The sequence below is a fragment of the Physeter macrocephalus genome, chromosome 14 (genome assembly GCF_002837175.3).
Source record: "Physeter macrocephalus isolate SW-GA chromosome 14, ASM283717v5, whole genome shotgun sequence".
Lineage (NCBI taxonomy): Eukaryota > Metazoa > Chordata > Mammalia > Artiodactyla > Physeteridae > Physeter > Physeter macrocephalus.
In genome coordinates, this window is record NC_041227.1 from 31,391,057 (window position 1) to 31,454,373 (window position 63,317).

The window sequence follows — 63,317 nt, forward strand, 5'->3', positions numbered from 1 at the left end:
TTGCAGATGTAGTTAAGAAGAGGTCAGACTCGAGTAACCTTGGCCCTTAATCCAATATGGCTTGCGTCCTTAAAAGAAGAGAAGAGACACACTCAGGGAGAAGCCCATATGATGAGAGAGGCGGAGATTAAAGCTGCAAGCCAAGGAATGCCAAGGATTGCTGGAAACTATCAGAAGCTGGGAAGAAACAAAAGATTCTCCCCTATGGGTTTCAGAGGGAGCATGGCCCTGCCAACAACTTGATTTTGGACTCCTAGCTCCAGACCTATGAGAGAATAAACTTCTATTGTTTTAAGCCACCCAGTTTGTAGTACCTCGTTAGGCAGCCCTAGGAAATGAATACACTGAAACAGATTTCTAAAAGCAGCAAAGTATCTTTTGAAATGCCTGCTGATGATTTTGTTGTAATTAATTTTAATTAGAGTAGGATTATTTTTCTTGAAGCTACAAACCTCCATGAGTGTGAAAGACAGATAAAATTCTACCTCCTATGAAGATGCAGGAAAAAAAAGTATTCAGTATTATAACATCTGCCTTCCTATGACTTGTCATGAATGAAGTAACATTGCTCTAAGAATGCTCTTTGTGAAACTTACTTTGACTCTTTGTTTTAAAGATTTGAGCTCTAGCTTGGTGGGAAAACTTTCTTGAGATGTTTAGTAGTTGTAATTGTTATAAGGAGAGAGGGAAAATACAGATTCTCATTTGATTAAATAAAATACTTTTGCTTGTTCTGTTAAATGCAGCTGCAGTGGAAACTTTATATTCCATTATTTACATTTTCCTGGGAAGCACTTGGCTTCCGGAGGTACAAAACAAAGAACATTAGGCTTTCAATCTAATCAAAAGGGTGTGTCTTTCAGACAGGTGATTGGTACTACAGAATGTGGACTTGGCAGCCATCGTGGAATGCTCATACAAGTACATATGTGGGCACAGACATGGAGATCAAGATACAGAGATGTCTGGAAGCAGAGCAACCCTTGCAGCCACTAATTCTCAATAAAACCACTTAGCTTACATGGAAGGTTCCGAGACGTGTTCAAGGGCAACCAGACCAAGCATGGACAGGCCTGAAATCTACTGAGCTCATTAAGTGCTCTGTAAGCACCCACTATGTGCATCTGTTGGCCACAGTCACCTGGAGGTTATACATGATATATCCGTAGCATTGAAGTACATAGGAATTGTTCTCACCACTTTCTAGATGAGACAAGCAAGTCCAAGACAGGTACTGTTATCTTTCTAGTGTCATATAACCAGTAAATGGCAGAAGGGGGCCTGGGACCCAAGTATCCTCCTTCCTAGTGACTTACCTACAATCAAAAAATATGAACACCATGGTTCATTTTCATATACATTTGTGTAGAAGACACATCACTTTGCACAACGTGTACCCCCTCACTCTCACAGGAGTAAGTCTCAACCCAGACTCCGGTCCACTGAAGATGTTCTCCTAACAGCTTTGTTTTACGTTAAGCCAGGATTTCTCTTCTACTTTGAAATGCCACCAACAAGCATATGACAAGAAGGAAAATCCATTCCAGTCCAACTGTTATCATAAACCCTTCATCATCTCGGCAAGTAGCCATTTTCAAACTGCCTGCGTTCTGCATCAATACTTCCTTTAGAAACCTACCAAGGCCTGTGTATCCATAGAGAGTACAGAAGTTTGCAAACATTTTGAGAGTTTAGAGACAATCACTGCTGAGTCATAATCAAGTTCCCTTCCTTGCCCTGATGCCAAGCGTTCTGCCATTTGAGAAAAACAAAAACAAACAAACAAACAAAAAACTCATTGCTGCTCTATCCTGGTACCATGGAAATCTACTGATTTCCCTTGAATCTTTCAGTTCTACTCAGGAACCCAGTTCAAGAGCCAAGAACCCATGTAGTTGGATTCACGGTAATGAGGGCACCCTAAAAGGAAGATTTGGCCTGGAAAGAGACCAAGATTCGAACTAACTAGCTAAAGATGTAATCAACAATAATAAAAAGAAATAGAGGTTACTGGTGTGGCACATCCATTATATGCCAAGAACTGTCTATACATTATTGTTACCATACCCTACCTACCAGGGATGTTTCTCAACGTTTTCCAGAAATTGATGTTGTGAGTTTGGCAGAGCTGAGACTGGGAAATAGGACTGTCCAAATTGAAAATTCTATGCTTTTCTTTTTCATACCATAAAAGCCAGCTTTCTCATACTGAGTATTAGCAGAATCGGAAGTGCTCAGCATTGTCCTTGCAGCACTGTGCTCACAGCCTTCTGTTCACGGGCAAACATCACCATTTTGTAAATGGAGATGAAACTTGAGAGATCCCTTTCATGGTAGTAAGTGAGGATGCTAACAGGCAGAGCCAAGTCTCCACGCCACAAACCCTGGCTTCCTTCCCATCCAGCCAGGCTGTCTCTCACTGGAAAATGGAAAAGAAGCTCCGTGCACTAAAGACTGAAATTTCAGTCTCTAGGGTTCAGCAAGTGGCCAGAAACAATGATCTACTCTTATAAGACCCAGATCCCTCTCAACATACCTTCTTTCTACTCTGACTTCCCTAAGCCCCACAGGAATGGGGTGTTGACACCCACACATTGACTGTGTCATCATATTCCCTACAAGGCCATGAGACCAGTGCCCTGAGAAATCACCCACATCCCAGACGGTTCTTCTGAATATCCAATGAGTACATTTTAAAAGTGATAAAGAAGATATGGCACATATATACAATGGAATATTACTCAGCCATAAAAAGAAACGAAATTGAGTTATTTGTAGTGAGGTGGATGGACCTAGAGACTGTCATACAGAGTGAGGTAAGTCAGAAAGAGAAAAACAAATATCGTATGCTAACACATATATACGGAATCTAAAAAAAAAAATGGTTCTGAAGAAACTAGGGTCAGGACAGGAATAAAGATGCGGACGTAGAGAATGGACTTGAGGACACGGGGAGGGGGAAGGGTAAGCTGGGACAAAGTGAGAGAGTGGCATGGACTTATATATACTACCAAATGTAAAATAGATAGCTAGTGGGAAGCAGCCATATAGCACAGGGAGATCAGCTCAGTGCTTTGTGACCACTTGGAGGGATGGGAAAGGGAGGGTGGGAGGGAGACACAAGAGGGAGGGGATATGGGGATATATGTATATGTATAGCTGATTCCCTTTGTTATAAAGCAGAAACTGACACACCATTTTAAAGCAATTATACTCCAAAAAAGATGTTAAAAAAAACTGATAAATTTTATGCCTGGCACATGGTTTCATTATAATTATACATCGTCTTATTCATAACAGCATTTCTCCATAGAATTTCTTACCACCCTGTCAATTCCATGTGTTTCTTTTCATCCAACCTCTTCTTTTATTTTTTATTTTTTTTATTTTTTTTTATTTTTTTTGGGGGGGGTACGAGGGCCTCCCTCTGCTGTGGCCTCTCCCGTTGCGGAGCACGGGCTCCGGATGCGCAGGCTCAGCGGCCATGGCTCACGGGCCCAGCCGCTCCGCGGCATGCGGGATCCTCCCAGACCGGGGCGCGAACCCGGTTCCCCTGCATCGGCAGGCGGACGCGCAACCACCGCGCCACCAGGGAAGCCCCTAACCTCTTCTTTTAAAAATGATATCTGGTTAAGTGCTCAAAGTTAACAGTAGTAATAAGACATCATCATAACTTACTCAGACATTATGCACTGAGGAGGGCCCAACATCACTTTTTCAATATTCTTAACAAAAATTTGTAATGCCAATCTAATCATGAGAAAAAAATCAGACAAACCCAAATGGAGAGATATTCTACAAAATAACTGGCAGTACTGTTCCAAGTTGAAGATGTCATGAAAGACAAGGAAAGACTGAAGAACCATCACAGATGGGGGGAAAGCAAGGGGATGTAATAACTGAATGCAATGTGAGATCCTAGATTAGATCCTGGAACATAAAGGGGACATTATTGGAAAAATGAGTGAAATCCAAAAACATTTGTAGTTGAGTTAATATTGCACAAATGCCAATTCCCCTGTTTTGATCATTGTATGGTCAAAAAGATTTCTTATGTTTTACTTTGTAGGTAGAGGGAGGGCTCGAAGTCAGACCAAAGAGTTGAAACCAGGCTACTTGTGTTGGAATCCCAGCTCTACTACTTCCAAACTGTATGGCCTCAGACAAGTTCCCCAAACTTCTATAAACTTGGGATTCTAAATTGTCAAATGGGAATAATAACAACCTCATAGGTCTGTTATAAGCGGAGTATAAGACAACGCATGTAAAATGTGTGGTACAGCACTTGGCACATGGTAAGTACTCACAACTAGAAGCTATTGTCATTACCTTTAATCAGTATATATCTTTTCACCTCTTAGCTGGATGCCTAATAAACACATTCTCAAAAGGACATTAATGACTGATAATAGATGATCATATTACCTTTAGAGGAATAATTGCTTTTTAGTGAAATTACATTACAGGTGCTCTGAGAGAATTCAGTGACAGATTGTATTTTTTAAAGATGACACCGACAATGTCCCCCACCCAAAGGCATTTCTAAGACCTTGCCACCCTCCATCAAGAGGTAGAGTATATGTACCCACCCTTTGTGTCTGGGCCGCTTTTGTAAGTGCCTTGACCAATAGAATATGATGGAAGTGATGCTACATGATTTCCAAAGACAGGTCTGAAAAATGTCATGTACTGAAAAATTCCTGTTGTCTTAAAATGCTTACTCTTGGAATCTAACCATCATGTTGTGATGAAATCGAAGCAGTTCAAGGAAAGGCTTGTGTGGAGAGAAATAAAAGTCTGTGGCCCACATCCCCCACTGAGCTTCCAGCTAACAGCCGGCACTGACTTGCCAACCATGTGAGGGAATCATCTTGAGAGTACATCTTCCAGCCCTGGTCAAGTCACTCACCTGAAGCGGCATGGAAAAGAGGTTGCCTGTCCCCATCATGCCCTGTCCAAATTAAAATTTTGTAATCAAAAAATACTACTGTTGTTTTAAGCCATTAAGCTTTGAGGGGTTCATTGTACACCTATAGGGAAGATCTTTTGATGGCAGAAACTTACAAGAGTAGGGAACAGGAACAGAAATGAGAATTTTTAAAATGTGGGTGGAGTTGAGAACTGGAGCTGTAAAGGGGCTTGAGTAGCCTTGAAGAACATTCGGTAGACTTGTGTGTTCATCTTTTCCACAATGCAAGACAACTCAAAAGCTTTTTTTTTTTTTTTTAATGTCCAGCAGACTAGAAAATGGAACAAAGTGGGAACACCTAAGACTGGACAGAGCCCTGCATAGATTCACAGGGAAGTTGGTGCCTGCCATCAGAGCCAATGTCAAAGTTCGTCCCCGGGCGGGTCTACTGTAGGAGATGAAGTTTGGTGTTTGAGGTGCCCATTCATGATGCCTCTTTTGCTTGTGGTTTAAATCAATGGAGAACAAATCCAAGTGACAAGATAAGAATTCAATCCAGTATCAGAGTTTTGACTTCCAGATGGAGGATTTCTGGTATTTTGTGTCTGAGGAAGATGTGGCTTGGGTTTGAAGGCAAAGGGGGACTGCCCACATGCTCCTTCACACCTTCCTCTAGAATGTGCCTGCAGGAAGGCCTGGGTTTGTGGAGCTGGGCAGATGCAGTGGTAGTCACTGCCTGCCTGGCTCACATCACAGAGAGGAGCCCCCAAATTTCTAGGCCTTTCTTTAAAAAGCCAACCCCACCTGACCTGCACCACATGTGCTTGCTCTAAGGAAGCAAAACAAATTTAACGGGCAGCTGTGAGCAGGGACCTGCCAGAGACAGTCAGGAGCCCAGTCCACATGCAGAGCTTCCTCTGTCCCAACTCACTATCAACTCAGTCATTCCCCACCTGCGATGGAGGGATTAGGGAGGAGCCATGGGAGAAAAGCAGACGTTTCCTCCTCATACTTTCTGCGAAGGCAGAGTATCCTAGTTAGAGTCTGAGACAAGACCTGGGGAGACGAGCTGTTTTCTAATTAAATGCAGCCACATGTCTGAGTAGTACAGTGCCTCTTAAACTTGACTGAGTATGAGAATCACCTGGAGGGCTTGTTCAAACACAGATTCTTGGTCCCCACCACCTGAGTTTCCAATTCAGTAGGTCTGGGATGGGGCCAAGAAATTACATTTCTAACAAATTCCAAGAAATCATGATGCTGCTGGTCCAGTATGAGAGCTCTGATACAGTGCATTTTACAGTTCAGAAGACACCAGCACACAGCTTATCTCAGTTAAGTCTCACATGATTCATCATTGACAGGTGAAGGAACTGAGGCTGGTGAGGACTGAGGGTCTCATGTAAGCTTACACAACACTGACCTAAGACTGGGGCTTCAAATCCAAGTCTTTTGACACCAACTCAAAAATTCTTCTCACTGAGCTATAGTTGTTTACTGGAATAGAAGCAAAACAAAGAGAGAAACCCAGCCATCCTTTAGGTATTTAAAAATCAGAGATGAGGGCTTCCCTGGTGGCGCAGTGGTTGAGAGTCCACCTGCCAATGCAGGGGACACGGATTCATGCCCCCGTCCGGGAGGATCCCACATGCTGCGGAGCGGCTGGGCCCGTGAGCCATGGCCGCTGAGCCTGGGCGTCCAGAGCCTGTGCTCCGCGACGGGAGAGGCCACAACAGTGAGAGGCCCGCGTACCGCAAAAAACAAAACAAAACAAAACAAAAATCAGAGATGAGTATTTTGTGTACTTATTATTTTGGGGGGTAATTTCTTCAACTAATTTTACGATTCCTTTTGAAAGATTTCAAAGCGTCTTGCATATATTGAGAAAAAGAAGACAGGGAAAGGTTGTGTGCTTGTTTTATCTCCACCTAGACCAGCAGAGCTACGAGAGTTGAGTGCCTCTAGAAACAGCCATGGTTGTAGTAACAGCCACTATCTTGCCTGGAGACTAGGTAAAATTTGACACCATTGGAATAAGGAGTGGGAGTGTTGGCTAGTTATGACTGGTAATTCTTTTCATAAATGAGCCATTTTTTAAAACAGATGAAAAGTCTTAACCAAAATGAATTAATCTACAAGAGTGCTATTTCAGACAATACCAGGGGAGATATTTAAAAAAATAAGATCTTTATGTCACCCTTAATATTGCTCCATTTGGATTGGAACCAGGACTACAATCTCTCCATTAGTTCTCCTGACCTCCCCTTAATTAACTTTTTGAAAAACCAGGATGAAAAACCAACTAGTGTGAGGGATTAATGGAGATCATGTGCTGACGAGTTCAGTTTTCCATGTCTCCTTTCTCATGCTGCTAAAATGAGGACGAGAACCCTCCTGAGCATTTCCAAGGAGTCACACCAATTTTTATGATACATGATTATTTAGTTATCATAGGCATCTCCACTTACAAGTGGGTCTTGATGCGATATCTAGCATACCTCAATCTAGTGTCACAATTACTTTGGCCTTCTTGACAATGACTTGGACTGCTAGGCACCTGCTCCTGCCCCATGACCCCATTTTATGAACCACAGTTGGCAGCATGCCTTGCCAACAAGTTCTCAGTTCCTGTAATGTGTGCGAATTTGTGTGAATATGTGTGTGTGTGTGTGTGTAAATGAGGGTGAAGGATTAAGAATATAAAAGCTTTCCTAATTTTTGATAGTCTTTATTGAATGATTACAGAAAAAGGACACATTATTAAGTGCAGACATTGATAAATTTTCACAAACTGAACACACCTGAGTAACCAGATCAATAAACAGAACACTACCAGCCCCATGGAAGCTCCTGTCACTACCTCCACAAAGGCACCCACTATCATAACTTCTAACGCTATAGATGAGTTTTAGGAATGTATAAAAATGTATGCTATGGTTTGTACTCTTTTGCATCTGGCATCTCTTGCTTAACATAATGTTTATGAAATATCCATATATACATATATATATAATGTCCACTCTCATTGCTGGGTGGTAGTTTATGATGTAAACTTACTGCAATTTATTTACCCATTCTACTGTTGATGGATACTTAGGTAACTTTCTGTTTGGGGTTATTATAAATAGTGCTGATATGGGAATTCAAGTGTATGTCCCTTGGTGCAACATGTATGTGTTTCTACTGTGCATAAACCTCAGAATGGAATTGCCGGATCGCAGGTTTGCATGTGTTAAACTTCAGTGCATACTGCCAAACAGTGTTCATAAATGGTGGTATCAATTTACACCACTGTAAGCACAGCATGAGAGTTTTATTTGCTCTACATCCTTGCCAGTACTAGGTACTGTCAGCATTTTTCATTTCAGTTTTTCTGGTGAGGGTATGATGGTAATTCATTTTAGCTTTAATTTGCAGATGTTGGATATTTGGATACTGTCTTTGTGAAGTGCCAGTTTAAGTCTTTTGCCTATATTTCTATAACTGTCTTAACCTCCTTCATCTGTCTTCTCTACTCTCTTTTCTCTTTGTAAGACTGTATCCTATTTCTGTTTAAAAAAACCCAAATGTCCAACAGCAGGTAAATGGATAAATACACTGTGGCATATTCATACACTGAAATACTACCCATCAATAAAAATAAATGATATCTGGATACCCATTACATCAATGAAACTCATAAACATTGTCTTAGGCAAAAGAAGCCAAATACAAAAGAAAACATACTGTATGATTCTATTTGCATGATATACTAGAAGAGGCAAAACTAACTTATAGTGACAGAAAACAGATCAGTGGTTTTCTGGGGTTGGTAGACAGTACTGACTGAAAAGGGGCCTGAGGGAACATTTTAGGGTGATGGAAATGTTCTGTCTTGACTTCAGTAGTAGTTATTAGTTAGAAGGAGGTATACATTTGTCAAAAACTCTTTGTACACTTAAAATAGGTAATTTAATTGTATTAAACTGTATCAGTACTTCAAGAAAATTGATTAAAAAGAAAACTTTTACTGAGCCCTACCATGTGTAACCCATAGAATATGGTCAAATTAGGGCTTTTCTTTTGCCATAGTGATCAGTCAAGTTGCCCAAAGACCCACATATACCCCAGTGGAGAGCCATATCTCCCTAGAAGGAAGTGCAGAGTTGCCAACATCTTTTGAAATAACTATTTTGATTGAAGACATCACAAAAGCCTGGTTCTGGCTACTTTGGCCACCTCGTACCCCACAAATTGTTCAGTTTCCTCTCACTTACAGCTGCCCACCAGTCACCCAGACAACCAGCCAGCCAGCCAGCACACTTAACAAGCTGGCCCATCACCACGTTTAAAATATACAAGGAGAACGCAGGCATGTCCAACCCTGGGCTGAGGAGAGAAGCCTTCCCAGCTAGTTTTCCCAATAATTTACCTTGCAAGAGCCAAACTCTAGTCGGTTTTTTTTTTTTTCCTTTTGACTCTCAAGGGAAACCTGACAGGGACCACGTTTCAGAAAGCTCCCTTCCCGGTAGAGAACCAGAGCTGTGATATTTGAATAGCCTTTCTCAGCCCCTTCCCTGGGAACATATTATTATGTGATCATTAGTGATGGGCAAACCTCACTGGGTTTCCAGGTTTGAGTCTGTGCCAGAAGTTGAGAGTTCCTCCTTATAGACGACACCAAATTGCCCCCATTTTCTCCTACATTTTAGGTATGTATGTATGTATGTATGTCTTCTTTACTTGGTTTCTTCTTATGGACCTGGGCCTGATCTCCAACCCTTTACCTACTTTTCACCCCAGAAAGAAAAAAGGGAAGGAGATGAGGCTGGCAGCGTGAGTTCCGTTTCTCACCTGGCAAGCATACCATCTCCCTCTGTTGATGTGCCTGCCCTGGGCCGATCAGAATTGCAGTTAGGCCTGAATTATTGGTGTAGCCAGAAAAGAATGACTAGACACTTGTTGTGGGTCCACAGCCATATTTCTGGGGGTGCCCAGTGAATCTGTGAGTGAGTAAAGAATGAGGCTTTTCCTCAGAAGGCTAAGAGATGTAACTGACAAAGGCCTGTCAACCTCATCCTAAAATAGTACCCTTAGGACTAAGTAGCAGAGACCATAGGAAAGCTGAAAAGGGAGCATTAAGAAGGTGCAAAAAATATGTGAACATTCGTCCTTGGAGGCAACAATCTCTGTTTCTGGAATATAAGAATAATGCATTAAATTCATTCTATCTAAACTCAAGCACTCCTATCAGTTATCCCTGTCTATATTTTTCTCCTTTAGAAAATAGGAGTGTTGATATTTATTCCATTAACTATTTTGTCAGGTAAGGAGGTAGTGGAGTACTGAATGTATAAATTCGAGATTATATTTAATTCAAATCCATAGAGGCTTGATCGCAGGGCTGGAAGTCAAAGCCTACGTTTAGAACTGGACCCACCAGCCAGGGACTCAGAGGGTCATGGGGACAGTGGGGATATGCAGTTTCAAGCACTTTCCAGCTTCCATTAGAAGAATCCCAGAATACAGCATGTCCTGTGACCTTGTAGAAGGCTGGGAATGTCCAGGTCAGAGGCAGCAGCTGGCCTAGGAGGGCTGCCAGAATTTCCAGGACATTGATGCATTCAGAATAAGAGAAAAGGGAACATTGGAGGGGGTGCCTGGCAGAAGAAGGAGAGGGGAAGGAAAGCATAGGGAGCCCTGAGCTGATAAATTCAGATTTGTGTGTTACACTCAGTCTGAAAACACCGATGAGTCACTTATGCTAATATGTATTTTCTCTTTAACACATTTTCCCCAGTTGGTCTGAAACTATACTGTGTTCACTATGAGTAATCTCACAGAGTCACAACACAAAATTTGCTTTTCTGCCCAAGGAGCAGCCACTTGTTTTTGGACCAGATTCCCCCAGTGTGTAGCTAAATCAGGGAGAGCATTTCTGCCACTGTTAAGGCCTTTCCACTGCTTTCTGTGACGCTGCAGTGACTGTACCTGCTTCTTAAGGAATTTTTCTAACAGACCAAGAAGATCTGTGCCCTATTTATTTTCTTAGTTCTCTTTAGTCAATAATTTTGATTCTCCCTGAGCCTTTGTTTATCATGTTGTATTGCCATCTTTAGATAATTTCAGGTCAAAGAAAAAGAAAAAAAGAACAAAAGGAAATAGCTATTCAAAGTATTAACTGTTTTCCAATCTGTCCTTTTACAATTGCACTGATTTTATTTTAGAAGTGGTTTGACAGACGGAAATTGACAAATGTACATAGAACAAATGACAATATCAGAAATGCAAAAAATATCTAGGTCAAGCGAGGTAACTAGTTATCATCTCAGGTGACAACTTCATTGATTGGTAGTGACTGTTGACAGTGTTGTACTAAGAAAGAGCCTGAGGCCACTTCCAGGCTTAGCAGGATTAGTAATGTCTGCCACAGTGGTACCTTTGTGATGAGTGGGGAAGGAGAGTGTCAGCACAGACATTATGAATCTGCCATTTCTGGTCTCAGCAAAATGTTCATTCAAGCGATTAACATATCAAATGGAGTTCTCTAGTAACTAATTAAATTGAATAAAGACCTGAGCATTTCATTTGGAGTACATAGTGGATCAAACTACAACTCAGAGTACTTCTAGCCCAATCACGCTTCATCTCCGTAATCATATTTTTACCCTGACACAGAAGTAAGGGACTCGAAGACCATCTTCTAATTTAAGTCATAAATCGTGGAAACATATTTATAATTTGTTTCTGAAATTGCAAGTCCCTTCCATGTAAACACACTCAATACCTCCCTACTCCTCTGTTCCCTTCACCATTCTTTCTCCTTCCATGCTCCTTGTGTGTCCCAAACAGAAGTTGTGTGACTGATGCTCAGAGAAAGGCATTTAAATGAGGAAATGACGGTGTCATCCTTTTTTAACTGTTGATTTGCTTCTCTTGTTTACCTAAGAACTAGACAGAGCATTGAGCAAAGAGATCTTTGGTCTTAGCCAGGACTGAGAAACCACACCTAATTGGTGGGTCAAGAGAAACAGTGGCCCCTCTTTTGCAGTGTATAACCCATGAGTGCATGATCCGTATGAAAAGTCCTTAAACAGGTCTTAAATCGTTAAGCTTTAATAAATGTGTTTGTTGGGCTGAAAAAAAAATTTTTTTAGTGTTAAACAGTAACTTTTTTTATATGTGATAAGAACATCAATTTTGCTAGCCACAGAGGATGTAGATTACTGTTTGGGCTAAAGCAGGTATTATTTACTACATTTGGGATCAGAAATAACAATATGCTGTATTAAATGTTCATAGTAGGTGCTAAAAAGGTGCAGATATATACAATTGTGCTAACTAGCAATGTGTTTGCTTTTTGGCATTGTGTTAGTCAGTTCTTGCCACCATAGAGCTGCATAACAAAATACTCCAAATCTCCTGTGGTTACAACAGCATTTATATTTCTCACTCATGGGTCTATAAGTCAGCTGGGACTGTTTGCTTTAGACTGGGGGTTGACTAGGCTTGGCTTGGGCTTTAGGTTGGGTTCAAATCTATTCCATGTGTCACTTTTGGGGGACTCAGGTATATGAGGCTGTTGCTACCTGAGTAGTGCTTTTCTCATTGTGATCACAGGAGCAGAAGGAAATGAATGAAACCACCTTTTCTGTAAACTGCACACAGTCATTTCCACCCACATTTCACCGATTAAAGTTCATCAGTGGCCAGCTCCATCATCAATGGATAGAGAAATTAATTCCACTTCTAGGAGACAAAATGCAAAGTTACATGGCAAAGGATGTGAATATATTGGGTTGGCCAAAAGTTCGTTCGGGTTTTTCATATGCTGTTACAGAAAAACCCGAACGAACTTTTTGGCCAACCCAATATAATTCTAAAATAGGAAGGGTATGAGAATTAAGACAATGAACCAATTTACAAAAATACCAGAATGTTCCATCTAAAACATCAAGTAGGAAAGTATTATAGTGAGGTTAAAAACATCAGGCTTTAAGTAGCAGGAAGATCTAAGTTTGAATCTTAGCTCCATTCTTTTCTGACTATATGTCTTCAACAACAGGTAGGTCTTGGGAATGCTGGAACGGATAAAGTGTCCATCAGCAGGGCTTTGTAGATATCTCTCCCTGTGTTCTGCCATGAATGAGACTTCATTTCTTTTTGCTTGTCCATTTTTTCACTTACCTGTCTGCTTTCCATATTTGGCATCAGTTTGACTCAGCTAAAAGTCACTGTGCCAGTTAAGGCATATAGTTTTACAATGAGCCACATCTGGTGCTAGTGGCCAGTCTATGACTAGGGCAGGTGCATAGGCAGGCGCATACCCTTGGTTCAAGCAGCCATGGCTGATGGGAAGTCACACATACTGAGTCATGCTTTTAGAGCAAAGCTGCTGTTAGGCTGAGATGTCCATTCTTAGAAGACACAACTCCCAGTCCCTCCTGAGTCTAGGCTGGGCCATGTGACTAAGATTCCCCAATGGAATATAAGCAGAAATTATGTGTATCGCTTCCAAACAAAAGGGTTAAAATGCTGGTGCATTTTCTACAGTCTAATTTCCTGTCAAAGACCCCCAAAATGGCAGTGCCACAAGATGGAAAGAACCTGGGTCACTGACTGATAATGTGGAAGGATTCCTGTGAGTAAGAAATAAGCATTTAAGGATTAACACTTTGGGGTTATTTTTATATCAGAAGACTGATATAAAGACTGTCCATTCTGCAGGGCTGGAAGAGAACAGTTGTCCCTAAAAAGGGGCTGATGGTATGGTAGTCATTGAGATTAGGGTGTAGAATGGAGCAAAGCATAAAAGACTAAACAACTGAGCAAAGACTTCAGCTGGAGAGGTCCAAATGTTCCGGGTAGGATTACCTGGGGTGGTTTCACTGTTACACACTCAGCTGAGAAGTTTGAGTTCAATTAGGAGTCAACTGTATCTGTCAGGGAGCATGGCCTGTATGAAGGATAAGCTTCAAATCCAAACAGTTGTCCACACTTTAACTCCCACACATTAAGGAGGGCTTTCATTTAACACAGAGAAGTGAGGATTACCTTTGTGGGTCTGTTGCTCCCCTGAATATGGTTTCTGAAATATCTTTCTTAAAGACTAAGCATCTCTCTCTTTCTTTTAGCGGCTATGCTCACCCAAATCCACCAGTTTTTACAAAATGTGAAAAGTCATCATCTCTTTGGGGAAGGCACACTTCCCTCTTAGCTTCCACTAGTAACGAGCATTGGTACAAACTATACTTTCTTAAGCTCACTGATGGTGAGGAGGAGAGGGAACTGTTCCTTCATTTCTAACCATACCTTGACCCCAGCCTCAAGATTCAGACCATTGAGGGGGATGATGGTTGCCTGAGTCAGATGACTCTGCTAAAGTCCATCTTGGACCGCAGGGTATTCCAAGGCCAAAGAGAAGTTAGGAAGAAGAAAGCTCAATCCCTTGCAGCTGTTTGTCTCTCTCTCTCTTTCTACTCTCACTCTTTTTCCTGACACACATCCAGTTATCCAGTGCTGCCCGCCCCTAGCTGGCACACCACCCATGGCAACTGAATTTACTCCATGCTCTTAACATTTTCTCTGTGAGCTGCACTACAATTGCTTCTGCTTCTCTGGTTAATGAAGATTCCATCTCCCTCGCTGGACCGATGCTGCTCACCTCTCGTTAATAGAATCCAACCTCTGTCTGTGCGTTGCCTCCACCCCACTCACCAGTTCCTCTCCTTTCCTCTGACAGATTCACCTTTATCCTGCAGGACTGACTTCCTTTTGGACCCCAAGAGCCTCCTAGCTCAGTAGCTTCCAGTCATGAGAACAAAAGCAGAGACCCCCTTTTAGATCTGCAGGGCATCATCATAAACAAGAATCCTGCAACACCAGTAGTGGAATGGGGGCCATTCATCTTCAAAAGAAAGGCTTTATTCTGAATCTTCCTTTCCCAACTGATAACCAGTCTGTCACCGCAAGAGGGAAGGGTGGGGTGGCAAGGCATTGAAGAAAGGGGAGGAGGGTGCAGAGTAGCAAGCTTATTAACCTTTCCAAGAGGCTTGTGATTCAAGCTTGCGGAGCTTAACATTTTTTTTCTCTCCCAATTATTTTAATGATGCTGCAGAAAGTCCTAACTTCTGTGCTGAGACTGTGTTGCTGCCACAGTCTGGGCTGGTCACATGGTAACATTCCGACCCAGGCTGGGTCACCCCTTAAGAAAAATCAGCTTGGGAAAACCACTCCTCCTGCTGTGTGCATCTCACTCTCTCTCTTAAGGGCCGGGGGCGGGGGGGGCCCTCCTTTTTAAGAGCTTTGAAGCTTAAGGCTCAGATGTGAGCTTTTGCTTCAGAGTTTATTAGTTATTTTTTATCCCCATCTACCACCCCCCTCCAAAAAGTTTATGTTCACTCAGAATGGCAATTATTTGACTCTAATTCAAACCATTTTTATGTCATTTAGATCCAGGCGCATTGCTTGATCTCAATAATAAGGGAACGTACCAAATATTTTTGTTGCTAGAGGAACTATAGTCATATAAGCCAGTTCATCAATCATGTGTTTTTTCCTTTCGCAGCCTTAATGTATTCCTCATTTCATTTTTGAGCAAGAAAATTAATCCTATAACATAAACTTAAAAGCCAACTACTGTAGTCTGTACTTTGAACCCAGATACAAAAGCAAACATTCCTCCCTATTAGGTTTAGATCAAGATGTATTGATTTAGGAGGTTAACTAATACTTAGCAGGAGGCTGATTGGGGGCTGGAAATGTGGGAGAAGGTAGGGGGAAGCAGAAGAAGAAGTGGCTTTTCTTCTTGTATATGCACATATACACTTATATGCAGGCATTGCTAGATTTTCAATAATCCACCATGAACATCATCATGACTATGGGGACTGTAAAGATGGAGAACATCTTTCTGCAAGACCAGGCTCCCTTCCCATTTAACAAGAGCAACTAAACATTGCTGCGGATTAGACATTCCAGTCTGGATTGTCACCTGCCATATATTAATTTTTTAAACTTTTATTGATATATCATCCACATAGGAAGAATTGTGCTTATTGTAAGTGTACATTTTGATGAATTTTCACAACCTGAACACACCCATGTAACAAGAGTCCAGATTACAAAATGAAACATCAATAACACCTAGAAGCCACTCACACACAACCCCACCCAGTTACTATCTCACCAAGGGTATCCACTATCCTAAATTCTAATATCATAGTTTAATCTTTTTCTTTGAAGTTTCTATAAATGGAATAATATAGCATTTATTCTTTTATGTCTGGCTTATTTCATTCAATATTATGTTTGAGAATTCATCCTTGTTATTGTGTGTAGTTGCAGACTGTCCACCCTCTTTGCTATTGATATTCATTGTATGAGTACACCAAAAAGTCTATATCCATTCTACTGCTGATGGCTATTAGGGCAATTTCCAGTTGGCTATTATGAATAGTGCTGTTATGAACATTCTAATACATGTCTTTTGGTGAATATATGTCCACATCTTTGCTGGGCTTATTCCTAGGAGAGGACTTACTGAATGTGGAGTGTGCATGTGATTAATTTTAGTAAAAACTGTCAAACAGTTTCCACACTGGCTGTAACTAATTGATTCTCGCACTAGCAATGTATGAGAGTTCCAGTTGCTCTATATCCTCACCAGTACTTGATATGTTCAGTGTTTATTTTAGTTATTTTGGAGGGCAGGTAATGATATTGCATTGTAATTTGACGTTTCATGTTCCACACCCATTTTCATTTCTATGCTTCAGTTAATTTCCAATCATCCCTTAACCTAGCAAAGGCCAAACTGACCAACCAGTCTTCCCTCTGCAAAGGCTATCTTTCCTATAATGATATCCCCACATCACCTCCTCCACCCACGAACATGGACTTTTCCTTTTGTCGAGTTCTTATTGAATTTATGCTCGGAACCACCCCATTTACACTTGATTAGCCACTGGGTAGTGTTATGCTCTAAATGTTTCTCCTGTGTTATTCTGTCTTTCCAACTGGTGGCAGAGTCCCATGAGGACAGAGTCCAACTCAGCAGGTCATGTATACCCACACAAATCCATCGGGCTGAGTTCACATGAATACAGGCTCTGCCCGGATCGGACTGAACTTTGCACTTTTTCCCAATCATTATGATGCCCAAGAGCTTTAGCCTAGATGCCTGATATTGATTAAAAAAAAAAAACCACTCAAGACTTACTTAAGACGTTAAATAGGGCAGGAAGTTGAATAATATGGTTTAAAAAAATGGTTCTTGGAGTTAGAGTTGGATTTGAATCTCACACAGACCAGTTTGGTTCTTTGTAATCTTAAGAAGTTATTTTATGATTCTGAACCTCAGTTTCCACATATACAGAAAGAACAGAGTTGTAGTGAGGATTTAACAGGAATAGATAGCTAAGTGTCAGGCATGTTGTAGGTGCTGGAAAAGTCCATTCCTTTTTCCATATTCTCCTTCTTTGAAGAGGTCTCAATTTCTCAGTCTTGTAAGAGGATAAAACTCAAACAGCTTTGTAGATCTTTGATTGGCCAAGCCTTCTTTGTTAGCCTCTCTGAAATCAAGAAGTATCCTGAATTAGGTGGTGAATTTTGAAATAAATTTAATAACATTTTCCAACAAATAACTTTTTTGAACTAAAATTAAAAAGAATGTATTTTCTGAAATCTAACTAGGCCCCTTAACAGCAAAATCTTCTTTGAGGCAAGACTAGTTAACAGCTTTCTATGTAATCTCCATTTTTCTATCTGCTCAGCCCACTAGATAAAGGTACCTTAAGTGCAGACAATGCAATTTTCATCCACCTCTGCTCTTAAGTACGTGATTAAAGTTCCAACATGTCTACTTCCAGAAGGGCTCTTAGGAAAGTGTATAGGAAAGGATTTGTCTTAGGGCTTTCTTGCTCTTCCCTGGAGGTTTTTGGCAGCCTTTGTCAATGGACAGGCAAGTTCTGGAGTCACGTACTGACTTTGGCCCTTAAAAGTGACTCAGGGTTTGGAATGGTGGCCTCTATTTTTCTTCTTCTTGAACCTTACTGTGCTGTGCCAGGGTGGGTTGGTGTGTCCAAAACTAATTTGGCAGGTCATTCATTTGTTTCCTCTGATAATGCTACATTGGAGGCAGGGTTACAAAATACATTCCAGCTGGCTGGACTTCTGATATGAGTATCTCAAAAAGGTTCCACAGCCTTTAGTTAGATTTAGTGGTCAAGATTCTGGTAGAATCCCCTTTCTCTTTTCTTTTTAATTTCCAGCCAATTTCAATAGAACCACATTATAATACAGCTCAATGTATTTTATATATATATATTTTTTAATGCCACAGGTCAAACCATGAAGTAGGAATCTTAGATGTTAATCCTGTAACCTGATTTGCTTATAAAGAGGTTCCCATATAGATGCTTGCTTTCTGCCCCCAGGAGGAGAGGGATGAATGGGAGTGTTAGAGGGAGAGACATAGAATATGCATTTGATAACTTTTCCAAGGCTCTGTCACTTAATCATGTGACCGCCAAGAGGAAGAGGTATTATTATGTCCATTTTACAGAGATGAGACAACAAAAGCTCAAAGTGGTTTACTATCTTGTTCAAGGTCACAAATTGGAATCAGAATCTTGGGCTTGTCTTTTTCCAAAGTTTGAACTCTTTCTTCTCTCCTACCTAGAATCCATGTAACCTTGACATAAATCTTTCAATATTAGACTTAGACATGACCTAAGTGGTCAACTCATGTCCTATCAAGTGCAGGAATTCCCTCTATGAGGTCCATGACAGCTCCCTGTGCTTCAGGTGACCTACAATAATGACTACCTCATTCCTTCACAGGGCAGCTGATAGCCATTTTGGATGGCTCTTCTTCTTATTTAGAAAAAAATCTGCTTCCTTGAGACTTCTACCCAATGGCGCACTAGAGCGGGTCCATGCTTATTCACACCAACTAAAGAGCTAACTGTGCACGTCTATTCCTACCTCCACACTTGGTGACCTCAAGTTGGCACCTTGAAATCAACTATGGTGGGTGTGTTTACACTACAGAAATTGCCAAAAGCTACAAATCAGGGCTTCTCTCCCCACCCACTCCCACAGTGAGAGACCATTATTAAACATTTATCACCACGCCACTGCTTCTACCCTTTGGGAGTGATTCTGCCCTTTGTCCTCACAGAAAAAAAGTACAAGTCTTCTACAGCAGCTTCTCAGAGATTTCAGGACAGCTATCCACTCTGTCTTTCTATGATAGCTTCAGAGAAACCTGAGTTTGAGTCTCAGGTCCATTCTTTAGTTGTTGTGGAACCATAAACAAATTATTTAATTTTTCTAAGTTTCAATTTTCATATATGAAAAATAGGGATGATAAAAAATCTTTACCTCTGGGGTAAATGAGGCTTAAATGGGACAATGCATATAAAATACACTGCTTGACCTACAGAAACCTCTCAATTAACTTTACTATCAGAATCATTATTACTATTAGCCAGAATACCACAAACATTTAGAGTTGCTAAGGACTTCTAGGAAAAGAAATTATATTTTTCAGGGTCTGAGCAGGAGCAGGTAGTCCATACAAAGAATCTGGTTACAGAGGGTTTAATGCCTAGACCATGTGCAAAAGGGTGAAGGTAGGTGGATAGTTAAGGGAACTAATAAGGGATATTGAGATACCCAGAATCCACCAACAGGAAGGAATTTTTACCATCCTAATTCTGAAGGTGCAAGAAAAGCTACACAGGAGCTGTAGCACAGCATAAGATCATATCCACTCTCAGACATGAGGCCCAGAAGGAAGAGAGTCCAAGAACAAATACTGTGATTTCTCCATCTCTCTCTTGCCCTCCAACCTCCTGTCAGTACCTCCCAGAAGCCAAGGCCGAGGACACAGGGATGGGATGATTCCATCCATAGATATCACCTCATGGGGCATAAAGCAGGATAGAAAAAAGAGGAATGTGGATTGGGGGTGGGGTGGCATGGGGTGGGTGTGGTAACAAACAGAATAACCAAACAGCATTTGAATTCTCAATTTTATATTCAATCTATTGAATCCACCTCTGGCCTCTTTTTCCTGTAGAAGATCCAGACTAAGAAATTGTACAAAAATATAATTGTCAAGAGTGGGGCAAGATCTCAGTGTGAGGAAGTGTGTTTTGTTCTTGGGCTTAATTATGCTTTAAATTCAATGTGATGCACTGAAAAAATATCTACACCTGGGATTGGCAGAATGCCTATTATTATAATGTGACTTTAGAGTTCCCTCAACACCCCACCAAGGGAAAAAGGTCCGATGTTACCTTATTGATTTATATGATCTCATTTAGATTTTGGTCTTATCCAGTGCTTGCCTTTATTTTCTTTCTCTTCGAAAATGTATCTTTTGGTAAATGCCATTGCTGTTGTCTATGCATGTGTGTGTTTCATATTTTAAAGGTCTTCAACTCTTCCATTCTAATAGCATTCCCCTCCCCTTTGAACTACCTCTGTAGTCTATTACAAAAAATCTGCAGGACCTGAAATGTATTAAAGTCCTCAGATTTCCCCAGTACAATGTTTCCATCTGTTTTTTAAAAAGAGACATTTTATAGCTTTGGGAGAGTCACTTAAGAATTTCATGTACTGAGGCAGCACGTGCCCCTGTGTGCTGAGAAGTCTTGACTGACAAGAACAGCTTCCCTCTCACCTGGGTCTCCCTAATCCTGTCAGATACAAAGAGGTCAATGACTCTTTCCTCAACTCACTCTTTATATACAAAATTCTGTGGTTATTCACACAATTCACTAAGGATAGTATCATTTACCCTTTAAAAGCTATTTCCAGAAATTATTTTTTTACAAAAATGAAAGTGGAGGCTTGATGGTTCAAATAAATCCTAATGATCTGAGGAGATAAATTCTTGAGCCCAGCCACCTCATACATTTTTATGTCTAGATCCATATGCTGATTACAGAACAAAGATGGAAGTGATAACACTCTCCACAAGTGATCATGAGTGTACCACAGATCGACCACTGTCAAACTCACTGTCATTTGCACCCTTCTAGTATAAATAAGTATAATTTAGGCTCTCAAACTCAAATGCCTACAACAGCTATGAGTGAAGTAAAACAGGTATAAGAAAACATTCCTTGGCATTCATAAAGGCTCTCGGTCTGTCTTTTTCTTACAGTTGATAGAGATGTTCATACAAAACATATTTTACTTTTATCTTATTCTATATTTAAAAGGAACAATATGTGAGTGTGTTGATAAATGGTCACAGAGCCCAAGGACAACAGGGAGTAATGGGGTCTGTGGAAAACTGGGAAACACATATCCCCAGAGAGACACCCCACTGTATTGGCCCAGCATGCTGGGGTTATATGGGAATGAAGATTTGGTGTTTTCAAATCTCTCTCTTTCAAAATGCAGGAATTCTAAGTTTTTATGGAAATTTTTCCAAATTTTAGATATTGGCAACAAATTTGCAAAAGTCAATATGTTCTTCATAGGCCAAATCTAACACTTCTTAAGCTAGATATCACCTACTGCTACCAGTTAGCAGCTACTGGACTCAATGAGTCCATGAATGAAAAGCCACTGGGCAGAGTTTTACATGGAGTAAGAAGAGGGCTGGCTGCTCCAATTTCCTTCTACAATGATAAAAGTACAGAAACTGTAGAATGTTCTAGAAGCCACTAAGAAGTTACTCAACTGCTTTTTGGGGCAATCCTGACTCCTGATCACCTTCTTCCTATGCCTCAGGGTCCCCTCTTCCCCATCATCCTCATGCACAAATACTCCACTCTTACGTACACACACACACACACACACACACACACACACACAGCATAGTTATCTAAGGATACCATCCTTGACATCCAGTCTTTGTCTACACGATTTAACTCCTTTCTTGTGCATTTTGCCATTACTATGTGAAAATATCTCTAGAACTATATTCTTATTTTGCCAAACTCTAATTTATCCTTGATTCAAAGTCGTTTGGTCACAGACATTGAAAACCCCTGGCTCACGTGATCTTTAAGGCACACATGTCCTTTACTAGCAGTATAAGTCGACAGCTGATTTATAAGCACTCGCCTGGATCTCACTGACAACAGCATAATGTGTGCTAAACACGAAGGAGAATCTTGGTATTTCACAATCCATTGATCTGGTAAGAAAATCCATCTAAATGATTGTTTATCATTGTACAGATAAAGGCTCCTCAAATGAGGGATAAGTATAGGGGATTGTGTATGTCAGAAGACATTCTTCAGTACTTTAAGGCTTTCCAGAGCAAGCCTGTGGCTCCTGCTCCTAGGAGGGACATGTCACAACCCTACAGTATCTGAGTGCCATAAGGAAACAGAATAACTCTGAAAGTAGCCCATGAGCCAGTCTCTTGCCTCTATTTCCCCTCCCTCTGTCTCTGAACTGTCTGATTGGGGCTGTTACAGTTCTGGCATTGGCCTGCTGACTGGACTCGCATCCTCTGGCTTTCTGAAATGGTCTGCATCATGTTTGCTGCATTTGCTTTCCTCAGGTTCTGTTGTCAGTTTTTCCAACCAAAGTGCATTAACTTTGAACCCTTGGCTTCTTTGCTAAGAGGATGCTGTCCTTGAGAGAATGAGGCCAATTTCCCACCCCCTCCAAGAGCATCTACCTCATGGAAGGATACACAAATTTTTTCCCCTGACAACAACCCCTCTTGCCAGACTCCATGCCTCGGCAACCCTGCCTGAACATTGCCCATTGTTTGCACTGAGTTACATTGGCTGACTACTTGTGCACAGGGACATACCAGAATCACAGCATTGGAAATATTATTTTATGTCTTTCCCTTTGGTTTCAAAAAGAGATTTAAAAACAAACTGGTTCCATAATGAACAGAAAGCATGACGTTATTGACCTGAAAATAAAAAAGGCAAATGCTTATTAAGGCATGTTGGTCACTATGTGTTAGAGGACGGGAATTCCCAGTGATGCAATCTGCCTCATCCAAAAACCGAGCACAGAAAACCTTTTCATATGTGCTAAGTCTGCAGCTGCAATAAAGCCTCCGTGCAAACAGTCAGCTCTGACTGCAGATAGTAGCCTCTCTACTGAGGTTCAGATCCCTGGGAGTGCAGTGGCATTTCCTGATGGAATCCAGCATGCACCTTCTATATCCAGGCGCCCAGATTGATACCTTTCAAGAAAATAAAATGGTTTATGGGGAAGTATTGATACCAGGTCTTGGTGGTCCTGAGGTCAATAAAAAATGTTATTTGAGGAAAAGAATCATCAATGTTAAAGATTAATTATCTGTTAAATCATGGTAGTGAAAGTAACTTTTTCTAATGGGTGATGAGTTTTTTATGCATTACATGCCATGCATGAGTTTGATGTACTGCACACTTGACAAAACAGAGAATGTACAGTGAGGACCCCATAGAAAGGTAAATTAAAGAGACTTTGATTGCATCTGAGTATATAATTCATTCTCTTGAGCAACTCAACTTTCATGTCCTCTAAATAAGCAACTAGAATTATACGTCCGTGTGTATGAAAAAAAGCTCATTTAGCTCAGGAGAAAATAAAAATTAACATGAGTGTCATAACATCCTTAATATAGGCAAATGGTACAGTCTGTCTATAAAAATTCCAGGCCAATAAAACAACACTATTCCTGCAAGCTTTATATCAGAAACAAACAAACAAAAAAACTGCTTATGGATATCTGTGAGAATTGGGTCAGGAAAACTGGAATCGTTTTAGGTGTTTCAAACAGAAGGGATTTAATAGAGGGACTCAATGACAGAGATGAGGAGGAAGTAAGAAGCCCTACAGGGGATAGTGAGGCAATCCAGAGATTAATAGTGAGAAGCAGATACCATCTCTAAGGTTAACAGAAGGAAAAGTGATTCTCAGGACCAGCATCTGGGTTCATCTATTGTAAGCTAGAATTCATGGTGAGGGCTTCCCAGTGAAAGCTGAAATCACAGAGATGATGTAGTCTGAAGCAGTGGGAGTAGGGGAGAAATATCCTGGTTTCTCGCATCTTCCATCCCCCAGTCTTCCATCAAAGCCTCCCTTTGGCTGAATCTACCAGGAAGCCAGGGTGCAAGAGAGCCTGGAAAATGTAGTTTCCAGAGCAGAGTGTGGGAAACATTGATGACTGGCAAATGACTAGCACATTTGGCATCTCCGAAGACATGTATATTTGTATATTTGCATTAGCTAATTGATCTATATCTTAAGTGGGCTTTGATGAGTAAATTTTAGCTCCCCTTTCATTCATTTTCATTCTGAAAAATGAACAAAGGAAAACCACAGACGATCAGGCTGTGATATGTTTGCCAGTAATTTACCCTGCAAGATATCTAGTGAGGTCTCTCTGTACCCATATATCTTCATTTCTCCTTAAATGTTCCTTGCTGTCTCCCCAGTTCCTTTTTTTATTTTAGCTTTGGGATTATCCAGTAAACAAGAATGATGATTTCATTCATTTTTATAACCTAATCCCTCACAGGGAGAGGCAAGCTGCGGAGAGGGGAGTACATGCTGGTAACTATTTTAGACTTGTAAATTTTATAAGTTCAAATATCTTACTCAGTGCTAGAACATGAGTAGGGAAATGCCTGGTTCAATGATGTAAACACAGCAAACATCAGCTTAGAATGTAAGAAAGGAAATGCAAGCCAAAGAGTTTTTCAGAAGCATCCCTGCTTTTCAGACACTAGCATTTTCTTTGGGCTGAATTGCTCACGTTCATTAGAGCTTTGAATGACCTTTTTACTTGCTACCATGGGGATCTATTCTCTGAAATCCAAAATGCAGAATAATTTGCTTTTGAACTGTATTGAGTACAATCTGCTTCTAAACCTATAAGGCACATTCAAAAGGACGTGTGTGTTTTATTTAACAAATACTACCATTTTTGTCTATTATTTGCCAGCACTATTCTAAGCTATTAAGACATTTGACCCTTTAAACAATTGCATAAGGTACAGGTAAGAGGACAGGTGTTTTACCCTAGACTATTATTTCTCCTCATTTTATGAATGAGGAAACTGAGACACAGAGAGATTAAGTAATATTTCTGAGGTTAAACAGCCAGGTAGAGCCAGGATTTTCAGTTACTGCTTGGCAATTCTGGGCTCCAGGAATGAGTGTTTCAGTGAACAAGGTGGAAGCTACCTGACCTTTTAGGATTTGGCAACAGAAGTCACCTAGTGTAACTTCTTCTGTCTCTTGTTTGGAGCAGTGACAAGTCCAATCAGATCCAGCAGTGCAGGAGGGGTATCCAAGTGTCAAAGTATTTGCAACCATGCTTTGAAGCCATCACAGTGAGCAAAGTACCAGCAGCAATGACCACAATATATGATACCCAGATGGTGGGTTGGTTTTTATTTGCTGAAATGACCTTATGGTTTCCTATATTTGGTCCTCATTTATCTACAACAGGAAATGGAAGGAAATAGAGTCTTTCCTTAAGGCAGTTTTCTGTTCCAATTGGTATTCTTCTAACGCCTCCCTTTGCTCTGACAACTTTCTAAATGGCATCGGACAAGACTTCCACTGACTCAAGTTTCATCGACGTAGTTGTACCCAAATAGAAAATGTTCTGTTGCCTATATTCAAAACACATTGCTAAGCCAATTTTCTTTAAATTCTCCTGAATTTCCTCCCCTGAGAGGATCAAACAAGTGCCAAGTTTGAGTTTTAAACTTTCAGATACTTTTGAGTAATACTCAGTGGAGAGAAAAAAAAAGCATTTCAGTAAGGTGATGTGTGTGTGTGTGTGCGCTGTACTCAGAGAAAAATGCAGGTTTTCTATTTTAACTTAACTGTAAAATGCTGAACTAATTTAGCTCAAATCTTTTGAAAACATGTTCGATTTATGGGGCCAGTGACTATCAAAAATTTTAAGCTGAAAAATATTGGGAAAACCACTCAACTCACCAGAATTCTGTTTTTGATTAAAATCCGAGTTTGTGACCAAGTGTTGCTTTTTAAAAAATAGCTCTGGTGAATGCCTCAATTAGAGTATTCAATGACGTTTCTTTATGATGTGTCCCGAGGGAACAATTTGACTGGTATATAGAGAAAATTTTCAGAAGAGGAACATTTCCTTCTGTGCCATGGTCTAAGACAGGAATTGCACATGCAAAGAGGCAAACGTTGGAGTGATCTGGCTGGGTCATCTGTCGTGCCTTCACGGCCAATGTTAATTCTAATTACATGGCTGGCTGCCAAATCTGTCCTTTTCTCCCTCACCAAGGCATAAGTAGACAAAAGATGTCTCACTGCAACCTAACAGTTCACTGTTACATTTTCTTTCTCAACCTCTAAATGTGCAGACAAAAAGGAGCTATCAATAAAATTGTTTTTATTGATTACAGATGAGCCTATATGAAATCGAATCATCCAAACAATTCAATAAGAACTTTGTAAACCCAACCACCAGTAGTATTGTACATGGAGTATCTAAATGAATGGATGGAGTTGACTTAATTAGAAAGCTAGCACAGTCTTCTTAGGACAACCAAACTTTTTTTAAGGTCACATGTGCAATACAGAAAGCCTCATGTGACTTGGCAGTATAAAGTAAGGGTTAAAATCACCACTTCTGGGACTGGACTCCCAAGATTTGAGTATTATTTCTACTACTTGGAGCTGGGTAGCTTTGGAAAAATTACTTTACCATCCTGTACCTTTTATTTTCCCTCTATAAAAAAAAGGATAATTAAAGTGCATATTTTATGGTGCTACTGTGCGGAGCAAATGAGTTCATTCATGCTCAGTGCCCAGTAGGGTATCTGGCACATTGTACATGCTCAATAAATATGGCTATCATTTATTCTATTGTCTGCTTCTGATATTCTTACCAATTTATCGACATGCTTTCTCTAGCCACCACAACTGAAAATGTAGGATAAGTCTTACCTTCAACATAATCATCTGGTGGCCATGGGGAAGTTATTTATTGTCAATGAACTTCATGGGATTTTAAGGCTATTCTTACACAGTGGCATCTGCTTTTAAATCAAGCAAATTAAAACACATGACATAGCACTTGGTAAATAAATAGTTGATATGCAGAGTCTAAAGTAAAATGGCAGAGTGAAACAGAACAATAATAAGTTTAAAACAAAGGAAAAGAATTAGAAAAAAAGAAAAAGAAGGAAAGAAATATACCGATAGGGATCAATAAAAGGAAAAGGCACACTACCTAAAGGAACACCTTTGAAATGTAACAGTCAGAATCAGAAAGAAACGAGAAACTCTGGCATCCCCCCACCTCCCAAATGGACCCTTCACTTCTACCCAAGCTCAAACAGATGGAAGAAAGACTATGAGTAGACATCTCTCTCAAATTTGTAGTGATGTGCACTCAGAGGGTGTGAAGGCAGTCCATGGAAAATGTGAAGAAAACTTCTCATAAAGAAGTCATAGGTTGAGGGTCTTGAGCATCACCTTCTGGGGAACCCAAAGATCCAGGAGGAGTCAAGCTGTGACTAGACTTTCTATAGACTCATCACAGAAGCTGAACCCAACCTGGATCCTGTCTTCTCAGATGCCCAGTGAAGAAGATTCCTGGGAAGATTCCTCACAACATATCTCAGGAGTATTCATAAAGAACCTTAGTAACTTTACTCTCAAAAAAAAAAAAAAAATCCAATTACAAACTCCCAAGAGATAAACAGGGGGAGCTCCATGTATCAAAGCCCATAGCCTAGTCACTTTTCAGAAGAATGTCTGTGAACTTCAGTTCATTTTAAACAAAAGGCTGAAAGCAAGTGAACCATATGCAACTCAAGAAACTAGAAGAAATAAAGATGAACAGCACTTGATCAATAAAAACAAAAACTGGCTGTTAAAAAGGGAGGTTTGCTCAAAGAAAAGATACCAATAGGCCAGGGTTTTGAATCTCGCCACTACAACCATTTGGAGCCAGGTGATTCTTTGCTGTGCCCTGTCCCGTGCGCGTAAGATGCTTAGCAGCATCCCTGACCCTTTCCACTAGATGCCAGTAGCACCTTCCTCCCCAGTTCTGAGAGTCAAAAATGTCTCCAGATATTACCAAATGTCCTGGCGGGAGGGGGATAAACTTGTACCTGGTTGAGAACCATTTTAATAGACATTGGAAAGGAGAAAGGGGACAACAAATAGATAAACTCAATCATGATTATTAAGTAGGACTTTACCCCGATCAATTTAGAAGACTCAATAAAATGGTGATCATCCAGGAAGATATAAAATTACAGTCTGAATCAAGAAAGAAAACGGAGCAATAACAATTTAGAAAAACTGCTATGTCAGAGATGTACCCCAAGGTAAATTGTTTATTGTTCAAATATTCACTGTCCTTCCCAGGAGAATTATGCTGCATGGTCCCATCACTGCAGGCTTGGACATGTGACTGGCTCTGCCCAATGGAAGAGGAGCAAAACTGATGAGTCACTGTTAGGCAAATGCTTTTAAGAACCAGTGCCTTGGGAATTCCCTGGTGGTCCAATGGTTAGGACTCCTGTTCGATCCCTGGTACAGGAACTAAGATCCTGCAAGCCACTCGGTGTGGCCAAAAACAAAACAAAAACAAACAACAACATAAAAGAGCCAGTGTCTGGTTGGCTACACTTGCTTCTCTTGCCCAAGATGACCTGTAATGTTCCAGATCAGGGGTTGCTTGGTTTTTTTTTTTTTTGAAGTATAGTTGATGTACAATATTATATATTTCAGGTGTACAACATAGTGATTCACAATTTTTAAAGGTTATATTCCGCTTATAGTTATTATAAAATATTGGTTTTATTCCCTGTGAAGAGCAGGGGTTCTTTTATTTATTTTTTTAATAAATTTACTTTATTTATTAAAAAAAAAAGAAGTCATGGGAATGTAATGTACAGCATGGTAACCATAGTTATATTACTGTATTACAAATTTGAAAGTTACCAAGACAGTAGATCTTAAAAGTCCTCATCATAAGGAAAAAAAATTTTGTAACTGTGTAAGTGACAGATGTTAACTAGACTTATTGTGGTGATCATTTTGTGATATATACAAATGTTGAATCATTATGTGGTATACCTGAAACTAACCTCAATTATACCTCAATTATACTTTAATATAAAAAGTTTTGGGCTTCCCTGGTGGCGCAGTGGTTGAGAGTCCGTCTGCGGATGCAGGGGACACAGGTTCGTGCCCCGGTCCGGGAGGATCCCACATGCCGTGGAGTGGCTGGGCCAGTGAGCCATGGCCGCTGGGCCTGCACGTCCAGAGCCTGTGCTCCACAGCAGGAGAGGCCACGACAGTGAGAGGCCCGCATACCGCAAAAAAAAAAAAAAAAAAAGTTAAAATTTTTTTTTTTAAAAAGAACCTGACCAAGTAATCCTAACAGATGGAAGAGAGAAGGGGATTAAGACATAGGAGAAAATGTCACCTAAATGAAAATGATTTAAATTAACAAATCTATTAAAGGGGTTATGTAATGTATTCTAAGATAAACTGATAAATAATGACAAACACAGGCACGTCAGCTAAAATTTGAACGTCAAGGATCAAGATGATTTTCTTCAGGAATACAGATAGAAAAAGCAAGTAAAGTATAAGGGTAAAAGTCAAGCTGGCTTCAGACTTCTTTACAGCAATATCTGTTGTCTTCAAGTTATTTGGGTTGGAAGGGTGATACAAAAATCCTAAACCAAGCCAAGAGGGTATATAAATTTAAGGTCAATTAAATTATATGCAAAAGTTCAAGAACAATACCTTTTTGTGATTAAGTTACTTAATATCTACAAAGCACATAGAACAGTGCCAGGCAGATAGAAAGCACTATGTAAGTGTTAGTTAATTCATTAAACAAGAATAAAATAAATCTCATGAAACCCATGAGCTCTTTTTAATAAAATCTACCTTAGGAGAAGCCCTGATCAGACTACAGGTGGGTGCACTGAACCTATTTACACATAGAACAAAAATTAAATCAATGTGGGAAATATGATTTCAGAAAGTCCATATTCTAAATATTGAAATTTAAAAAATAATAATAGAGCAACAGAAAATCCGGAGATGAAAGGCAGAGCTAAGGAGATGTGTCTGTGTGCTAATCTCTCCATTTTTATATGAACAATCAAAAGATTATATCTAAAGGTGATGAACGAAGAAATAGAGCTTTTTATTATTCATGTGTTCAACTAATATTTCTGAAAACCTACTATGTGTCAGAAACTGTTGTAAGTGGTGTGGATTTAACTACAAACAAGGCATATAAGATCCCTGCTCCTTCACAATTTAGTAGGAAAAGACTAGGCCATGCAATTAGATAAGATAAAAAGAAGTAGATGAACAGATCAATGAAAGATTCTCAAATATAAATGAGAAATTACATGATACAGATGTCATTTCAAACCAGTAACAATAGATGGATAAGTCAATAAATGTTATGGGAAACTGACAAGTCAAAAAAAAATTCCAGATGAGTCAAAGATTTAAAGATAAATATTGAAATCCATTAAAATATTATAAGAAAGCATTGGTGAATCTATGATCTTGCAGTATGAAAAGTCCTTTTGAAGTAAGACATACAACACAAAAGTCACAAAATTAAAGTTTAATTCATTTAATTACAAAAATATTTGAAATTTCTATACAGAAAAAATGCATCATAAAATCATAAGCCATCAACAGATGGAATAAATATTTATAACACATTTCTGACAAAAGACTAATTTCTTTAATATGTAAAGAACATGTAAAAATTAATTTAAAAATTTAAGTGTGATAATAGTATTATAATATTTTTCTGTTTGCTTGCTTAAGTTAATGAGAAAGAGACAAGCAATCTAGAAAAATAGGTAAAGAATGTGACCACAAATTGAAATATAATAGCCAGTAGCATAAGGTAAGACTTTCAACCATGCATAATAAGAAATACAAATTGTAATATAGTGTTTGTACCTAATCATTTTACCAACATTTGATGACACACAAGATTGACAAGGATTCTGTTGATGGTAGAATAAATCAGTATATACCTTTTTGAAGGACAGTTCAGCTATACTCTTTCAATTTTTTTTTTAATAAACATATTCTGACACAGAAAATTTATTGTTAGAAATGTACCCTCTGAATATACTTGCCAACTTTTACATGAATTTCTTATTAAAACATTCTTATAAGGGCAAACAAAACAAAACAAAACCTGAAAATATCTAAAATATCAGGAGGTGCAGATTAAAGAAATCATGGCAATAATACTACCTTTATAGTAAGACAGATCTGTGTGGTCTGTCTTATATATATACATATATCTCCATGATATGTGTATTTTAAAAATCAAAAGATGTGGATATCAGTGTGTAGGATATCAATCCTTTGTGCAAAATGTTTTCACACAAATACACATACATGCATACGTGCAAATGTGTATGTATATGTGTAATGTCTTGATTTCCATAAGATTACATATGCATCCATTAACCCTGGTTACCTTTAGAAAAAGTCATTTTGGGGTAGAAAAGGAGGAGGGAGACCTTTATTTTCATTTTATGCATTTTGGTAATGTTTAATTTTTTATATGCATGTGGATCATTTTTTAAGTTAACAGGAGTTATCTGGGTAACAGAATCATGAGTCATCATAAATTTCTTTCTCTGCTTTTCTCTATTAAAAATGCTTTAAAATATTATTTAAAATAAAATGTGGCATCATCATTATTCAATCTTTAATAGTTTATAAACTTCTCTTACGTTAAAAAGAAAATGAATTCCATAAAGTATGCAGATATTTTGTAAACTGGGAGAAATGTTTTCAATTTATAGTGTGAGGAGTGATCTGGGGGTTAAACAAGGCTATCATTGGCTCTTGGTATTCTCTTTCTCCCCTGATGGTTACCTGGACCATATGGCAAGACAATGGCTTCTTCCCCTAGTTCTCCTTCTCTGAAGTGAAATCTTTAAACTCCATTAAAAACAGATATCCCTGGAGGCTTTCCTAGTATGTGGACTTGGAGGAGAGACCACAGAGCTCTGAAAACAGTATGAAGCCGAAAAGGAAAAGCAACTTAGAATACACTTCTGAAAGTGTTCATTAAAGGAGGATTTCATGAAAGAATTAATTAGTCATTCATTTTTAAGATCCGTTCACCTTACTCAAGTTATTTCAAAAAGAGAAAGACAACTGAAGAGCTGGTACCATTCAACTTCCATTGTGGCTTAACTGAAGGTAGAAGCCAAATTGACAACATGGGAAAAGCATCCAGTTTTGATTTTTAATTACTGAAATAGGACATGAAGCAAGAGTCAGCTGATCTGAAAGTTTCTTCCTATCTAAAAGTGCTTCATTTGTTGATTGTTGAAAATGAAGGAGAACATATGGGGATGCAATTCAGACATCTCTTGGTAGTACCATAATGAAAATCACTCAGTATACATAAATGAAATAAATTATAGAAAATACACTTATACTGAAAATAGCCAAATAGTTCTGGTTCTGTCTGATTCTATGTTTGGCACTTCGGGACACTGTATTAACTCTTTAGCTAAAGTCAAGCAAACTTAAATTTACCCTGAATTCAAATAATAAGAACACTCAAACAACCAGAGATCTTTATTCCTTTATAATACTTTCATTACAAATGAACGAATAGCAGGTAAAACTAATTTCTTACCCCCTCCCTCCTTCCTTCCCTCCCTTCCTTCCTTTCTTCCTACCTCCCTTTTATTCTTCTTTCTTTGCAACACCTACTCCATAGTGTCTCAAATGGTTAAGACAAATATGATGCAATTTCTATATATTATTTTTAGATTAACAGCTGGTACAAGGATAATACTTGGCCATTATCAAGTATTATGGTACTGAGGTTTTCATTATAGAAAACTAAGCAAACTTAAAATTTTCAAAAGTAGATTAAATTGTGCTCAGAGACATTTTCTTATAGTTATATGTAATGTATAAATAAGTAAAATGTAAAATTGCATTTTTATTTCACTTTTGAAACATTACATATGATAGGTCCATTCATCTGCATATTAAAATAACTAAGTCACCTAAGTCCCCATCTTTTCTGTATGCATTTCCTGTTTACTTGCCTAATAAGATGCTTAAACAGTAATTTGCTGAGTTGGCAAAAATTAATTGTTAGAAAAGGAGGAGGACTACTGTTAACGTTAATTTTCAAGGCATGGAATGTAATGATGGTTGTTTTCCTTAATTGTCTTACAACTTTTTCTACCCTGGATTAGACCAAATATTGCCCATCTTTTAGCTACTTCATGCATGCCAATTGGTCTTTTATTAATTGTTCACACACAAAATGGCACACTAATAACTTAAAATTACTAGTTTCACACTGTAAGTAGACTTAGTTTACTGCTGGATATATACTTACTGCCATGAATGACCTTAAGGGAATACTCTTAAGAACACAATCACCGATAGTTGAATCTTAAGGACATAATCATTGACAGTTTAAAATTGAAATTTTGGATTCTGGAAGCCACATGAGTTTTTTCAAGAATTTTCTCAATCTCTATATATTTGTAAGTTGAGCCCTTCCTACAATTTCTACGTCTCCTTTTTCTTTCCTTTGGGCAGTTAAGTGCCATCAGATCTTACCTTTTCAATCTCCTATAGCTTTCTCCTTCACCCCATGCATCTGCTGGTTCAAGGACGCCCCATTTCTTGCTTAAATAATTATAACAACCTTTTAATTTGTTCAGAAGAAAAAATAGCACCTTCAGTCTGGCGCTACTCCAAGGCATCATGCTCCCTTCTACAAAAAGCTTTTTCTCAAAGTAGATTCTATGGGGAAAAGTCCAAATTCCTTTGCCCAGCAAAGTGCTGGCACCCCTCTCTCCTCTTCTGTCCAGCCATAGTAAATTGTCAACCATTTCTTTAATGCATCTTGATGTGTCATGCTTTCCTGCCTTTACCCCTACTGTTCCTCCTGTCTGGAATTCCCTTCCCCCTTCCTATCTGCTCAACACCTGCACAGTTTTCATGATTCAACTCAAGTATTACGTCCTCCCAGCAAACCTCTGACCTACAAGGGAAGGTGGTAACTCTATTATTAGTTAACATTCTGGACCTTGTGTAAGCTTCTATTTGATCAATTTGCATAATTTGCTGTATTCATCTTTGTAGCCCCAGAAACTTAGCAGTCTGGAAAAGTAAAAATCATTGAATGAGTAAAAGTAAAAGTCATTGAACAAAATGCAGGAGGTACGTTGCTAAAGCTAACCATTTTATTTCATTCTTGGCATAGTGCAATCTGAATTTGAGGTGCTATCTTAGGTCAGTAGAATACCCAGGGTTTATTTGAAGTTCCTCTAGAAGCTGACACTAAGACAAGGGTTTTAGTACAGGTATGTTACAGGGAGGTGGAGAAAACACAATTAGGGAAATGGGGAAGTAAGGAGGGAAAGGGAAGGCCAGTAAAAGATGCATTATCAAACCAGTTACACTGGGGGTGACAGGGCCTGTGGGAGTTCAGATCACCATGCACCCCAGAGTTATCCCTCCCAGAGATGTGAGGGAGGTGAGGTACTCACTCACTAAATCCCATTGGTCATTGATTGAGGGCTGTTCTGGGAGGTATTAACTCCCTAGCACATCTGGCCAGCAGCACATGTGGGCAAAGCAAACTCCACCAAATGGGGGAAATTGGCAATCAGGTGTGTACTGGTGTGGTTAGGGCATTGACATGTGGGCTGCATCTGGTCTTTGGTGACACTGAGTGGTCATTGTAAATATGAGAGGATGAAATATGATATGATTTCTCAAAATCTCTTAGCCACATATACCCCACATTATTTGCTCAGCAAACAAGTTCTACAGTAGTTAGGGCAGGAAGCAAAATCTTTTGTGTCTAATTAAGACAATTTGTGAAATATGCCCAGGATGAGAATATCCGTTAAGAGTCACCAGTCAGGGCTTCCCTGGTGGTGCAGTGGTTGAGAGTCCGCCTGCCGATGCAGGGGACACGAGTTCGTGCCCCGGTCTGGGAAGATCCCACATGCCCCCGCGTACCGCAAAAAAAAAAAAAAAAAAAAGAGTCACCAGTCAGAGTGATTCTCTTGGATTGCTACTATTCATAGCAAAATGAATTTTATCATAATTCTAAAGTCACAGCCCTCAAACCCCTTTTGCCTTTGCAAAATTCTCTTACTGAACTCCTAGGTAACCAAGATGAAAAGGATTTGCGGTCGGGCCCATGAGAACACTGTGGAGAGATGAACATGACTGACAGTTCAGTGATAACTGTGCCAGATTTCTCAGACTTCCTGTACTCCCAGAAACTGTGAAAGATGTAGAAATATGCAAATAAAGTTTTAAGTAGATGAAGAAGCTCTAGGTATTAATTACAATGTTAAAATACACTATTCCTCTAGGAGATTCCTTCTTGTAAAAAGCAAACGACCACACAAAACTTCTCCAACAAAGCCAATTATACAAACTTGTTATTGATTTTGGTAAGGCTCCCAGAGAACTTCTACTATTTCATGAACTATTTGGAGATACTTTTCACATACTGATAATTCCTTCTCTTTCACTCATTTACTCAACCTCCTCAGTACTCCTACCTCAGTTCCATGCAGCCCCCTCTCCACTTCACTCTTCTTCTATACCTGTCATCTAGAAACATGGCCAAGGAGCTCTTGTTAATTCTCAGTCTCTCAGTTGTCCCCCAGACCTCACAAGCATTAGGAGTGTGGACATGATTCCTCTTCTGAAAGCTCCTTTCTGATGAATTCTAAGACAAATTACCATTGTATGTATTTCACTTCTCTGAAACTTTTCCTTCAACATCTATGCCCTTCCTTGGCCATCTTTTCCTCTCCAAATGGTTAAGGCTTAGCTCAGAAATCTGCAATGCACCTAATCCTTTTCCTGAATTACAGGCCCACCTGCTCTAGATTTCCACGAGGATATTTGACCAGAGCCTCATAGGTAATTCCAAAAAGAACCACCCCTGCATCTCCCATCTGGCTTCTGCACACACTCTTCTCTGTTAAGGGCATCACTAGGTTTTTGTCACCTGGGCTCCAAACCCTATAGATATTGTTGATTCTTCCCCTACCCAACGACATTGTCTTGTTCTTCACGTGGACTTCAGGCCCCCATTACCACCTGAGTGTATAATTACAGAAGCTACTATCCAGTTCCTTCATCTCCAGTCTCTGTCTGTACTCTCTACTCCTACCACTATACTCCACCAAATATGACATTGGTTTTCCTAACATGCATCTCCAACCAGAGCACTCCTCTGGTAAAATCATTTCACAGTGATCCATTTACATGGGATAGAGTTCAGACTCCTTAGACTAGCACTCAAGAGTCTTGAGGTCCTGAAGTTTGCTTATGTTTCAAAATACACTAAATATCTGTACCCAGATCCACTCTTCACCTTGTTCTGTGCCTGAGACGCTGACCTCTATGGCTGCATGGGCTGACATTCCCAGCCGCTACAGGATCCCCTCCCCTTGAGTATGATCTGGATCTACAGATATAATGGAGGGATATTGCTCCCCTTATTAGGTTATGTTATATGGCAATGAATGATGGGATTTTTGCAGATGTATTTAAGATCCCTAATCAATTTAATTTGAGCTAATCAATGGGGAGATTATGCTAGGTAGGCCTAGTATAATCAGGTTAAGTCTTTTATTTTGTTTTTTTAATGTTTTATTTTATATTGGAGTACAGCCGATTAACAAAATTGTGATAGTTTCAGGTGCACAGCAAAGGGACTCAGCCATACATATACATGTATCCATTATCCCCCAAACTCCCCTTCCATCCAGGCTGCCATGTAACATTGAGCAGAGTTCCCTGTGCTATACAGTAGGTCCTAATTGGTTACCCATTTTAAATATAGCAGTGTGTACACGTTGATCCCTTTTAGAAGACAGTCTAGTAGTCAGAGATTTCTCCTGCTGGCATTGATGATCATGAGTGAGTTCTGCTGCTGCAAGGTCATGAATTCTGCCAACAACCCCATAAGCTTAAATGAGTACCCTGAGCCTTAAATGAGGCTGCAGTCCTGGCCACCATCTTGACTGTAGCCTTGTGAGATCCTTGGTAGAGAACCAGCTAAGTTGCTCTTGGATTGCTGACCCACATGAGATAAGAAATGGGCACGAAGCCACTAAGTTTGTGGTAATCTGTTACACAGCAATAGCTAACTAATACCCTTGTCCTTCTGGGCAAATTAGGTCAATGGAATATATCAAGATTGTTCAGAGAGTAGGAGGAAAGAGAACTTGAGATACTTATTCTCCCTGCCAGCTCCTTGCCAGCTGACACCCTACCAGAGCTCCCCACTGCCCCCAACTTCTGCCAATGGCTTCTCTTTAGCTGCAGCCGTCTCAGGGAGCTAGTAACTGTCCCTCCTGTGCCCCTGTAGACTTAAGGTTGGTAAAGCCTCTGGTTTGGATTCCTAATGTAGGGCCAGAGTACTTCACTATCCCTGGTTATTTTTCCTCAACTCTCCCCACACCTCGAGTAAATGTCCCTTTGTTAAACTTTGTTAAATTCTTTTTTAAAGAGTGTTATTACTATTACTTTCCTGCTGGGATCCTACCTAAAGAATAAACTTACCTCCTAGTATCCTATCCAAACCCACCTCCAAATCTGAACTACCAGCTATGCTCCGCAGAACACAATCTGACATTTTCCCACCTGATGTCTTGCCTTTGGATTGCTTCTACTGTCTAGAATCTGGAGACTGTTGGCATGATGGGGGAAGAAATTCCAAACAAACAAAAACATGAGTTCTAGAACAAACTACTGACTGTGCTCCTTGCTACCTGTGTGACCTTGGGAAACTGTCTAAACCTCTCTAGGCATTTTCTTCATCTGTAAGATGGGCGTAATAATACCCACTGAGCAAGGGTCTTGTGATGATTAAATGAAAAAAATAAGTGGAAAGCATCTAGTACATGAAACTCAGTAACTAAAGGTGTTGGTGGAAATTCTGCTGCTGCTAATGCTTTCATTCATAAAGACACCTACTGATCCTACTGAAATTTTACACACCCTGAATTTTTCTCTCAAGTTCTCTCACGTCTATGAATTTAGTGAGTCCACATTTCAGAAATGAGATTGCTCTCCATTAAACCTATAGAAATTGTTTCTCACTTCTCTTATTAAAGTTCTTACTTCATATGTCTTATATTCATTTACCTGCAAACATGTCCCATTGTTAGGGGAAACACTGACTGAAACTGCTCACCCTGGCCAGGCACCACAGTAACCATTTTCACGAGTTATTTTACAATAGGAGGTCCTGGTAAGGAACAGGGAACTAATAAGCCACCACAAACTAGAAGAATTCAGGAAAGGTCAAAAGGAGACGCAAGTCCATATGTCCTACCAACCTCCTGTGTTAATTATATTATGAAGAGTCATAGATAATATTTCTCATTATCATCCTCTCTGGAATCCATGTTGGCCGAGTCATGCGTGCGCCACCAGGAAGGACCCTGAGTCAGAACAACTGACAAGAGACAACCCAGAAACTAATCTCATCACCATAAAACCCGAGACTGCAAACCACATGGCAGAGCAGTCCTCCTGGTTTCACTTCCCCTGCTGCTCTCCGCCCCCCGGGCACCCCTTCCCGATAAAGTCTCTTGTTTTGTCAGCACGAGTGTCTCCTTGGACAATTCATTTCCGAGTGTTAGACAAGATCCCACTCTCGGGTCCTGGAAGGGGTCCCCCTTCCTGCAACACCATCTCTTCTGCTGAATTCTAAACGCATTATGGGCAGAGATTTTGTATCTTTGTATTTCCTGGGCCCGAAGTGGACAGTGCCATGGCCATAATAGCTGCTCAAGAATATTTGCAGACTGGATATGTAAAGAGAAATATTATCATTGACTCTTCACAATATAATTAACACAGATTTTAATATCATTGACAAGATATGCAAATATATTGATATGAATATAATATTTAATGGATATCTAAAACAACATATTAGGAAGCTTATAATAATTTCAGAAGCGTGTGCTCATTTAACATTGATTTTTGCTGTCTACCAAGTACAAAAGAAAATAACATGAAACAAAATGAATCTTCCAAGAACCACTGACGTTAATTTGCATGTGGGTAGTAATTCAAATTGGGCAAATTTTGTTGTCTTGACACGTCTTCTCACTTATTTTTCACTACAGCTCTGTGAGGAGATAAGCAGTTAATCTCTACATATTATTCATGTAATAATATGAGGGAGCTGATAATAATATGAGGGAGCTGAGACTATCAGAATTTGTTATTGGCTTAATCAACCTCAGTGGTAAACTTTCTGATGAAATACCCACTGCTAGGCAACATGATAAAAGCTGTTAGAAAAGAAAAAGAAAAAGAAAAGCATACTAAGTCTATCTCAAAATCAGGCCATAATATTTCAGGAAGAAGGCCAAGAAATACATTTAAAGATACATAGAGTAAGTAGCAATCAAAACCTTGTGTTTGTATGGCATTTTTTACTTCTCCAAGTCCACACATGCTAAGCATTTGACCTTTATCATGCCATCTGAGGCAGGTAGAACATATCTATTTACCCCGATTAACAGATGAGGCCAAGAGATGGCCATTTTAAATTCAGCCATCCATAGCCAAACCAGAATTAGAATGTAAGTCACCCAACTATGTCTTGGGCCGTAAGCAACGTGTGTATAGAGCACCTACTATGTGTATCCTACAATACAGTACAATCTAGTTAAATGCATAAAATTTATTGTCTCTTAATTTTTAAGGAGTAGTCAGTATTTGCCTGAAAGGAATAACCCAGACTCAGAATACTAGGCCTACTAGCTGGCAAATAAGTCACTTTACCCCACCCATCCTTCCACCACATCTAATTATACATCACATAGGTAAAAGTTTGATTGACCACATGCTGCTCTTTGCTGTGGCTCCTGGTTCCTGTGAAAGAAACTCATCCAGGTGAAGTTAAGTGGAATTGCTGTTAGGTGTCACACTAGTTACAAGGTGACAGGTATGCTACCAAGCCTAGAGGCTTCCCTGAGGAGTTGCTGCAGGTTTCAGTGGAATAACAATTACAAGGTAGATGGATCATTTCATGCCTGCTGTGACCTTTACAATATGTGAGAGTCATTATTTTAATGTTAATTTGCATAATGGTAGGTCTGAAAGAACAATGGTGAATGCTAATAGCTGCAGGATGCAATAAAATTAAACATCATCTGGGCTGAACTGCTAAAGGAAAAGTTGCCAAAGTATGACTGTTCAAGCACTTAATTTCATCCCAGGTCATGTCCACATTCAATCAAATGCGATTTCTGGTATCTCTTGAAAAACTGGCAATAAGTGACTGGAAGGGAATAGCAGCAACCTCCTTTATATAGAATCCTAACCTGGTAGGCTTTGCTTTTTTACATAACTTGTGTGTCCCCTCCGAGGAAGTTGAATTTGCAACTACCATCACCTTCCCCAAATGACCCCTGACCCCAACTCTCACCACTCCCCACATCTGGCACATACACTAAATTTGATACACCCAGAAGGAATGACTCTCACCTTATGGGCTGAAAAACTTGCAATAAACCTTTGAAGAAGGTAGCATGGACCATGGCTAGCAGCAAGTGATATTTTCAAGGGAAATAGACACTGTCAACTCAAAGTAATAACCCTGCATTCTGAGTTGCAGGTGGGAAGGTGGCTGTGCACAAAGAGAATACAAAGAGGTCATCTCCATTTAGATTTATTGTTTTAAACTATTCCTAATGCCTAGAAAATGGGTAGGTTCGATCATCCTTTACTCCGCACCCCAAATCAGTCTTTGGAGATTATTTATTTACTTACATATTTACTTCTTTCTTTATTGACTTCTTTCTCCCAAGCGTTCAAACTCATTTCCACCACAAGAGGGCAGCCATCTCTAAAAAACAGCCAGAGAGCCTGGATCTTAAGCGCAATAGGGCCAACATTTAGGAAGTTGTGCTTGGGCAGGGCATTCAGCAGCCCCTGGGTAATCACATATCACACACAAGAGGTTCTGTGATGGGCAACACTGAAATGGGATAGAGTGTCCAGAAGTGCCAATTTTCCCTCCGATTCTTGATGATCAAAGATTATTTCACAGACTGACAAGGCTCCCAAGTTATGAAGGCCTGCAGCTGTGAGACATCCTTGATGTCAACACCAAAGATTTATTTTTCATCCTTACTTGAGGCCCATTCAATAGCTGTCAGCTTTCTCCTCCTCTTTAAAAGCTACACACTGATTTAGGTTTCATATAAGTTTTGTTTTGTTTTTTAAATCTCACTGATGACAGAAACTATTGTTAACTCCTCAATTAAACTTGATAGGGAAGGAAATTGTTTCAGAAGCACAATAAACACTTTCTGACTTAAAGTGTCTGTGAAGAGAATATGTTCTCTTGCCAACTTGTTTGGTGTCCAATGATTCAGAGTGGCAAACAGCTTCCATAGTGCATTTTCAGGGAAAAATAGTACCATGTTCCTGAATATTTTGTCCCTCCTCCCCCCCATTTATTTTCCTAGTAGGCAGGCTTCCTCATAAATACCTTATTTGACCTTTATACTTGCAGAAACAGCGAGTGCCTAATTCCCCTCTGTGAGTTGCTAATCCGATTTACGTGAGCGGAACCTAGAATTATTTTAGCTTTCCGACTGAAAAAATAATACACATGGATAATAGATTGTTATGAGTTCCTGCTTCAGGCTTTTCTCTTTCTGCTCTGCAGGCTGAAGGTTCTGTGCAAGAGAACTTGATTTTGCCCATCTGGCCTTTTCCAAAAATTTTCTCTCTTTGGGTAAACTTGTTGAGCTGTGCATGGGGGATCCTGGAATCCTGGAAAGGATTGAAAGCCTTAGCCTTGAAATTTGTGGTGCAGCAGATTTGGGGACTCTCTCAGCTGAGGAAGACAAGTCACTTGACCACATGTCACAGATCAGCTGCTGGGGCCTGATGTAAGTGGGTGGGGCAGAAGGTTCTAAGGTCTCAGACCAGAATTGTCCTGTCTGCTTGGCTCACACTGTGCGTTGTTTTACCTTCCTCTGAGTTGCCTCTGATCTGGGCAAGATAAATATCACAAGGCATGAAGTGACTGCTACCGTAAGAAAAAATAAAATCCCTCTCATCCTCTCTTCTCTCTCTCTCTCTCTCTCTCTCTCTCTCTCTCTCTCTCTCTCTCACACACACACACACACACACACACACACACACACACACAGAGTCCACGATGCGCATGGCAAGATAAATATCACAAGGCATGAAGTGACTGCTACCGTAAGAAAAAATAAAATCCCTCTCATCCTCTCTTCTCTCTCTCTCTCTCTCTCTCTCTCTCTCTCTCTCTCTCTCTCTCACACACACACACACACACACACACACACACACACACACACACAGAGTCCACGATGCGCATGTCACGTATAGCAGGACATCCATTTCACATAGACATATGTTTACAGACATGTGCGCTTTCGTCAGCACATATTTACTATATGGATATATTTAGAGACATACACGTGTATATTTGTGTATTACATATATACTTATTGGAGTAATAGTGCACATTTATATAAATACATTTACATATGTAAATAAATATATCTCTCTTTGTTAAAGTTTAAGTAACACCCAATATCCAATGTCTAGTTTTCTTTTAATTCTCCTCCCACCCCAGGGAAACACAGAAGTGTGTACCCCAAGCCTATGCCAAGATGCCTTGTAACTTGGTTGAGTTCTTCTTTTAATCGACTATTATTGAACATCTTCAAACTGAAAGTTGAATAACGGGCCGGGAGGGGAAATAAGGCCCGACCCAGCATTCGTCCGGGATTTTGCTCCCGGACCCCCAGCCAGGGGCCGCCGCTCCGACGGATCTCCCCTCTGAGGGCAGGGGCTGGAGGCGCGAGCGCCCCCTCTGCGGCCGCGAGTCCCCGCCCTCGGCCCCACCCCGCCGCGGCTGCCCCGGCGCGCCGTCCACACCCCTGCGCGCTGCTCCCGCCCGCTCGGGGATCCCCGGCGAGCCGCGCCACCGAGGGGGAGGTGTTCGGCCTGGGCCGGGAGGGAGACGGCAGGCGGCGTCCCCTTTAAAAGCCGCGAGCGCCGCGCCACGGCGCCGCCGCCGCCGCCGTCGCCGCCGGAGTCCTCGCCCCGCCGCGCCGCGCTGCGCCCGGCTCGCGCTGCGCCCGCCGCTCCGCTTCCCACACCCGGCTGGGGATTGGCAGCCGCCGCCGGACATCGGCCGCCACAGGCTCCGCCGCCCACCCGGACGACCTCGGGGCGAGCGCCTCGCGGATTACTGCGGGCTCCGAGGCACCCGCGCCCGCAGACTCTGCGCGGGTTGGAGCACCCGGCCGTGCGCGCCCCTGCGCCGTGGCCTCGGCTGCCCGGGCCGCGCCGGAGCCGAAGACCGGCGTGCAGAGCGCCGGGGAGCCGGGAGCCGACCCCGAGCGCCGCGATGCCGATCACCTCCCGCCGGAGCTCGGGGGCCTGGGACGTGCCGGCCGAGGTGTGATCGTACCCCAGGCTGGCCACAGAGGGCACAGCGGCTTGGCCCGGGGGCGAGGAGAGCGAGGGGAGAGCGCGGCCACCCGCTTCGGCGGCCAGAGACTCGGCTCGACTCGCTGGAGAATGCGCCCGAGGATGCCGGAGCGCCGGAGCCGCGGTGGTTTCAACTGGCTAGCGCTAATGGGGGTGCGCTGGAGGAAGGCAGAGTGATGCGGGGGGGCAACTCGCCCGGCACCGAGATCGCCGCTGCGCCCTTCCCCGGACCCGGCGTCTCCCAGGATGGCTGGCCCGAGCCATGGCCCCCGGCGGAGCTAGCGCCGAGCGCCCGACCCTCGCCCCCAGAATCCCGGAGCCAGCCCCCCGCGGGGCCACGCGTCCCGCGGGCTCTGGTTCCTAAGGAGGACGATAGCACCAGCTTTTCCTTTCTCCCTTCCCTTCCCTGCTCCGCACTCCTCCCCCTGCTCGCTGTTGTTGTGTGTCAGCACTTGGCTGGAGACTTCTTGAACTTGCAGGGAGAGTAACTTGCGCTCCCCACTTCGTGCCGGTGCCTCTGCCCCAGCGGACCCAGCCTCGCCGCCTGCGAACCCCGCCGCCCCTCCACTCCACTGCTGGGCCCGACTCTAGACGCCTTTCCCTGCGTGCGGAGAGAGACTGCCCGGCCGGCACCCGGGAGGAGAAGGAGGAGGCGAAGGAAGGGAACCCGGTCCCTGCGCCAGGTCCTTCAGCCAGAGCTTTTTCCATGTGGAGGCTCTTTCAATGGACGTGTCCCCGCGTGCTTCTTAGACGGTCTGCGGTCTCCTAAAGGTAGACAACGTGGGCCGAGGCCGGGGCTGTGGGTGGGCGCGGGGCCCCGGCGGATGAGCCCCTCCCGGGGCCAGGTTGGGCCAGACATAAACAGAGCAGGTCCACGTGCAGCCGAGCTCCTGCGGGGATGCCCCCATCCTACCGCCGCCGGGCGACCGTCGGCTTTGCACTCCCGGCTCGCACTTTTCCGCCCCTCCTCCTTCCCTTCTTTTCGGCATTTTATTAGGGCTGTTAACACTTAGATGATTTTTTTTTTAAGTCAAAGAAATCCCTTGGAGAGGGTGGCCCCTGGATTTCACCCGTTAGCTGCCAACCTGTACGCCTTGCCGTGGCGATCCCTTCTGACTTTTTCAAGTTTCTCCGGGAGACCTGCTCTCTGTACTCAGAGCTGCGTCCCATTTGGGAAAATATTAGAAGTTGGGATTCTCCCTGTTTGTTTCCAGGAATGCGAGGGGGCAGTTCTTTCGTGCCACCTTGTGCTGACACGGGAATTAATAGATATTAGCCATCTACGTAATCCTGTGAAGATACCTGCGTATCTTGACTGCATCGGGGGGAGGGGGTTCGGGGATGGAGTGGCCTTCCCTGACACCTCTGAGGTTAGAGACGTGGGCCACAGGTTGCAAGTAACTTCGGAAGTTGTGCCCTTGAGTTTACTGGCTCTGGAAGTTATAGACCGTGTGTGTGTATCAGGAAGTTCTATACAGTGCCTCTAAGGAAGTCACATGCACCGTTTGTGTTTATATGCAAGCGAGCGCTGTGTGATTGGGTTAGTTTAGGGGACGGAGGGGTGTGAGACCAAACGGTGGTTTCCCCAGGTTCTTTGCACAGGCTGTCAGCGTGTCACAGAAAGAAAAGGTGACAGTCACTGACGCGGGGTGGGGTGGGGACAAATCTTGTCAGACGGATTGAGAATGTAATGGGAGGGGGAAATCCATCTGGCTCAGGAACTAAGAGTCTTCCATTCTCCCAAACGTTTGAGCTTCAGCTCCTCTTAAGTGTCTCCGCGAGTGTTGTCAGCCGGGTGGGCACCCTGGAGGAGGAAGCAAGGGGACCGAGCGGGAGCCGGGACCGCGGGGGCGGAAGGGGGAAGGGCTGGGCGGAGAACTCCGTGACTCACGTCGGCCCTGTCCTCAGGTCGACCATGGTGGCCGGGACCCGCTGTCTTCTAGCGTTGCTGCTTCCCCAGGTCCTCCTGGGCGTTGCGGCCGGCCTCATTCCCGAGCTGGGCCGGAGGAAGTTCGCGGTGTCTGCTGGCCGGTCTTCGTCCCAGCCCTCGGACGACGTCCTGAGTGAGTTCGAGTTGCGGCTGCTTAGCATGTTCGGCCTGAAGCAGAGACCCACCCCCAGCAGGGGTGCCGTGGTGCCCCCCTACATGCTGGACCTGTACCGCCGGCACTCGGGCCAGCCTGGCGCGCCCGCCCCGGACCACCGGCTGGAGAGGGCAGCCAGCCTCGCCAACACCGTGCGCAGCTTCCACCACGAAGGTGAGGCTTGGAGCCGGGGCGCGGGGGCGGAGACGGGGGCGGGGAGTCGTCCAGCCAAGCGCCCCACAGTGGGCAGACAGCAGGCGTCCCTGGAAGGGCAGCTTGGCCGGGGCGCTGCAGATGTTTCCATGTTTGCCGCTGTAAGAACCTTTACGAACCTGGCATTCACTCACTGCCTGTGTGGCGGGAGAGCCAGGGATTCCCCTTTGGTAAATCTGCACCCTTTTCCTGGCTTGCAGCCAGAAGAGCGACTCCTCCTCCAGGAACTGGAGAGAAATCAAGTGATGGGGAAGATGAGGGCAAAAGGCTTGCCCCTAGTCAGCTAAACGTGCAAGAATTCCATAGGAGAAGAATGAGAAGGAGGGGGGCAGATTGGGATCTCTTTAGGTCTGTTTGGAAGCCTTTGCTCTATAAATCTGCTTCTCTTGCTTAAGCCGGGGTTTCAAGCGTGACAGAGCCAAGGGCAGAATTTTCAGAGATAGTATTGAAAAATCAAAGCCCAGGGCTCCAATGTCTTTCTAATTTACAGTAGATCTGGACCTGGTTTGGAAGATTTCAAATCCCTCTCTAATCCTCGTGGGAGATCAATTCCACAGTCAATCTTATTGTTTCCACAATGACTTTCTTGTCTTGTGCTTAAATCTGAGATGAACTCCGGAGTAGAGGCAAGGCTAGCCTTCAGATAAAAGATTTTGCAGCAACTGCCTGTTTTCCTTCATGTGCATTGAAATGTGGGCTTTTTTTTTTCTTTTATGATACTGGATGTGGTTTTTTAAAGGTAGGATATTTATGCTTGTTTCATCAGAAAGGCATTTAGTGGATTTGAAATGTCTTAGAGCAGCTAGTGAGATCTGTTGTACCCAAGATCTTAGGGCAATTGGTCAAAAATATTTTCCACTTAAATTATTCTTCTACACTTTTAAATGCTTCTTTGGCTTAACACATTCTAAACGAGCCCAGGTTCGTTCAAGTTCTAGAGAATGGTCCAGAGTTGTATATCACAGAGCAGCCACTTGTAGGATATCAGGGAACTGGGATATTGTTCCGGTTTTCTTTCCTTGCCTTGCTGAGGTGGTCAATTTCAAGTGGAAATCTACCCTCTGATATACACAAATCAGTAGTGTCACAGCCAGGCATTTTCTGCCAGTGTGAAGGAGAACTTATACTTGTGAGAACAGCAGTCGATAGTGGGAAGGGGTCCTAAAGACCGGTCACATAACAAAAGGGACTTCATCAAGGCAGCTATACATAATGAAGGGGACATGAATTGAAAAATCAATTCATTTTTCAGCACATTTCTAAGTGAGGTGCTCTCTGCTAGCAGAAATCATATTTGAAAGGAAATAAGATCTCATTTTACTCCTTCAGGATTCATCCACTGAAAGCAGAAGTTGTCTCTTGTCATGCAGAAATGTTCTTGTTCCTGTACATTCTGTCATCACCACCTTGGGGAGATTATAGATCCAGCTCGTCATTCCCAGCTGCTGCTGATTAGAATTGTTTTTCTGGATAGAAGAGTAATAAGAATTGCTATTTCAGCCACCTCTCCTGGAGATATAGCATGGAAACCATTCTGAACTTTATTTTTAAGGCCAAGAAGGCACTGTGTGTGTCTCTTAGAACTTTAAAGGAAGATAGATCATTTAAGGCATTTGACACCTAAAAACGTTCAGTTGCATGAGGATTCCATCAGTGAAGTCTGCATATTTCTCCTTCCTCTGGAAGTGGCTCAACCAAAACTAAACAGGCTAGAGCTTATTGGAGTGTATGATTTTAACTTAAATAGCATGCTTGAGTTTATAAGTCAGAATTTATGTCTTTAAACGTGTAAATGTTATGCACCAAATAGTGCAGAAGTTACCAACTTGCTTAAAATCAACTAGCAATAACTTCAGATCTTTATGCAATTAGATAATTTTAAAAAGCTATGTAATGTTTGCCCCAAGTTTCAACAAACCCATTCCTTTTCTTCTTAAGACTAACATATAATCATTAAGCTACAAATTGCCCTCTTTTGAAGACCGTTTCATTTTTACGTAAACCAGAATTTGGTTTTTGTAAATATTCTTGTTTATAAAACATCCATGCATGGCACTAAAAAGTCTTTTAATAAACCATGTGATTAAGGCTGCAGGTTTAAGAGTAGACTTTGGTTCCTAGAGCCTTTGTGGACGTTTATTTGGTAAAGGACCAAAGGACCTGATTAAGAGAATTACCTGTTGGTTTTATTTGCGGGTGGGATCTGGGTGATTTGGCGAAATACAAGACAAGAAGTATCATGATGGCATTCTTTCAGCTGATGTGTGAAGATAATGGGTCCACGTCATAGGTGATATGACACAGAAATTATCAGTTGTCATTTCTCCTATTAAGCTTTGTCTAGTCCTTTCTCCAGTGGCTTTTATTCGGGAGAGCCCAAGCGCTGGAAAATTTTTCTTTTTTCAAAGTTGTTAAAAAAGTGCTTCGGAACTGCCACTGAGGATAGAAAAATCACTTCTTCAAATGGAAACAGTGTTTTGTGTTTTGCTTGTAGTTAAAAACACATTGAAATTGGTTGACTTGATTGGCCTTGCAAAAAATCTTCATTCTTTCTTGTCAGATTGGAATATGGAAGGACCACGTGCTCACCCTCCAGACTCTGAAGGACACAGTTCTCTTTTTGCCCAAAATAACTGAATTATTTGCCTCTATGACTGAAGCTTTGAAATAGAGATTAACCCGGTTCCCACAAATGGAATTTTCTTGAAAATATCCATTTAAAAGGAAAGTTCAAGAAACAACCACTGCTCTGTGATGGAGCACTAGTATCACAAATTCCCAGTGCAACCAAAGGATTTGGACACATACACCCCCCCAAACCAGTGCTCACTTGGGGTGCTTCCCTAGTGTCCCCAGGTATTTCACTGTGATTGTGAAAGGCCCCCTTTAGGTAGAACAGGCGTTCTGTTTGGAAATGCTCATAGAGATTGAGGCTTTGGTGCCCAGAGATAGTTCTTGCACTTATGTTTTACATTTTGCCTCTTTCTTAGTGGTTCCTCTCTGTTCCCCCTTGATCCCTCCTCATTGAGCTATTCTGTCTTTTTTTTAAGACTTGCCCTTTGTGTATTTCACCAAATAAGCAACAATAAGAGGGCCGTGGATCATCAAAGGTGTTGGAGCTAAGAGAGTGGGTAGAGGCCAAATCAGGGTTGGTGACAACAACCATGCTCTTTCTTTTAGCTGCCACCTCCTTTGTTGTCTTTGTTTTTTTAACTGATTCATTTTAACCTTTTGTATTTTATCGTTTTTTTTTTCTCCTTGATACATCAATTCTTTAACCATTATTTTATATTTTGGAAAATTTTATTTATTATTCTCCACTACTTTCATTTTATTTCAGGGCAATGATTTCCAACCTTACTGATTTACTAGAACATTCCCAGGTTTTTATTGTTGTTTTCTTAGTGGACATTTTTTGTCTAAAGAGTGTTGCAAAATTCTCAAAATGTAATGACAACTCACTTTTTGCTAAAACTCGTCAAAACTTGTCCTCATCATACTGTAGGACAAACAGGCAGTCACAAAATATCTGTTGTTCCACACAAGATCTGTATGTCCCAGTGGCCCCTGCCACTTTACTTTTCTGCTTTACTTTTCTGTTCTGTCTGCTTCTTCCACCATTTTTATCCCTTTAACTGGAACAGAACTTGCCCTACGGTTATCACTGTGTTAAATATAAATCTGCCTCTAATGGTTTTGACTTTTGCTTGAGTTTTTGACTCCTCCCCTATGTTAGATGGTGCCGTCTAGTGGCCAGAATCTTGGGAGCTGCAGTGGACTAAAGTTCATAGTTATGTTCTTAGCTTACTAGCTCTGTGACCTTAGGAAAGTCACATAACCTCTCTGAGCTCCAACTATTTCATTTACAAAATGGAGCTAGTAACAGTTCCTCTCTAACTGATTTGTCATAAGGTAATTCATATAAAGTTCTTAGTGCCAGACCTGGCACAAACAACCATTCAGCACACTTGCTGTCGTTACCGTGATGACTTGTTTCTTTATGTCCTATTCTCTCCTGGTCTAGGGAAGAGGAGGCCAAAGTGGACCTAGGCTAGCTGAGGGAATTCAATCTCATCTTTTCGAATGTAGATGAATAATTGACAGCGTAGATGATTAAGTTAGAACTTCACTTTTTGGAGGAGAGGTCAAATGTTATTGTTGCCTTATTTTTCTTTACTTTCCCACATTTTTGCAGCCATAGCTCCATCTATTTGGATAAGAACTTAGAGGTTCAAGAACCCATGTCTAAGATAGGCTGGAATCCTCAGATCCCATGGCAAGTGCAGCTTATTCAATAAGGTTATTTACAGAGAATTAATAATTGTATATACCTCTAGAAAAGCATGTATTACCTACTTAGGTAAATGCTCCATATTTTCAGAATCCCTAGGCTTGATGTGGTGATTTGCAGATTCTTTGCTTCATTTCAAAAGGTTCAGATTTTTTTCTACCTTCTAGAAAAAATTCATGTTCCCTTGAAGATCAAAGGAGAGGGTAGTAGATGCCCTAACCTTGGTCAGTTGTTTTCCTGGGTTTTGGGGGTTCCTGTGACTTTCTGACTTATTTCTGTGACCAGAGTCTGCGGTCAGGGGTCTTGTCATGGAGGCCTTTGTATTAAGGAGGGATAGTGGTCCTTCAGGGATTAGGCTGACTGAGATGAAACTGCAAAGTTGGAGAGGGATCTTCACATTACTTGTTAATGTTTAATAGTGTAATTTTTTCCCTTGCTATGTGATTATCCTTTTGGCCACTTACCTCCAATGAGATTTTGAAGCACATGAAACTGCTTTTTTATAGGTTAAATCCAGCTGAATGGTGGCAGTTTTATATAATTCAGTCTCATGTTAGTCTTTTGGAGGGTTATTGTTCTATTTAATGCCCCTTTTGTACCCATCCTCTTTACTTCATTTACTTGTCTCTCGTGCTTACCTGGGAGATTGTTCCTTCATCCTCCCCCTGGCTCTGTGTGTGTGTGTGTGTGTGTGTGTGTGTGTCATGTTAGTCTTTTGGAGGGTTATTGTTCTATTTAATGCCCCTTTTGTACCCATCCTCTTTACTTCATTTACTTGTCTCTCGTGCTTACCTGGGAGATTGTTCCTTCATCCTCCCCCTGGCTCTGTGTGTGTGTGTGTGTGTGTGTGTGTGTGTGTGTGTGTGTGTGTGTGTGTGTGTGTATGTATGATTTCTCTGGGCACCTTTGTTAATACAGCTGTTCCCCAAAGGCCCTGGATAATGTGCCATTCCTTCCTCTCCTTAAAAGAAGAGAGAGTGCTTTTAGGTGTGCTGGGATCAGCGAAGTCAGTTGCCAGGGTCCAGGCCTTGGCTTTGTGTCATTGTGTCTGAAGGATGTGTTGATTTTTAGGTCACTCTTTTTTTCTCTGGTAGCTGGTGGCTTCTCTGCTGAAAGAGTGCCTTCAGGGGAAACATCAGAGGGCTCCTGAATTGCAGGGAGGAAAGGAAAGAAGGGGCTAAACACAACCCTTGATACTTGTCGGAGCCACAGAGGAGAGCTCTGGTTGATTGGTGGGAGGGTTATTTTAAAAATAGTGCCTGGCCTGAAGTACGATTAGCCAGCAGCAGGGTTTAGAGAGGCTCCCCAAAGGTATCCGTACGGGTGTGGGTTAGCAGGCTTGAGGGGACCGTGGGGGACTCCCTTCTTGGCCTGATGGTCTCCCTGTCCAAGGAGTGGAGCTTTAGATCTTTCTGTTCTGAGTCTGGCTGCTCACCCCGGCCTCAAGTCTTACTCCTTGGCCAACGCTAATGGTTCTTCTATTCATATCTATATTATTTAACAAAAAGGCACTTTAAAATACGTTCCTGGCAATTTATACTTGCATGTGAAAAACGTTCTCTAAAACCTTTAGCCTCTAAGGGCTGTTCACCAGCTTCCAGCATTACCTCTCCTGGGAGCTGCTAGAAATGCTGCATCTCAGGCCCTACCCCAGACTCACCCACTGAATTAGAATCTGCATTTGAAGAGTTAAGGTGTCCTATAGGTGTTTTGCACACAGGTTGAAGTTTGAGAAACGTTGCATTAAAGCATTCCTCCATAATTTGGTATAAACCACCCCTGTTGACCTTAGCTTGCAGTGATGACTGTTGCTTTGATGATGAAGGTTTACACAGGTAGAACCTTTGAGTGAGCGATCTGAAGTGATTATCCTTTGCTAAGGTGTCTAAATTTTGTGAACAATGAATAGCTGTTTGGTTCAGGAGAAATACAACCAGAAAATTAATGAAAATATGGTTTCCTCTTATGGTGATGACATGGCCAAATAGATTTTGTTAGCACTCAGCTTGGATCCTGAATGAAGCAGGTAAAATTTGTTGACAGTGAAATAACAGGATGTGGTAAAGCTAGTAGAAAGTAAACCCAAATATCCCAAATTCTAGTGCTGTTTACAATCAATTTAATAATAATGTGCACCTTTGATGATTTGCAGACTATACTTCAAGGTGCCATATTATATTTTATTGTTTGCTCGACAAGCGGTACTCCTTAAAATTGAAATTCTGGAATTTTAAATCAGGAAGAACTTTTATGAATAGCCCACTTAAATGACTATTTTAAAATAATGATAATAGATATAAAATGATTATTCTGTAATTAGATTATCCCTTACGTCATGAATGTCATAATGGCATTTCTGTAGATTTTTATAAATTTGGGGGAGATTTATCTGTATCCTGTAGCCTATTATTGGGTAGGTGTATATTTTTAATATGGTTTATTTTTTTTTAAAGATAAAGGAATTACAAACAGAAGAGAATTATTTTTTTCCCAAAAGCATCTAAAATGAGATTTTGATTTTTGAGGTCATAAAGAGGTGAGAGAACAGACAAAGTTGGGAAGTTATTTCTCTTGAAATCATCCAGCCTTAATTACTACAGTGTCCTAGTACCACCCTTACGTTTCCAAAGAAGTAGATCCCTGTAAATGCCTTTGTCTCTGGACTTTTGAGTAAAATAGTAGGGTGTACTTTGCAAAATGTCATCGTTGATGTTAAGTTTCAGAGTCTTTAATTAGGAAACTGAAATCTGTATATCGAGATTTGTAAATCATCTAAATTGCAGAGTAATGTTTTAGAATACTGCTTAAGGGGTTGACATTAAAGCCTTTTTCTTTTTAAGAAATGCAATAATTTCTTCAAATCCTCACTCATTAGACCTCTATTAACTATAGTGCTGACTTTTTATTTTTTTTTTGCCCTAAAGTCTGTGAATTCCAAAGAAATGCTTCACCATTTCCCCCATTATTATAGCCACCTGGAAGCAGTATTCACGTATTAGATTAAACATGTAACAGTGAATTGTGAAATTTTGTTTCATGGTGTGTATATTGACATAAATGTATAGAAAAGAGAGGATCATTTCTTTATCTAAAGGGGAAATTTTAACTTTCTGGCTGCAGATTTTTACATGTGTTAAATCAAACCCTGAAGTGATGTATATAAATCCTTATATACAATCAAATTGTCATACTTGCCTTACTGAATGATTTTTCTTTTTTTCCACTTTTTTCCATTAAATTAGAATCTTTGGAAGAATTGCCAGAAATGAGTGGAAAAACAACCCGTAGATTCTTCTTTAATTTAACTTCTATCCCCACTGAGGAGTTTATCACCTCAGCAGAACTTCAGGTCTTTCGGGAACAGATGCAGGAAACTTTGGAAAACAATAGCAGTTTCCATCACCGAATTAATATTTATGAAATTATAAAACCTGCCACAGCCAACTCCAAGTTCCCCGTGACCAGACTTCTGGACACCAGGTTGGTGACTCAGAATGCCAGCAGGTGGGAGAGCTTTGATGTCACCCCTGCCGTGATGCGGTGGACAGCGCAGGGGCTCGCCAACCACGGGTTTGTGGTGGAGGTGGCCCACCCAGAGGACAGCCACGGGGTCTCCAAGAGGCACGTGCGGATTAGCAGGTCTTTGCACCAAGACGAGCACAGCTGGTCACAGAGAAGGCCCTTGCTGGTCACTTTTGGCCACGATGGGAAAGGACACCCTCTCCACCAAAGAGAAAAGCGTCAGGCGAAACACAAACAGCGGAAACGCCTCAAGTCCAGTTGTAAGAGACACCCTTTGTACGTGGACTTCAGTGACGTGGGGTGGAATGACTGGATCGTCGCTCCCCCGGGGTATCATGCCTTTTACTGCCACGGGGAGTGCCCTTTCCCCCTGGCCGATCACCTGAACTCCACGAATCACGCCATCGTCCAGACGCTGGTCAACTCAGTTAACTCTAAGATTCCCAAGGCGTGCTGTGTCCCAACGGAACTCAGTGCCATCTCCATGCTGTACCTTGACGAGAATGAAAAGGTGGTATTAAAGAACTATCAGGACATGGTTGTCGAGGGTTGTGGGTGTCGTTAGCACAGCAAAATAAAATAAAATAAATATATATATATATTTTAGAAAAAAGCAAAAAAAAAAAATCAAGTTGACACTTTAATATTTCCCAATGAAGACTTTATTTATGGAATGGAATGGAGAAAAAAAAACAGCTATTTTGAAAATATATTTATATCTACGAAAAGAAGTTGGGAAAACAAATATTTTAATCAGAGAATTATTCCTTAAAGATTTTTAAATGTATTTAGTTGTACATTTTATATGGGTTCAACCCCAGCACATGAAGTATAATGGTCAGATTTATTTTGTATTTATTTACTATTATAACCACTTTTTAGGAAAAATAGCTAATTTGTATTTATATGTAATCAAAAGAAGTATTGGGTTTGTACATAATTTTCCAAAAATTGTAGTTGTTTTCAGTCGTGTGTATTTAAGATGAAAAGTCTACATGGAAGGTTACTCTGGCAAAGTGCTTAGCACATTTGCTTTATTTTTGCAGTGCTACTGTTAAGGTCACAAGTTCATGTCCAGAAAAAAAAAAAAAAGTGGATAATCCACTCTGCTGACTTTCAAGATTATTATATTATTCAATTCTCAGGAATGTTGCAGAGTGGTTGTCCAGTCCATGAGAACTTACGTCCTTATTAGGTGGAATATTTGGATAAGAACCAGACATTGCTGATCTAATATAGAAACCCCCCACCCCTTAGTTTGCAGAAAGAGTAAAGCAGGACCAATAGAAATAATTAAGAAAACGATGAACCTGCAGGAAAGTGAATGATGGTTTGTTGTTCTTCTTTCCTAAACTAGTGACCCCTTCAAAGGGGCTGGTCTGGCCAAAGTATTAAATAAAACATAAGATTTCTTCATTATTGATATGTGGTCATGTATATTTAAAATTGATATCTAGTGGCCCTCATGAAGAGTTGAAAATTGATTTGTATTTTACTTTTACCTCACCTGAGAGCTCTTTATGCTCAAAAGGACTCAATTTTCTAACTTTGCCCCTCCACAGCAAAATTGTTTTCTGCCTACCCCTGTTCTCTGTTCCATCAGCTTGCTTTTCTTTCCAAGGTTATGTGTTTGAACACATTTCTCCAAATGTTAAACCTATTTCAGATAATAAATATCAAAGCTCTGGCATTTCATTCTATAAAGGCCAACCTGTAAGAGAAACTGGTGCATTTGTACAGCGTTCACAAAGATTACCTTGTATTTGCATTTTTGCTTCTGAGGCTACTCATTTTGGAGGGAGGTGGAGGTAGGGAGAAGGCAAGGAATGGTTGGAAATTTGCAGGCAAGTCATTGGCTAATTCCTAGGAATTAATCAATGATTTAGTATTTCACATCAACCTCTTTGGGGCAGGAAGATTTAAGAGAAAACCAAAGCAACAAAAATCAAGCAAAACCTGGGGAACCCAAGATAAAGTTTCAGAGATGATATCCCATGCAATAGAGGCAATGGTGCCAAAAAATTAGAAAGGGAAAGTGTCTGAGATCAAGCTTCTACAAGGACATCTGCCAGTTGGACTGAAGCCCAAGCAGAATGAAGTCGAATTAGACCGCTCAGAATGAACACATACCAGTGGCAGGGCTTCTGTGCTCTGGGTTGAAATCAGACCCAAGGAAGGGTTCTGTGGGTATACTTGTATGGCCAGGGGACCCACAACCCCACAATTTTACTGGAAGTATTTTAAGGTCAATTTCTAGGACTTTGTGTCACCTCTGATCCTGCTGTGATTGGTGAGGCCTAGTTCTAATTTCCTTTCCTAGCCCTGCCTTGATTTGGCCGAAAAAAAGTGTGTTAGTAAAGGAACAGACTGTTATCATCAGATCCTTCCCAGGAATTAACTTGCAATGACCCTGTTACATTTTGGGTTATATTTTGGGTGTGATAAGTTTAACCCTAGTTTTGAGATCACGTAGATCATATTTTTCTAAAAAATTAGTACAAGTTATCTTTTATTCCTTCCACTGTTAAAATCTTTTAGTTTCTTTTTATCCTGATTCTATTGCTCTTTATGTATCATTGGTGTTAGACACCCCTGTGGAGGGCGGGATCGTCTTTGTCCCTTGGCATTCTTCACCCTCTCTTGCCATGGATGTGAGGGGCAGGCTGCACAGTCGTAACATCTTAAAAAATAATAATCCATGTTTTCTCATCTCCAAATACTCCAGATAAGAGTTGTAAAAGTACAGCACAAGAATTTCATACATTTGGCAGTTCCATCCCTTTTTATTTCTCTGCTTCATTGGGTCTGATTTTCTCGGTTAAAATGGTTCTCCAATGTTCTTTTCTCAAATGGTTCTCAAATGGTTCTTGTATAATATATATGTGTAAATATATATAGACATATATGTGTAATATATATAAATTATACACAAATATATGTGTAAATATACAAATATATGTGTAAATACATATAAATATATGTGTAAATATATATAGACATATATGTAATATGTATAAATATACATATGAAGATATATGTGATTAGTATTACATATATGTAGATGATGGCATTTTTAGTTTAGTTTCAGAGATTTTTTAATAGTTGAGGACTCTGACCCTCTTGGCAGCTCATTTGAGAAACATAATATTCTTACATATATTCTACATTCCTACAGACATTTTGTCTCACATTCTTCATTCTGAGAAAAAAAGTGTCATAACTAACCCCATGACACTGAATGTCTTCAGTTTTCAGTCACTATTCTATAGGAAACTTGGAATCTTTTTAGAGTTGGCTTTTCACAAAATGTAGTAAGTTTCTGAATTTGGGGAGATCACCTTTCAAAATTAAATTGTGTCATCTCTTTTTGTGCTTGTCTGGGCTGTGTGCACCTCCCTGGCATGGTTTTAACCTGTATGGCGGGTCCAGATTGCTCGTTTCATTTTTTGCCTTCAAAATTGGGGAAGAAGAAGATGAGTTGTTTACAAATTTCTCTGTGCTTCCATTTCTTCGTAATTTCTACTCCATTTGCTGCTTTAAATGGTACCTCAGAGGCCAAGAGTGGAGAGATGATCTATCAGTCTGGTCTAGGTAGCAGGCTACATCATTACTGGATAATCTTAAGTGTTCCATATTTTTTTCCTCAGTTTTTTATTGGAGGTGGAAAAATCATTTGTGCAATTCACAGCACTTTTTAAAATAGTGTATTTCTATTCTAGAGTCATATTAATGTTAAGATATTGATTCACGGAGTGTTAGATGCCGCAGCCCCCCAGTCTGTTACAAGGCAAAAAGAACCTAGCCTTGCAGTAAAGAACAATTTAAGTGTAGAAATAAATGTGACATGGATAGGCAATCACAAAGAAGTAGGACTGCCCTGGCACTATTCTATTCCTTTTCTGCTTTATTTTTTTGCAGGGCCACTGACATAAATTACAGCCTTATGTTTTTCTCCGGGGCAGAGTTTTCTCACTGTTTCCCTGCCCTGCAAACTTCAAAGTGAACTTCTACCTAAGTTGGGGGACCAATGCTCTAAATAAAACTTTTTAGATTTTAATGTGCATGCGAATCATCAGTACTAGCTCCAGCAGAATGCAGCCTTGATGTGTACACAGACCCCTTGGGATCATGTTATAACAGAGGGTCTCTTGCCATGAGTCTGGGGTAGGGCCTGAGATTCTGCATTTCCAACACATTTCCAGGCGTAGCTGCCTTTACCCACCAGCTTCAGGTCTTACACATTGCGTAGCAAGGCTCTAAGAATTCTCAATCACAACAGCAGAAAGCGGGACTAAGTTTAGGCCCCTTGCTAAGAAGTAGCACGAAAAGGAAAAACAAAACAAAACAACAAAAGCTGTATACAGGATGGCATTTGGATACATTTTATCTGAAATGATGCCCTACATATTTTTTTCAAAGGCATTCTTTTCCCCCACAAGATGACTGGCAATTTTGTGTTCTAGCCACCCTCAGACATGAAAACACTTGGTTGCTTATCTTGTAAAATCTGCTCAGCTTGCTTGCTTGGGCATGTATGTAGTCAGTTTAGTCAAATACATGTCAGTACATCTATGTGGATGGGAGAGCAGGTGCAAGCCCTTAACGTACTTTTAAAAAGTTTTAACGCTTAAGTCAGTCCACTGAGTTGATCCCGTGTGATCTTGGTGCCAAGCGTCTGAGTTAAAGGTTTTCCCTTTGAAGGCAGCAAATAGATGTCATACATTTGAAGCATTTGTTTATACTAAAAATGATGCTTTATTTTTTTTCAAGTTCCAAGACAGTTTACTCTACAGCACCATTGAGCCTAGAGGGTGATATAAAGCTTCCCAAGCTAGTATTTGACATTTGATTTAATGGATATTGGAATTTGTGATGCCACGGTTGGCTTCGAAGAACGTACTGAAGTGAATGGGCTCTGACTAGCAAAAGTTAAAGGAATTGATTTCCGTCTGCAAAGGGGGTCAGCAAAGAAAGAATTTTGTCTTGGCCCCTCTTTTGTAGCAAAACGTCTTAGGAAGGTCATCTGTTTAGTAGCCTCATTTTACTTTCTAAGGGAGCACTTTGAAGATTTCTTACAAGCAGCTCAGATTTGAATATTGGTTGAAGAAATGCTGAAATGAATGAATCCTAATCTCAAATACACTCTTTATATACATATATAATGTAGACATATAACGATATAGATATACACACAGACTATATATATATATATATATATATATATGTTTTCTCTTGCAGATATATATACCCCAGGGGAAAAACATCTTGGTTTGTTCCTGTCTGGGGTCCAAATGCTGAGTGTAGGGTGCCTAATTTTGTATCTGTTGGGTCTATGATTTCGTTTCGGTCTCCACACTTTGGACTGAGTCCCTCTGAGGTGCGTAAGCAGTGTGCCAGATACTGACTTGGACGCCACTTCCAGCCCGTGTTTGCCCTGCCTTCTGGGCCACACTCCAAGCAGTGCCCGTACTGCATTCTCGCTGCAGTGCGTGCCGATGAGTAGCTCTCTCTGCAAACCGCCCATTGCTGAAAGCTCCCCTCGTGAGGAGCAGGCTCTCATCTGGTCTGCATTTACACTGGAACTGCTTGGCCACAACACGATGAGAGAATAATTATTGAACTATTTTACTGTACAACTATTTCCAAATTGTTGATTCTTTATTGATTTCAGGAGGCAAGCTAATTGCCCCATGGCAACTTGATGTGAACATTTAATGAAGATCAGGAAACAGAGTTTATGAAAAGCTTTGTATAGTCACTGCAAAGTTTCAAGAACTGTTTTATACTTCCTGACAGTGCTGGGCCGAGCTTAATGGTTTGTTTTTATTACTTAAGAGTGTAAACCTTGCTTTGGCCGGTGTGTGGAAACTATACCCTCATCCCACATTATGCATTTTCGAGTTGCTTTTTCCTCACTCCCAACTTCCTTTCCTGCCATCTACAATCAGGACTTTTTCTGCTTTAATTGTCTGAAAGCAAGTTTCTATCTTTGCACCCTGAGAACCTTAATACACACACACTCCTAAATAAGTGTCTGCATTGTTTCACTTTGTTTTGGGTGGAGTTTCTTTTCGGCACTTGGTTGCTAGACAACCAACCAGACAAAAGTTAAAGATTGAAAAGGCATTTTTAAAGATGTCGAATCTCGGCTGCTGAGCTGTTTTATCTTTGTCTTTATATGGAAGGCTTAGTTCTCTTACCAGGTTACCCTGGTCTTTTGTTGCCGAGATGGCTGGTAGAAGATTTGTTGAAGTTGAGCTCTTAAAGCATTAGCTGTTTGAGAACTTTCTTAAGTGTTGTTCCCATTTGCTGGAACACGCTTCCCACCTGGATGGACAAAAAAAAAAGCCAGCTTAGTTTCCAAGGGTGTGTTTTAAATCACCAATTAAGTGAGCTCCAGCCCCCAGCTGCTTCAATGGGTGCAAGGCAAATAGGTAGAGAAAAGATTGCTTTTTGAGGCAATATTCAGAAACACAAGACGTCAGTTTATGGAGAATCCTATCTCCATGAAGCTGCATTTGGTTTTTGGTAGATAACGTTGGAAATGCTTTTAAAAATTCTTAAAAGTCTAATTCTAAATCAAAGTCACTTAAATCATCATCATTTCAGTAAGATGTTTCAGGAGCACATTATAAATACCCAGTCTTTAAACATCTGCCAAGTTGGACGTGTGTTCGCAAGTTCATCTTGCATGTGTACACAATTTGTAGCTGACGTGCTTGTGCTTTGCTCACTTCAGGTCTGCCCTTTTCCCTCCTCCATCCTCTGAGATGCTGTCTCTCTGCTTCTCCTCTTCGCAGGGTACCCTGTGCTGTAATTCAGTCAAATCCATGGAAAACTTTACCAGATTTTCTGAATCATTTACAGGCAGGATTTCCTGGCATGGGAATCAAACAGGGAGCCCCGAAGTTTGTTCGTCATAGACTGTCTTGGAAATTAGGACCTTCTGAAGCCCGTCTGGCCTGTACATACCAATTTGATAAAATGTTCTCCTCTAAAGAAATCTTACTACTGACTTACTTAAACATTGCTCAGTCACTTGGCTTCACCAGTAAACCTACTGTCCTCACTAGCACATTTGTCTTGTCAATATTAGGAGGCACGACAATAATGATGCTTCAACGTCAAGGCCCTGTAATGAATCAGACTGCAAACCTCATGACAATCAAAGGGTGAGCTAAACAAAAATAAGAAAATAGGCCCAGGAGAAAATTACAATATTTTCTAATCTCAAAGGATTTGCTGTGTGTTTAACTACCTGAAGATTGCTTGGCTGAATAAAAGAAAATGGGGAGAATTGGATAAGTTAAGCGTTATTTGTGGTGAAAAGAAATACATATGCGAGTGAGATCAATGCAGCTTTTATGAGCAGAGGGGTGATTTTGAAATACCACCATCGCACAATAACTCCTTCCTCGGTGATGCTACAGAGTATTTTACCTGTGTAGAGAAGGCACAGAAGTGACTTTTGATACCTCCCTTTTTATTGAACTGTGGAGAAACTGAAAAAGAGTTTCAGTTTTGTTACCTGAAAAAAAGCTGAGACTAAGAATTCTAGAATCCTCTTACCAACAATAGCAGCCCAAAGGAAAATATATTTCTGCCTTGTTGGGGAATAACATCTAAGTGAACTCTAGATACTCTTTCTCTTTTGTGAGCACCTTTTATACCTGAATATCACTTTCACTGACTGGGTCAGGTTGAGGCCTGGATGTTCCTTTGTACCTTGGTGTACTCATGAGTTCGCTAAGATACTTTTAAGGGTGTGGCATGAAGAAACAGAGAGGGGGTTGCCAGATACTCCCAAAATACAGATGCATTCTCATAACATGGGGGGGACAGTGTCTCAAGGATCCCCCCCCTTCCTAGAACCACATATTATGTACCATTTCTAGGAAGTTCAGGGAGATGGTGATGTTTCAGCCCCAGTGGTGTTAAAATAGGAGCCTCCCTCCATAGCAGCTGTTGCCAAAACACAACTCTCTCAAAGCTCCTGCCAAGTGGATCTGTGGGGGTTTGACTTCTGGGTCCCAAAGGACATCACAGGCTGTCCAGTGATGAGGTAAGTCAAGTGGTGGTCCTTGTTTAGCAGGAGTGGAAATTGATATATTTTGTCCCCATCACTTACCTAATCTTCAAAAAACCAATTAGAATTTTCCTATACTTCTATTTTACTTTCAGCTTTCCCTCTGTCTCTCTTTCTCTCTCTCTCTCTTTCTCTCTTCCTCCGGGTACCAGGACAGTCTGGGAGATGAGGAAATGCATTTGGGAAAGAGGAGCTAGAAAAGCTAACCTGATCTGATACAAAAGGAGAGGGAATTGGTCCTATGTTGTCACCAATCTGAGAGTTTGCTGAACCGAAGTGTAACTCTGCTGAAGGTATCTTCTGAGACGCCAGCTTGGACAGGGAACACAATCCTACCGTGATTTCCTTTTTTTCCAGGGTTGTAAGACTGAGTTTGGGGAAAGGAGTAATGCCACAGCCTTTCCTCGTGGAAAATGCTCATGGTGGGAGAGAAATTGCTCTGCTCCTCTCCATAACCCAGTCTATGGGATGCTGGGGGGAAGGGACAGTCAGGCAGGTGGGGGTGGGACGAGGTGGGAGAGAGCTGGCAGCCAATTGCCTGTCAGTAGAGTATAAGCACAGACCAAAGTGCTTCTGCTTTGCAGGGCGAAGCCATGATTCATTTGATTTTCATTTTGACGTTAACATTTTTCTCATGACTCACTGATAATTTCATGTGAAATTTCAAAGGCTGAAACAGTTATTTACTTTTTAGGAACTTAAAACATTCACCGGGTGGAATACACTTTCCCCTCTCTGAAACGGAAGATGGACTAATGCTTCAATTAAAAAAACAAAGGAAAGGGGGCATTTTTGAGACCCTTCTCCTCCTGGGTCCTGCTGGCTCCTCTTCCCCAGCACATCTTCTCTCTAACATTGACCAACTGTCAGGCAGCCTGTCTCATCTTCATGTTTCTCTTATCTTGAATTCCTTTCACCACTATATGGAATGTTACTGTAGGTATTTTTTAAAAGATGTTTCTTTATCAAGTTAAAGAAACCCTTCTCTATTCCTGTGTTTTGAGAGTTTTTAACATGCAGAAGAGATGCATTTTATGCTTCAGTTGCTTAGATCACATGATTTTTCTCCTTTCCTCTGTTAATGTGGTAGATTACATTGATTGATTTTCAAAATTTCAACCAGCCTCACCTCACTGAAATAATCCCTACTTGGTCATGGTATAATACTTTTTATACATTGCTGAATTCTGTCTGCTAATATATTATTAAGGATGTGTGCATCCATATTCATGAGGAATATTGGTCTGCCTTTTTCTCTTTTTGGTACTATTTTTGTCTGGTTTTGTTATAAGGGTAATACTGGCTGCATAGAATGAATTAGGAAGTGTTCTCTCTTCTTGAATTTTCTGGAAGAGATTGTATAAAATTGGCATTAATTCTTCCTTGACCATTTGGTAGAATTCTTCAGTGAAACCATCTGGGTTGAAGATTTCTTTTTTGGAGAAGTTTTAAATTACGAATTCAATTTTTACAATAATTATAGGGCTACTCAAATTATCTATTGCATATTGAGTGATTTATACTAGTTTGTACTCCTCAAGGAATTGGTCCATTTAAATTGTCAAATTTATGTGTAGAATTGCTTGTAATATTCCTTTATTATCCTTTTGAAGTCTGCAGGGTCTGCAGTGATATCTTCTGCTTCATTCCAGATATTTTTTTCTTTTTTTTTTTTTTTGTGGTATGCGGGCCTCCCCCTCCTGTGGCCTTTCCCGT

General features: G+C 41.0%; 2 protein-coding genes across 2 annotated transcripts; both read left to right on the top strand.

Annotated features, from left to right (window-relative positions):
* The first annotated feature begins 41,686 nt into the window (after window positions 1-41,686).
* On the top strand, window positions 41,687-43,893 carry LOC129392706 (basic proline-rich protein-like). The gene is made up of 2 exons (XM_055089729.1): window positions 41,687-41,823; window positions 42,759-43,893. The coding sequence occupies exons 1-2, from the start codon at window positions 41,687-41,689 to the stop codon at window positions 43,891-43,893; spliced, it is 1,272 nt and encodes a 423-aa protein (XP_054945704.1).
* A 144-nt stretch (window positions 43,894-44,037) lies between these two features.
* On the top strand, window positions 44,038-55,201 carry BMP2 (bone morphogenetic protein 2). The gene is made up of 3 exons (XM_007103077.3): window positions 44,038-44,176; window positions 45,314-45,663; window positions 53,236-55,201. The coding sequence occupies exons 2-3, from the start codon at window positions 45,321-45,323 to the stop codon at window positions 54,078-54,080; spliced, it is 1,188 nt and encodes a 395-aa protein (XP_007103139.1). The 5' UTR covers window positions 44,038-44,176; window positions 45,314-45,320; the 3' UTR covers window positions 54,081-55,201.
* Window positions 55,202-63,317: the final 8,116 nt, after the last annotated feature.

Excerpts from the sequence above, each read along its gene's own strand:
- LOC129392706 (XM_055089729.1), top strand. The coding sequence starts at position 41,687 with ATGGGGGATCCTGGAATCCTGGAAAGGATTGAAAGCCTTAGCCTTGAA. Across the intron at positions 41,824-42,758 it reads ATCAGCTGCTGGGGCCTGAT|GGGCTGGAGGCGCGAGCGCC; the intron begins GTAAGTGGGTGG and ends CTCTGAGGGCAG.
- BMP2 (XM_007103077.3), top strand. The coding sequence starts at position 45,321 with ATGGTGGCCGGGACCCGCTGTCTTCTAGCGTTGCTGCTTCCCCAGGTC. Across the intron at positions 45,664-53,235 it reads GCGCAGCTTCCACCACGAAG|AATCTTTGGAAGAATTGCCA; the intron begins GTGAGGCTTGGA and ends CCATTAAATTAG.